The sequence below is a fragment of the Chenopodium album genome, chromosome 8 (assembly GCF_948465745.1).
Source record: "Chenopodium album chromosome 8, dcCheAlbu1.1, whole genome shotgun sequence".
In the NCBI taxonomy this organism is placed as follows: Eukaryota; Viridiplantae; Streptophyta; class Magnoliopsida; order Caryophyllales; family Amaranthaceae; genus Chenopodium; species Chenopodium album.
Window position 1 is genome coordinate 12,931,076 of NC_137841.1, and position 60,948 is coordinate 12,992,023.

Consider the following 60,948-nt stretch of genomic DNA (forward strand, 5'->3'; position numbering starts at 1 on the left):
TAAGGACGTGATCGTCATAAATCATTTGCACAGGTATTGGTTTAGAACCATATTGGATCGACCTATGAGAATACTTTAAGAGACTAAAAAACGTCATAAGTATACTTCTCATTATGGCTATCGGAACCTATTTCCTCGACCATGAGTATTATGAGTTCTCTTGTTTGAGTACTAGTCCGCTTTGATGTTGTCAAACGTCTGCTGTAATAAGGGATTATAATGGAAACACTCGGGCGGCTAGGTCCTCTCAGTAAGAGAGACTACATTACAAGAATAGGAATGTCCCCCCTACTAAAATAGGGAAGATGACTTTATTGTTTACAAGGCTTCTCGAAGAGCGAGACTGTATAATGCGTGGCCGTGCTCGGATGGATTTTAGGAATCATCTGTCGGACTCGGGATCGAAAAACACTTCTGGACATAATAAGAATGACGAATAAATCTTACCTTATAGTTCATGAAGAGACATTAAGTGACATAGGAAAAAGGCTATACAGTAAATGCGCACTTGTCCGGAAGGACAAGCGGGAGATTAAAAGGAATGGTGTCCTTTCGAACAAATGTATTATTCCGATAGAGGGTTCAGAATTATTAGAAAGCTAATTATTCACTAAGGTCAAGTGATCGGAAAGCCTAGGTGGAGACCGCTTTCGATCAGTAATATTAATGAATAATTAATATTACATCTTAATCTTGACTGATCCCTTCGGGTCACACCCAAGCAACTAGCGAACCGAAGTGACAAATTAATTCGGACGAAATTAATGAGTCGTCGGAATAATTAATATTTAGACATTGGAAATTCGAGCTTGGAGCGTCAAAAACAAGCGTCGAAAGTCGAGTCGAAAACAATAAAGACGAGACGAGAAAAATACTAAAAAATTAACAAAATTACCAAAATACCCCTAGCATTGGAATTCCCCAAGAAAATCGAGTGCTAGGGGAATATGGCCTAGCATGGTTGCTAGCAAGCGTACAAAGCCGAGCTTAGGCTAGCTGGTGCGTGCTAACGCACCAATGCTAGCATGGCTGGGCGCAGCCATGTGCGTGCATGGGCTAGCAGCCATGCCGCAAGGGCCAGCAAACTAGGCGTGCCAACCCGCAGCAGCATGGCTGGCCTTGTGTGCTTGCTAGTAGCTAGGCCTCGGCGAATCAGCCCGCAAGCAAATGCGTGGCCTGCTGGCCGAGTGTATGGCATCAAGCTATGGCAGCCCACTTAGGGTGCCTTGGTGCCCAAGTGGGCTTGCCATGTTGCGCGAGGGGTGTGAGGGGGTGAGTTGGTCGGTTTTTGTGAGTGGGGAGCAAGTTTGCCCCCCCCCCTCCACCAAATGGTCCTTACCTAACTTCTCATGTGAGCTTGACACTTGTTGATTCATTAGTAGCTTGCTTATTTATTTTAGTTTAGATTTAAAATAAAATGGATAAAATTAAAATCTCCCACATGGAAAGATGATGGGAATTTTGTGAGCCTTTGCCTATAAATACCAACCTAGGGAGTTGGGAATACTTCACTTGAGTAAGTGTTGAAAAAGGTCACAAAGTGAAAACCTTTGAACACTAATTAATCGGGTTTTGAGGTCGAGCCTTGCTAACTCCAAGGCAATTGGCCGAGTTCAGTGCTCGCGTTGCTGGTGGACTACGAAGGTTGTTGTCGTGTGAGCGGGTCTTGAGGGCTTTCAAGTAAGAGCTCGTTTTGGTGAGCAAAGCACGCTACAAAGGTAATAATTTCTTACTTAGTCTTGTGTTTATGTTAATTATGTTTATTGTTATAATTATTGTGAGTTTTGTTTTGGGGTCGGGTTTCTTTCCGTGGTGGGTCGAACTCACCGAAACCCAACACTACCCTCCCATGCCCTACAAAATCTTTAATATGTGTGCCCAAACCTAGTAAAAGATTATGGCTCCATTTGTTTGAGTTTTAAACATTTTCATGGAAAATGATTTTCCTTCATTTCTCCATTTTCCTTTCTTTGTTTTGTTAAAGGATAGAAAGCAATTTACCCATAGGTGAAAATTTTCTTTTTTAAAGACCGAAAGACATTTCCTTTATAAAGAAGTATTACACAGTTTCCTCCTTACTCATCACTTCTCAATTTTCTCCTCTCCATCCTTTCTATCCCTTTACTCTTGTTTTCCTTATTCTCCATAAGTTTCCTATTAACAAACAAACAATGAAAAATACTTTCCAGAATCATTTTTTTCATTGAAAATTGTTTTCATTAAATAATGATTTTCCATGAACGGTGTTTTCCATAAAAGAAAACGGCGCCTATATGTTGAAGGGGGAGTATGCACTCTACATCTTAGATAACCTACTACCTTCAATTAATATTAAATGCAACAAAGGTAATTTATTATATCTCACAAATCATATTCCTTTGTTGTAATTGATATGAAACGGAGGTAGTATTAGGAATTTGGTTACACATTATTCTCATGGAGAATATGTTGTTGCATTTATTGTATATTTTACCTTAAAAGGGGTTCTGTGATAGGAGGGCTTTTTTTTTAAAAAAAAAATGGATGCTTGAATGATTTGAATTTCAATCATTTGTTATGATGCTGAAAAACATAGGGCCTTATTCATTATTATGCATTGATAAAATCAGGTGGAGCGGGGGTACCAAGTTTTCTTTGTGTTTTTTTCATTCTGCTACAAGTTTGCTTTGTGAATGTTAGACTGTTAGTAGGGCAGTGAAGATATGGTGGTGTAATGCAGTTTTAGCTGATTTGTGGTGCCTCTGATTTTAACGAAATGTGCATATCTTCCCCTAAACTGATAGAATCACTTAGTTTTCTTCTTTATGGGCTACGAATGGACTTTTAGTACTATGTAGGTACACAGTGAGGGAATTCAATGATAATTGCTATATTGTACTGTCTCCTTTCTTTTATATTCTATTGACTTTCCATTTTAGACCTTTTTTTTTCTATTCACTTTGTTTTATTTTATTTTTAGTATACAAACAATTTTATCCCCTTAAACCCCACAATAAATACACATTTTATTCTCTTTACTTTATTTACTTCGTTCTTACATAAACCCACTTATTACATTCTTCTCTTACTCTATCCTACTTTATCTTATAGCCACTCTCATTTTTTTAATCAATCAATCATTTTAAAACCTTAATCCCATAAATGGGGTCGACTTCATGAACCAAAAGTGATTATTCCGTATAGTCGTCCACAAAAATCTTCCTCCTCCATCCCTTACAATCAAATACCTTATTCTCATGCAAATCCATATGCTAATATGCTTCATACTTCTTAAATCCTTCCAACCAAGTCATTTTCGATCTCCTCCTACCTTGTTAAACCTCTCATGATCCCTCACATTTTTAATATTTTCTTAAAATGTCTATAGTAACTGAGTAGAACATAAAATAATGGGGGAATCTTTTTGGTTGTTTTGGGTATTTTACTCTGTTCTTGTAAATTCTGCATCTGCTCACATATAGAAATCCTTTTTATCGATAAAAAGGGGTGTGTTTTCTCTTACTGACTAATTTTTTTAATTAGATTTTACTTGATACTTAATTTGCTAAACATCCATAATTTGTTACTTCTTTCCCTACACGTTTCAAAATCAGTTGTATCAGACCATTACAAGCTTATATTGTGGGGGATTTCTTTTTCTTTTTAATTTTTTTGTTCTTTTTCCTTTTTCTTTTGTTGATTATTATCCGTTCTGCACTTTGTAGAAAGTTTGAATTTTTTCTTTAGTTTTTAAAAACTGTATTATGTCTTTGTTTCAGAAATTTAAGAAGGAAGACATGCAACTAACAGGGACAGATGCATGCATGCGAAGATTAAGCTCCTTGCAAAAAGTGAGTACATCTTTCCAAAGGTTCTTCAGTAGACATGGAATGTCTTGCTAGTTCCAGTTCTATCATTTTGTTAATTAGCACAAATTCTATCTTTGATACATAATTGTAGTAGAGGTCATTTATTTATCTTTGTATGTATCGAACAAAGCTGAACAAACAATCAATGTTGTGATCAGCTATTTGGTTGTTGGATTTTATTTCAATGGTTTGCATTTCATATCATAACATTTAACATTGAACTTGTTATACTACTAAGCAATAAAACAGAAATTACTTATCTCTTGATGTGTGAACCAAAGTGACAATAGCCGCGTCGTGGAGAACCACCGACGTAAAAGACGATTCCGCGCTACCTCCCGGTGCAGTAGACTAGAAGCGGTCGCCCTCCAGGATAAGCACGGCGCCGGAGTTTATGTGCACTCACAAACCCGACTGGAACTCAGAATACTTGCCTAGAAAACAGAACAGAAAGAACTCGTGTTTAGATAATTTTAGAGAAGAGAGATGACTGATTGAGTTGTGTTTTTGACTGGGAAAAACAACGAATATATATAGGCAGTGGAAGGGAGACATGAAATATAAAACGAGGGATGAATCTGGCCAAGAAAACGACCAGATTCATTCAGCCAGTTAACAACAGAAGCAAGAAACAAGGAATTAATCATTCAGCTACAATCAAGGGATTAATGACTGACTTAATTCCGTAATCCCAACAGTCAGAAAAGAATATTCCCAACAGACAAAAAAGAATATTCTGTTTAACAAAGAAAAGGAAATAAAATTTCTCCAAAAAGATAACAAGGACCTACGCCCGCGCATTGCATTCCCCAAGACCCAAGTCCCGAGGCCCAAACCCGACCCGACCCGGCCCTGCTCTGCTCGTCGCGCGCGCGCGCGCGTGTGTGGAGTAACACTTAACTCCCTCTCACTCAACTAAGTAGTGTTAAGACACTTCAATATAAAAACAAGGAAAAACCTTTCCCCCCAACCAATGTGGGATTTTCCCCTTTCATTTGTTTTTCTCTCTCTCTTGTTTTTTTTTCCCAACTCTCTTATTTTATATCAATAACTTCCAACAATCCCCCACAGGTTTGAAGATATGAAAAAGAAAGGAAGGAAAGATGAATTCTGGGCAAAACAAAACAATTGCATAAGTGTCAATATCTCGCGACTTAAATTAATACATAGTGGACATCAAGCTATGATCCCTCACATACCAAGTGACTTTCGTCTTGAACTCAATAGGGAGTTAGGGACCCGTCACTTTGAGACACACAACTAAACATGTATAATATTCTGAAATTCCGCGAATAAAGATGACGCATTATACTGGCCATACGTCCAGCCTGGATGCTCATAGGTGCTCTAGAGTATAAGCCCACGAAATACTCATAGGAAGCGGCCACACTTCCACACCTAAGTAGGTGAACTCCATCAAGTGTGAGCTATAACACACCTCCAAAAATATGGATATGGGTTCATTAAGAGCCATATGCTCAACCTCCTCCTCATTTGTAGCTAAGCACAACAAACATCTAGAGATGGTCCAATAAAAATAAAAATGTGCTTCCGAATTATTATATAATGTTCCCCTTTGAACTCATGGTGAGTAGGAGTTCACTATTTCACAATTCATACAACGGGATTTAGCCCCATCTCTTCCGTTGTTTCCAAAACTAGTTTTTTTACATAGGCCTTTAGTTAATGGATCCGCAATGTTCTTTTAGGACTTAACATAGTCCAGTGATATCACCCCTTCAGACAACAAATTTCTGACGACTTTATGCCTCAGACGGATGTGTCTCTTCTTCCCATTATAGGCATGGTTGTGTGCAATAGCAATAGCAGCTTGCGAATCACAATGAAGTGCAACTGAAGGAGCTGGCTTCCCCCACAGTGGAATATCTGCAAGCATGTTCCTCAACCATTCTGCCTCATGACCTGCCAATTCAAGAGCAATAAACTCAGATTCTATAGTAGACATAGCAGTACAAGATTGCTTACAAGATTTCCAGGATACAGCTGCACCACCAAGGTTGAAGACATAGCCACTAGTGGAGTTAACTTCATCATTTTCGGATACCTAGTTGGCATCACAAAAACCTTCCAAAACTCCAGGAAATTTGGAGTAGTGCAAACCCCAATCCGCAGTACCCTTAAGGTACCTAAGAAACCTCCTAAGAGCAATCCAATGATCACTGCTTGGGTTATGAGTGTACCTGCTCAACCTACTAACAGAATAAGCAATGTTAGGTCTAGTGTAGTTCATTAGAAACATAACACTACCAATAATTCTAGCATACTCAGACTGATTAACTGGATCACCATTATTTTTCTTTAGGTGGAAACTTGGGTCATATGGAGTCTTGACTGGATCGACATTAATTGAGTCAAACTTTTTAAGAAGCTTTTCAACACAGTGTGACTGATTAAGACAGATGCCTTTTGGAGTCCTTTTGATTTTTACTCCCAAAATCACATCTGCCTCACCCATGTCTTTCATTTCAAAATTCGAACTCAAAAACTGTTTTGTCTCATTTACTCGATCCAAGTCAGTCCTAAAAATCAACATATCATCCACATAAAGATAAATAATTACACAACCATGACTATCATGCTTAAAATAAACATAGGAGTCACCTTCATTAACATGAAAAACATTACCAGTCATAGTCTTATCAAATTTGTCATGCCATTGCTTTGTAGCTTGCTTAAGCCCATACAATGACTTGACTAACTTACAAACCTTGTTCTCTTAGTCTGGAACAACAAACCCTTCAAGTTGGACCATATAAATCTCCCCATCCAAGTCACCATTCAAAAATGCAGTTTTGACTACCATTTGATGAACAACAAGATAAAAAATGCAAGCAAGAGCAATAAAGTCCTAATGGTTGCAATTTTAGTAATAGGGGAGTAAGTATCAAAATAATCAATGCCAAACTTTTGATTAAAACCCCTCACTACTATCCTTGCCTTATACTTGTCTATGGATCCATCGGCCTTTAATTTTTTCCGAAAGATCCATTTACAAGTAATGGGCTTACAACCTCTAGGAAGTTCAACCAATTCCCAAGTGTTATTATTGAGAATTGATTGTAATTCACTATAAATTGCTTCTTTCCAAAAAACAACATCAACTGACCTCATTGCCTCATCATAGGTTCTTGGATCATCTTCCAAAATAAATATATGCACAAAATCATCATCAATTAAGGAAGATTCAGATAAATAGGAAGTAATAAAATCAGGACCAAAACTGTTTTCCTTTCTTGCCTTTTTGCTTCTCCTTGGCTCCAAAACAAAATCACTGTTAGTAATAGGAGCATTAGCAATAGGTAAACTAACAGAACTACTAGCATGTAATCCACTATCATTATAAGGAGACATTTTTAAAGGAAAAATGTTCTCAAAGAACTTAGCATCTCTTTCTTCAATGATATGGCCATCTGCATAAGAGTCGTTAGCACCTTTAACAAAGAAACGATAAGCTGCACTTTGATAAGCGTAGCCAATAAAAATAGCATCAACAGTTTTGGGACCAATTTTATCCCTCTTGAAACTAGGTATGCCTACTTTTGCTAGGCACCCCCACATTTTCAAGTATTTCAGATTTGGCACTCGACCCTTCCATATTTCGTATGGAATCTTGTCAAGCTTCTTGTGAGGAACCTGATTCAAAACATGACAAGCAGAAAGAATAGCCTCCCCCCACATGTTATTAGGAAGCCCAGAACTAATAAGCATAGAATTCATCATATTCTTTAAAGTTCTATTTTTCCTTTCAGATATACCGTTTTGTTCGGGTGAATAGGGAGCTGTTGTCTCATGAACAATGTCAAGTTGCTCAGAAAATTCCTTAAGAGTGTCAGGGCTGTACTCACCACCCCTGTCACTCCTAACCCTCTTAATCTTTTTGTCCAATTGGTTTTCTACCTCAGTTTTATATTTGAGGAACATTTCCTTAGCTTCGTCCTTAGACTTGAGAAGATAAACCATACAAAAATGTGAGCAATCATCAACAAAAGTAATGTAATACTTTTTACCCCCTCTACTTTCGTGATTGTTAAAATCACCCAAGTCACTATGAACAAGCTCTAGTACTTCAGTCTGTCTATCTACTGATTTAAATGGCTTCTTTGTAAATTTGGCTTCAACACAAATTTGACATTTCGAAAAATCAGCGTTAGAAAAACTTGGAATCAAATTTAAGTTTTTAAGCCTTTTAATAGAATCAATATTAACGTGACCTAATCTAGCATGCCATAAATCAATAGACTCAGCAATATAAGCAGAAGAAGTAATAGCATTCTTATTCATAATGTCAATTTTAACATCAAGAGTAAAAATCCCCCCATTACAAAAGCCCTTTCCCACAAATTCTCCATTGCGAGTAAGAATTAATCTATCAGAATCAAAAGAGAGCTTCAGTCCAGCTTTCATGAGTAAACTGCCAGAAATTAAATTCCTGCGCATTTCTGGAACATGCAAAACATTAGTCAAAGTAAGCAATTTTCCAGAAGTGAGAGTGAGAACGATCTTCCCTTTGCCTTGGATAGAGGCAGAAGCTGAGTTGCCTATGAAAACATTTTCACCTTCAACCTTGTCATAGGTAGTGAACATGTCCTTGTTGGCGCAGATGTGTATGGTAGCTCCAGTGTCAACAATCCACTCAGGCAGCATTACTTGTAAAGTTAGCTTCTAAAACAACAGCAACAATAACGTCAGAATCCTCAATAAGATTTTATTGACTTTGCCCATTGTTCTTCTTCTTGACCCTGCAATCCTTAGCCTTGTGACCAGTCAAACCACACTTAAAACAAGTACCCTTAAACTTGTACTTCTAAACCTTCCCTTTAGGCTTAAGAGAACTGTTATTGACTTTGGACTAGTTGTTGTGTTTGGGTTCAACAAGATTGGCTTTGACTGAGGAAGAGGAAGGAAAAACAAAAGGGGTTTTGTCTTTGATACGGTTTTCCTCCTCAATTTTGAGGTGAGCAGCAAGTTCCTCTAAGGTTAGGTCTTTCTTTTTGTGCATGAGTTGGTTACGAAAATCCTTCCAAGAGGGAGGGAGTTTCTCAATCAGAACAATAGCAAGGGTAGTATCACAAATAGACAGACCTTCAGCAGCCATATTAATACAAACACTCTCATAAGCATGAATCTAATCAATAATAGGCTTATCATCAACAACTTGAAAACTTAACCACTTACTAACACAATAACGTTTAGTACTAGCATCATCAGTCCCATATTTTTTCTCTAAAGCATCCCAAATATCCTTAGCATGATAAAAACCCATATAAATATCCAACAGACTATTAGACATATAATGCAACAACATGCCCTTACAGGTTCTATCATCTTTAGCAAAGTTAACATCAGTTTCAGACAAATTATCCTTATCATCAGGTTCAACAATATCATCAAGAACATATGCAACATCAATTTGCTCTAAATAAAAACACCTTCTAACAGCCCAACGTTTATAATTCTTTCCATCAAGAGGTTCTAACTTAGACATATCAGGAATCAGAAACTTGGAAGCCAAAATCTTCTTTTAGATTGTCATACTACTAAGCAATAAAACAGAAATTACTTATCTCTTGATGCGTGAACCAAAGTGACAATAGCCGCGTCGTGGAGAAACACTGACCTAAAAGACGATTCCGCGCTACCTCCCGGTGCAGTAGACTAGAAGCGGTCGCCCTCCAGGATAAGCACGGCGTCGGAGTTTATGTGCATTCACAAACCCGACTGAAACTCAGAATAATTGCCCAGAAAACAGAACAGAAAGAACTCGTGTTTAGATAATTTTAGAGAAGAGAGATGACTGATTGAGTTGTGTTTTTGACTGGGAAAAAAAACGAATATATATAGGCAGTGGAAGGGAGACATGAAACATAAAACGAGGGACGAATCTGGCTAAGAAAACGACCAGATTCATTAAGCCAGTCAACAACAGAAGCAAGAAACAAGGAATTAATCAGTCAGCTACAATCAAGGGATTAATGACTGATTTAATTCCGTAATCCCAACAGTCAGAAAAGAATATTCCCAACAGACAAAAAAGAATATTATGTTTAACAAAGAAAAGGAAATAAAATTTCTCCAAAAAGATAACAAGGACCCACGCCCGCGCATCGCATTCCCCAAAACCCAATTCCCGAGCCCGACCCGGCTCGGCTCGGCGCGCGCGCGCGAGTGTGTGTGTGGAGTAACACTTAACTCCCACTCACTCAACTAATTTATGTTAAGACACTTCAATATAAAAACAAGGAAAAACCTTTTCACTAACCAATGTGGGATTTTCCCCTTTCATTTGTTTTTCTCGCTCTCTTGTTTTTTTCCCAACTCTCTTATTTTATATCAAGAACTTCCAACAGAACTTTGGTGCGGATGTCCAAAAAAATGTGTAGATCTTGCTAGACTTTCATAGTCTTGCTAACAGACGAATTTGATCCTACTAGGCCGAGCAAAAAGCACGTGAAGAAAGTGAGAACCTGCAGCAACAAGAGCGTGAGCAAATGGCAGAAAACAAGAAGTGTGATTTAGTATGCTATCTATGAACCCTTCTTGTGTGTTGGAGATTGTAGTGCTTTTTACTCATCTTATTTGTTTGTTTGACCCAAGCCACATCATGTATGTCTTATGATGTGAATTGTTTCAAGTACTTAGAGCTCGTGTAGCTGCCAAGGCTAAAGAGAAGAAACTGGAATTGTTGTTTCTTCAATGGAGAGTGCATCATAAGAAGCTTACAAAATTTTTAAGGTACCCCCTCCTTCCTTAAATAAAAGCCCAACAGGGCACACATTTTTTGGGAGAAATTGTTGTGGAGTGTTAACAATTGAAGTTGAATATAAAATGAAGTGTAAAATAGTTTTTCGATCTAAGGAAAGTATTAGGGAGTTTTATTGATTTAATGTGAATTTTAAAAATAATTTAATGGTTTACATGAGTAATGGGATTTATATTGGGACGGAGGAAGTACCTTTATGTATTATCTTCAAGGATAATTTTGATCCGTGCCATTTATGGCACCTTTAGGCTATGTTTTCTTTATATTTCTATGCTCCTTTGTAGTTTTTTATGTAGTGTTTTTAGAGAATAATGCTCGATTCGCGTGTTTTTGTGTTAGTTTAGAGAAATGCATGCTTTTAATGGCTTTCTTATCATTTTATTCATTTCTCAGCTATTTCTCTTGCTTCTCCGTTTCTTTATCTTGTTTTGTAGGTACGTCGCGGGCTATATGCATGGGAATTGAAAATAGCACCCACTAGGATCAATATGCACTTTTCGGAATTGAATTTGAGTTTGAAACAAAGGAAAACGAAGGATTGCAAAGTATCAAATAGGACCTTTGTGCATTGTTTTAGTGATATCTCAAGTTCTACAGATCGGATTAGGGTGATTCAAGTTGGGTTGGAAACTAGACTTGAAGAGCTTTCCAATGATAGGTCGCAAGCCTTCATACAATTCTTAGATCGGAAGTTACAGCCTTCTGAAATTGGCCCTGGAAAACTGCCGCGGGCGCGGGGTTGCTGCAGCTCCAAAACTGCCGTATTTGGGCAGTAAGCACCCGCGGTTGTCCCGAGGGCTCCCCGAGGGCGCGGGCCTTGGACCCGCGGGCGCGGCTATCGGGGTGTCCGTTCCCCTCCGCGGGCGAGGCCGATTTCTCCGCGGGCGCGGGTGTCTGGTTCTTTTACGATTTTAAGCTTCTTTTCTCCTTTTGTTTATATAGTTTTTGGTTTCCTTTATATTCTTCATTCATGTAATTCTTTAGTTTTAGAATAGTTTTCTCTCTCTTAGGTTGAGAGCTTATCTCTCTAGATTAGGCTAGATTAGGAGTAGTTTTAGAGAGAGAAAGTGAGGAATTTCAATGGTGATTGAGAGATTGAAGATGCAAGTGTGACAATTGTGTTGGAGATCTTCTTAATTATCAATGAGAATTTCTAAACTCTATCTCATTCAATTGCTTTGTTTAATTTGATGTTTGTTTGGTTTGATTTTGATATTTGATGTTTGATTAGAGTAATTGTTCTTGATATTTTGTTGGTTCTTGTTCTCTATAGTTGATAGTTGATTTGATGATGTTGTTTGAGTAGTTGTTGGCTAGGAATTGGGTGAAACTTGTATGATTGATTAATTGTGATTAATTTGGGAATTGTGTTGATTGATGGTTGAGATTAAAGTGATTAGTGAAGGTTTGCATGTGTGTAATTCAATTTGGCCTTGAGAATTATGCTAGATTGCATTGTAATTGCTAATGACATGAACAATTGATTTAGGAATTGCAATTATCAATTGGTTTTGATTGTGATTCTCTTAGTTTGTTATTCATAGTGAACCCTAGCTTAACAATTAGGAGATAACTCTTTGATTCCTATTGATTGCTCTTATCATTTAGTCCTCACAACCTTTGATTGGCATGCTCTTCCCAAGTTGTTGCAATTGACATGATTACTTGTTGATCCCCGTTCCTAGTGTTTTATTTCCTTGGTTACTTGTTTTGTTAGTTGTTAGTATTCTCTCTTACCTTCGTCTTCGACCTAGATTAGGCGCATAATTGAAATTGCTTGAACATTACCGTTCCTTTGGGTTCGACCCTTGACTTGCCTCTATACTCGTATTTAGGTTTGTTAAGTGTTTATAAATTTAGTTTGACCGAGGGAAGATTAGATAACGACCTAGTTTTCCCCTTGTCAAATTTGGAGTATGGAATTTATTTATATTTCTAATCATTGAACAATTTTCTATTCTGTTGCAGGTTAATTTTACTTTAGGTCAAAAAAATATCCATATTGGCAATTTTATTGAGCCAAAGATAAGTTTCAATTCATATGTATGTCTTTCAAGCAACAGTATGACTTGATTAGTTGTGTCTCGCACTCGTGTGGGCCGCATAGAGATTAAGACATTACATACTCACTCATACAGTTCATGTTGTGTCAGAGAGGATCCTCTCAAGTACCTTTTCGAAAAGGCAACACTTAATGGTAGATTATCAACATGGATAGTCAACCTTGCTCAGTTTTACTTGAAATTTGTACCACAAAAGGCCATTAAAGGTTTTGCAGTTTCTGACTTCTTAGCAGATTTTCCACTGGAAGAAGTTGAGAAAGAAGAAGAAGAGTATGATTTCCTTGACGAGGATCTACTAATGACCAAGGATGATAGCTGGACGCTCTATTTTGACGGAGCTTCGATCAAAAAGGGTTGTGGTGTATGAGTCTTGCTCGTATTGCCCAACAAAGACACATCCCAATTTCCATGAAGCTCAACTTTGATGTCACTAACAATGCTGTAAAATATGAAGCATGCATCCTTGGATTAGAAACAGCTGTGGCCATGGGAATTAAGAAGCTCAGAATCTACGGCGATTCGTCACTTATTATCAACCAAATCTCCAAGAGAAAGAAAGTGAGAAGTGAAAGTATTGCAACGTACCAAGCTCATCTGGAAACTCTCACGGAGCAACTAGATGAAGTGAAATACACATATTTGACTAGAGAAGAGAATCAGTTTGCCGACGCACTAGCTAAGTTGGCATCAATGGTAAAAATTCCAAGAGACACAATATAATTAATCCGAATGCCATTGACCATAGAAAAAAGATATGAGCCGGCTTATGTTCATGCGCTTGATGATGAACCAGAATCACAAGAAGAAGATGAAGAATCGTGGTATACAAATATCCTTAACTATGTAACGAAGGGAGAATAACCTTCTAACACTCATAAAAGGACACGCTGGTTTTGATGCTCTTTGCCTCACAGTATGTGCTCCTTATGGGAAACTCCACAAAAGGACCACACAAGGGAGAAATCTCTTATGCATAGCTAATAAAGAAGCATATAGAACCATGGACAATCTTTATGCCGGAATATGTGGAACACATATAAATGTTAAGATGTTAGTAAAAAAAAATTGGAAAATTTGCAAATTGCAGCCATTTAAAGTTCGTATTTTGCAAATTGCAGCCATTTAAATTTTTTTTTTGTAAATTGCAGTCCAAAAGTCCGTATAAATTGTAAATTGCAGCCCGATTTAATTTTTTCATCGGTTTACATGATGATAAATCTTCAATCAAGGTTTTAGGGTCATTTTAGCCCCTAAGAACCCGAATTGAGCTCGAAATTAGCAAAAAAATAACGTAAGTGTCTCATATATACAGTTTCCCGAAATTCGATACATTTTTGTTACGCAAAACGAGAAACTTGCGTTATTTTTTTGCTAATTTCGAGCTCAATTCGGTTCCTTAAGGGCTAAAATGGCCCCTAAAACCTTAATAAAAGATTTTCCAACTTGTAAACCGATGAAAAAGTTGAATCAGGCTGCAATTTACAATTTATACGAACTTTTGGGCTGCAATTTGCAAAAAAAAAAAAAATTTAAATGACTGTAATTTGCAAAATACAAACTTTAAATGGCTGCAATTTGCAAATTTTACAAAAAAAATCAATAACAAGGTTATTATTAGACTATCATGGAGAGAGACTGTCACGAATATGTCAAGAAATGTATGAAGTGTCAAGTCTACGCAAATTTACAGCACGTTCCATCTTCACTTCTCTACACATATACTTTACCATGACCTTTCTCTATTTGGGGAATCGACATAATTGTGAAGATAACACCACGAGGATAAGGGGGCCACGAGTTCATCCTTGTAGCAATCAACATTAGTGATAATGGGACGCATTTCCAAGTCGATGGCGTAGAACTATTATAGAAATATCATATCAAGTGTCATAGATCATCACCCTATAAACTCCAAACGAATGGTGTGGTTGAATCGGCCAATAAGAATGTGAAAACTATCATCTAAAAGATAAGGAAAACTATAAAGATTGGCCGAGCAAGCTACATATCTCTTTTTGGGGTTTATCGAACTTCCGTTCGTTCATCAACGGGGGCTACCCCTTTCTTTTTAGTCTATGGAGTTGAAGCTGTACAACTAATAGAGCTAAAAATTCTTCCTCTGCGAATCACGTTGGAAAGCCAACTAGATGAAGTCGATTGGAATAGAGCAAGATATGATGAACTAGTCCTACTTGACGAAAAACGCTTGGAAGCTTTGCATCATGTCCAAACCTACCAATAGCATATGGAACGTCATTTCAATAAAAATGTTAAGACTATGAATATCAAAGAAGGCGATTTGGTGCTTAAGGCACTGCGCAAAAATGTGCTACATCCAAGAGGAAATTTTAGACCAAATTGGTCAGGTACATACATTGTCAAGTCCCATATTTCTATCGAAGCGGCACAATTAGTAGATATGGATGGCAATGGTTTCCACAACTTAACCAATTTGGATCAACTCAAGAAATTTTATGCCTAGTTACATGGGTTCAAGACCCGATAGAGCTATATTTGGCCTAATTCCTTTTAAGGATACATAGGCAACCCATAAGGGGGCTGGCCACTTTAAAAATAAAAATCCTTTCTTCGTCAACATACCAACAACATATAATAAAGAAAATCACAAAACAACTGCCACCGTACCACGACAAGAAAATAATGTGAAACGACGAAACTTTGGAGAAAATATGTAGTAGGGAAGGCACCGTACCATGGCAGCATACGCCACGACACTGCAACATCCACCACGCAGCGACAAAAAATACGACGACACGACATAATTATGGCATAAAAATACTACACAGCAGCATCGTGTTGCGGTAAAATGTACCGTGACGCGACAATGTTTACTGTGACGCGACATTTTTTCCAGGATATTTAGTAATTGTTTTGTTTGATTCTTCCATTGCATTCGACTTCTTGACTTGGATGAATTAAAAAAATTGTCATTGTTAGTTTTAATTAAGGCAAAAAAAAATGCTATTATTAATAAAATAAATAATATTACAATTATTGACATCATACGCCTTATTCAAAATTAAAACTTAAATCATAAAAGTAAAGCAATATTGGTCTAATCCTTCTTAGCCTTAGGAATTTCTTTCTTCTTTTCAATTAGGTTGGCCTTCACCATTAGCGTATCTTTTGTAGCTCGAACCGTCACACCTCTAGTTGAACTTACACCCCTTTCACCCCTTTTGTAGTTCTTCGGTTTTTTTTTTTTCCGTATAAACCATTTTTTCCTTACCCTTTTGTTTTCACCCAACTCTTCTTCTTAGGCATGATAGGAGTCTCAAACTCAGTTCCTTGTGTTCTCGGACCAAGAAGATCCTTAGGAGGCGTCTTCTTACTTCCAAGTCGTTCCTTCACATCACCGTCTAACTTACACGATCCAACTTGCTCTCTCCTACTCCGAGGATTTAACCATGATTTGTATGCACTAGACAAAGGTTAAGGAGGTTAACTACTCGCAAAACAGTCCACATAGGTCTTCTCATCCAATAGGTTTCATACTTGTGAACATTACTTTCATGCAATGATACTTCACGAGGACTATCATTATAGTGTGGAACTACTTGTTCAAGTCCATATTGTCGCATCAATCGGGTAGGGAAATAAAAAGTCAACTTTGACATACTAGGAACACGACAATACAGTGTATCATTCGTCCCAACCATCTTAGTAAGCCTCCACTAAGGCACCACCCATTAAATGAAAAATTCTCTTTTTGCAAAGAACAATTTCCAATCATCATATGACATATTTGCAGAATAATTTTTCTTCCTACGAACTAGATCATTGGGACCATATTTTTCAATATCGTCGGGGACTTGAAAGAGTTCCAAATGTTCCATTAAAAAAAAAAAATGGGGCACCGTGTCAAGGCTAAAAGTATCGTGACGTGGCGCTAGACATCGTGTCCTATTACAAAACAGAAGTCATATTTACCTACAACAGCACTAGAGAGCCCTTCCTGACGGCGTTTCGGTTAGACTTTGCTTCGTCGAGACCACGCAGAGTTTCTCCAAGACAAGTAGGCATAGGGGATCTCCCAGATTCAACATGTTCAAGCACATACGCTAAGCTAGTATGTCCTACTCTACCGTTTGCAAATAAAAGCTTGCTAAACATGCAATAAATATAATCTCTCTTAAGGTATACATGATATGACTCAGAGACGTGACGATTGAAATATAAATTTCCAAGCTTTTCTAGATCTACCTCGTTACCACACACAATTTTATTTAAATCTGGATCTGTCAGATTTAGATGACGTTGATGGGTGTCATAAATGGCACTCATCTGATGAGTATTTAAGTTTTTTTTACCTTCTTTTCATAACTTTCTTTCTTAATAAATTCTTAATTTCATGCTTTTGCTCTTTGTTTTACCATTTCTATCTTATTTTGTAGTTTTGTGCATTTTAATGGTTTTTCTACTTTTTTCTCCTTTATTTGTTCTCTTTTTGTGGTTATAGGTATTGTACGAGGTTCGACTCTTGATATTAATGATTTTCTAAGTTAGAAGATGCTTTTAGAGTAAGCTCAGAGCTTTGAGAAAACTAAAGATGAAAGGAAGTGGATGCTAAAAGTTTTAGTTCTTGTGCTCTCGAGTCGTGCTCCCATGAAGAAGTGGTGTTGAACCCACCAAAAGAGCTCCTAGCTACTACCTCTCTTAGTGTTCATCATCATCATATTGCGTGTTCATTTGATGCCCTTAGAGAACGCACGAACCCTCGAGAAGAACCTAAGAAACCCAAAAGAGCGCATGCGCACAACCCACGTGCGCGAGCGCGCTGCCCAGCTCGCGCTGGCGCGCCTCTCCGGGTCCCTGCTTTGAACGATTTTGTTTCGCGCCTCATATTTATATACTTCTAACCCGAGAATTAGAAGAAGTTTAGACAGAATTTTGATCATTTTCTTAGGTTAGTTGACAACTTCTCTCTCTAAATATAGGGTTAGTTTAGGAGTAGATTTTCGAGAGAGAAAGTGAGGAATTTCAATGGTAATTGAGAGATTGAATATTCAATGGTGATAATTATGTTGAAGATCTTCTCTATTATCAATGAGCATTTCTACTCTATCTCATTTTATTATTTTGTTTAATATTCAAGTTTGTTTGGATTGATTTTGATGTTTGATGCTTGATTATTGTAGTTGTTCTTCATATATTGTTGATTCTTGAATTCCTTAGTTGTTACTCCCTCTGTTTTTAAATACTTGCTCCATTTTCCTTTTTCGGCCGTTTTTAAATCCGAGAATGAAAAATATTTGATAGAATCCGTTTTTAGAACGTAGAATGTAAGAGAAATTCAAATGTTATAACTCCAGTACGTTACGTTGCTCCATTTCCTTATTTGGAAAGCTTTTACAATATTTAATTAATTTCTCTCACTTAGTGGACCCAACTTATATTCTCTTTCATCCAATTTTCTCCACTACTTTTGCCTTTTACAATTTTTTATTCTTCCACCAACCCCACTACCTCTATATTTTATTACTTTCTCCAAGTTCTCCTAAAACTCCGCGAATGGAGAAATGGAGCAAGTATTTAAAAATAGAGAAAGTAATTGGTTAGATGATGATGTTGAGTAGTTGTTTTGCTAGGGAATGGATAAAATTTGTATGATTGATTGATTGTGCTTAAATTGAAAATTGTTTTGATTAGTTGTTGAGATTAAAGTTATTAATGGAAATTGTGCATGTGTGTAATTCGATAGGCCTTGAGAATTATGCTAGATTGCATTGTAGTTTCTAACGATACAGACCATTGATTTAGGAATTGCAATTGTCGATTGAGTTTGGTTAGTGACGTTCCTAGTTAGTGTCTGTCATAGTTGGTGCTACTTAGACCACCAGGAGATAGCTTTTTGAGCTCTTTTGATTGTTCTTAACATAAGTCTTCGCAACCATTGATTTTCATGTTGTTCACGAGTTGTTACAATTGTCATGATTATTTGTTGATCCCCATTCTCTAATGCTTTATTTATTTGGTTCTTTGTTTGTTAGTTGTTAGTGTTTTCTCTTTATCTTTGTCTTCGACCTAGCTTAGGCGCATAACTGAGAGCCCTTGAACATTACTATTCCTTTGGGTTCGACCCTTGTCTTGCCCTATACTTATATTTAGGTTTGTTAAGTGTTTATAAATTTAGTTTTATCGAGGGAGGACTAGTCAACGACCTAGTCTTCACCCCTCGTCAAAATGGCACAGTTGCCGGGGAACGGTGTCTATGTTTGAGTGTTTTTGATTGCTTGAGTCTAGGTCTTTGTATATACTTTTCTTTTACTTGATTTTTGTAGTTTTGTGAAAAAATGGCATGTTTCTCATTTTCTCAATATGACAATGAGCCTTTTTGTGAATATTTTAATAGACTTGAGGGATTTTTAGATTATAATTGTTGTAGTTTTTAGGAGGCTTGTGAGATTTGTTATTTTTGTTTGAATGAGAAAACTAGGGATGAAGTTAAAAGCATGCATAATGACGAATTTAGAGCATTGTCAATTGATGATGCTTGGGATTTCTATGTTTGGTTTGCTTAGGATGTCTATAATAGAGTAATCATGATTCTAATGTTGATGTGCAATGTCTTGATTCTTTTAATATTAGCATGAATTCCCATGGTTAAGTGATTTCAACTCTATTTCCTCTTTTGTTCATGATAATTTGGTGCATGCTCAAGTTGATGCTAATGGTGTGTTTCAATTTTCTTCATTATTTACCATTCCTTCTTGTGATGTAGTTCAATCCCTTAATAACGAATCTCATTCTCCAAATTCTTGTGATGTAGTTTATCCCACTCTTCCTTATTTAATGAAAATGCTCATGATTTTAATGTGCATGGTCCTACTCTTGGATGTGACTCTTCTTTTGCTATTAATCAACAACCCTCTTTTCCTTTTCATTCTCCAAATTCTTGTGATGAGTCTCTAGTCCCTTATAGCCAAATTGATGAATCTTTGAGGGAGTTGGAGATAAATCCTAACCTTAGGCTCTTGGAGAGACAAATGATGGAAACTTGAAGGAGACAATTGGAGATGATTAGAGAGTGTGAGGATCTTTTTAATGAAGAATTGAAAAGAATAGAAGAGTTGGAAAATGAATTGCCATCTTTGATGCTTGTTCTGAAAAATCCTTATCTAATGTGTGTTTTGAGGATGATGATGATTTTAAACAACCAAGAGAGTGTGAGGATCCTTTTGGTGAGTATTTGAGTGATGATGAAGGTGTTGAGAGTGAAGACAGTGTTAATTTCGAAAACCTCATCCCTCCTTCCTATCTTGATTAGTCTCTTATGCATGATTGTAATTCTTCTATCCATAAGTACTTGGACTCGTTTGAGGTTATGTCCCATAAGTTCTTTGAGAGTCAAAAGAAAACCCATAGCCTTTTGAATGAGTTCATTGAGGATGCTTCATGGGAGATAGATGATTTTGAAATGAATTTGCATCTATTCATGCATGGTTTTGAGACCTTGGGGTTTAAAGATGTTGAGGGAGTTGTTGTTCATAGTTGTGATGGAGGGAATTATGTAGTTCCTCTTGGAAGTTGGATGTTTGAGGGATATGGATATCATGAGAGTTCTTCTTTTGAGGATTCTATGATTGATTTCCATGCTCTAATTGGTGATTTGAGGCATGGTGGTGAGAAAGATTTCTTTTGTGAGACCATAGCCCCTATTCCCTTTTATCATGTTCCTTTTTTCAAGAAAATTCAATCATATCCATTACATTCCTATATCCCTCCCTTCTTTTGTCAATGAGCCTATGATGATTTTCATGTCCCTCATTCGTCTACTATTAAGGAAAAGGGTGATTATGCCACTAAAATATATTTTGAGGAGAGTTTGCCTTATTCTTCTTCTTTTTCTTCTTCTTCTTCTTCTTCTTGTTCTTCTTCTTATTTTGTTGAATTTGCTTTTAATTTTTCTTCCTTTCTTGGCATCTCTCTCATCATGGGTGTGCACTAAGCTTGTTGCACATCCTCTTCCCGTCATTTTCCTACCTTCTTTCTTATAAAATGTGTAGTAGTGCATTTGACAAGCTCTTGCGTGCGTTGAATTATTATTTTCTAGAGCGGTCAAGCTTGGACCTTAAGCAAGCCTTTCTCGGAAGTAACCCGTGATTTATTGCTTTCATTTTCTTTTCCTTTTAGAATAGATTTTCTCTCATGGAAATGTTTGTGTGCCTTTTCTAAGTACATGACTTTATGATATACTTTGGTGTTATAACACCCCCAAATCTCCCTCTACAGAAATACCATTATAATTCATATAATAATACTGTAGAGATAGACTTGGGCGTATTACCGCCGCGTGATTACGCAAGGCTACTCAAAACTTACTTAACAAAACCAATACTTTGCAGCGGAAAACTTTGATACTCTTCTTTTATTAATAATAAACCATAAATAGTAACTATAGTCATGGGTACTAAAAGTAAACATGAAGACCAACATTTCCTAATCTAGGTAAAACCATTCCCAGGACTCCAAGCTCAATCACTGACTCCACCTGTAATTAGTCAACACTGCTTACCATTACAAAAAATAGGGTGAACCAAAACAAAATAAGAAATACGGGTTAGCAAAATATGCTAAGTACGCTAAGTGCAAGGTAATGTAAACTCAATTTATTAGCAAACATGCTTTTGAAATCAATTCCATCCTTTCAAATAATTAAACCAATAATTTCAACTCAAATTCTAAAACCAATTTTAATAACAATAATAATCAATAGTCAAATTCAAAAAAACCGATTCCTCATTAAAATCCAATTCATTTAAAACCAATTCCTCACCCAAGTGTGCACACCCCCAAGTTAGTCTCCTTATATTACAAGGCTATTCTTGAGGAAAGACTCGGTCATACAAAGTCCAAAATCTCTTCAAATAAACCAAATTCGCATATTGGGATTACTAACATGATTATAAACCTTTAATAATAATAATTCAATAAATCCTCTTTAAATCCAATACTTCCAACTTTTAATAATAATAATAATTCAAACTCCTTTTTATTTAATTCTACATGCTTTTAAAATCAAACCTTTTAAACATGAATAATAATTTTAATTATCCAAAACATGATATAAAATCAATACTCAAATTTAATTATTAAAACCAGTTATGTAAACATACTTTTATTTCATAAATCATAATTCAATTCAATTAATTTAATTCAATCATCGTAAAATCATTCAAACATGTTTATTCCAACCAATCACTTCCAAGGTATCTAGCCACCTAACGTACCTTGATCCTTGCTTAGAAAAACACACCAAAAGAACCTCAAGAATGTTGATAGTAACGCGTCCTACAAATAAATATAACCTTAATCAATATAAGGTTAACAAATAGTTTAAAACCCCCAACTATATGTACATGAATCTTTTAAATTAATTTCTCATAAACATCATAAAAATTATGATTTTATATAATTAAAACTACTCATAATAATTATTTATTACTCATAAAAATGAAAAATTCAAAAAATATTTTGATGTAAGTTTCTTTCTCCCTATTTTAAGCATTGAGGACAATGCTTTGTTCAAGCTTGGAGGGAAGTGTTCTTACGCTTTTTGTACATATATTTGTGAGTTTTTGGCTTTAAATAAGCTTGGGGGTGTTGTGTTTTTGTTTGGTGATTACTTGGTTTTGGTGTGGAAATTTGGCTAATCTTTGCTACACGATTTAGGTATACCACCAAATTTTCAAATTTTATCCTACCCTCACCCTTCTCGCCTTTACATTAAAACCCTTTCCAAGACCTTTTGATCTTTTTGGTTGAGTCTATAGTCGGTGGAGGGAGAAGTTGGTCAAGCTTATAGAGCGGTATGTATGCAATAGTTGAGACGTCGAGTAGCCTCAAATCTCTTTCTTTTTCTGGTTCCTTCGAGGAACCATTAAAATGCTTGCTAAAAGTAGATTTGAAGCTAATTGGAAGAATGTGCTCAAAATGTTTTGAGATTAAAGTGACTTGTGCCTTGATTAACTCTCTATGCTTAGCATATCCAATGTTTCAATCAACCTTAGATATCTTAGAACGTGCACTCCCCGCCCTTACTTATTTAGAAAGATTTGCATCCATTTATACTTGTACATTTGCAAAAGTCCATTCATGAACATTTGTTTTCTTTCCTTTTCTTTTCTTTTTGCTTCTTTTTCTTGCTTTGCCTTGTTTTCTTGGTTTGTGAGAGTTATGGGTGAATCTCTTAGGAAACCCTTACGAGAGCATTACTCGTTCTCAAGGGCGATCTAGAGGTTTAAATGGCTTGTCAATTGTTGCTAAAATTGATTGTGATTCCTATGAAAGCAAGTTAGTGTATATTCTTGTCTCATCTCTTCTTTTGTTTGTTTGAATAATCTCATCATTTTCCTCCCCTTGGTTATTGTTTTGCTCGAGGACGAGCAAAAGATAAGCTTGGGGGCATTTGATGGGTGTCATAAATGGCACCCATTTGATGAGTAGTTAGGTTTTTTTTACCTTCTTTTCATAGCTTTCTTTCTTAATAAATGCTTAGTTTCATGCTTTTGCTCTTTGTTTTACCTTTTCTATCTTATTTCGTAATTTTGTGCATTTTGATGGTTTATTTTTTTTTTTTAGTATTTTCTCCTTTATTTGTTCTCTTTTAGTGGTTATAGGTATTGTAAGAGGTTTGGGTCTTGATATTGATGATTTTCTAAGTTGGAAGATGCTTTTGGAGTAAGCTCATAGCTTTGAGAAAGCTCAAGATGTGGAGGCTCCATGTTCTAGCTCTTGCGCTCTCGAGCCGTGCTCCGATGAAGAAGTGGCGTTGAACTCACCAAAAGAGCTCCTAGCTATTGCCTATCTTAGTATTCATCATCATCATATTGCGTGTTCTTTCAATGCCCTTAGCGAACGCACAAACCCTCGAGAAGAGCCGAAGAAACCCAGAGGAGCGCGGGCGCGCCTCTTCTGGTCCTTGCTTTGCTCTATTTCGTTTTGTCCCTCCTATTTATATACTTGTAACCTAAGAACTAAAATAAGTTTAGACATAATTTTGATAATATTCTAGCTTAGTTGAGAGTTTCTCTCTCTAGATATAGGGTTAGTTTAGAAGTAGATTTTAGAGAGAGAAAGTGAGAAATTCAATGTTGATTGAGAGATTGAAGATTCAATGGTGACAATTGTGTTGAAGATCTTCTCTATTATCAATGAGCATTTCAAACTCTATCTAATTTTATTGCTTTGTTTAATATTCAAGCTTGTTTGAATTGATTTTGTTGTTTGATGCTTGATTAGTGTAGTTGTTCTTCATATATTGTTGATTCTTGATTTCCTTAGTTTTTAATTGATTAGATGATGATTGTAGAGTAGTTGTTTGGCTAGGGATTGGGTAAAACTTGTATGATTGATTGATTGTGCTTAATTTGGGAATTGTGTTGATTGATTGTTAAGATTAAAGTGATTAATGGAAATTGTGCAGGTGTGTAATTTGATAGGCCTTGAGAATTATGCTAGATTGCATTGTAGTTTCTAATGATACATATTATTGATTTAGGAATTGCAATTGTCGATTGACTTTGGTTAGTGACGTTCCTAGTTAGTGTCTCTCGTAGTTGGCGCTAGTTATTCCTCTAGGAGATAGGGTCGAGCTCTTTTGATTGCTCTTACCATTAGTCTTCGCAACCATTGATTTTCATGTTGTTCTCGAGTTGCTATAATTGTCATGATTACTTGTTGATCCCCATTCCCTAGTGCTTTATTTTTTTGGTTCTTTGTTTGTTACTCCCTCCGTTCCCTAATGTTTTTTACGTTTGGAATTATGTGCGGTTATTAAGAAATTGTGTAAAGTTGAGGTATATTGGAATATTTCAATTATTGAAAGTACAATTTTATTGAAAAATACAATGTTGAGCATGTGGGGTGAAGAAATTAGAGGAGAGAGGAGAGAGAAAGTAATAATAAGTGTTGAAAAACTATTAAAATAGTACAAAAAGTACAATAGCACATGGAAAAGTAAGGACTTTTGAGTAAAAAAAATTGTAAAACAAGGGTAATTTTGTCCAAAATTTATGACCAAAATAGGAAAGATACTAAATGTAAAGAATAAAAAGGAACACCCTAAATGGAAACGTAAAAAACATTTAGGAACGGAGGGATCGGGAGTAGTTGTTTGTGTTTTCTCTTTATCTTTGTTTTCGACGTAGCTTAGGCGCATAATTGAGAGTGCTTGAACATTACCGTTCCTTTGGGTTCGACCCTTGACTTGCCTCTATAATTGTATTTAGGTTTGTTAAGTGTTTATAAATTTAGTTTGACCGAGGGAGGACTAGTCAACGACCTAGTCTTCAGCCCTCGTTAGACGTTTAAAATCCTAGTAATAATATTGTCGTAGAGTAGGCATTGCAATGAGAACTCTATTAGGGAAGCCTAAGATAACACCAAATTCCTCCGGTAGAGGACATATTTCATCAGAATTGAACATGAAACAATGGGTTTTCGAACTCCAATAGTCTAAAGCTGCTCTCAGAAAATCATGTTCAATTGCTAGGTCTCTTTTGTTTGCATTAGTCAAAGATTATGACCAGTCACACAATGTATTATCGAAATTTTGAGACATTATTATTGAAATATGAAATTCTAGCTATTTTATGTTTTGTAATTATGCATATCACGAATTAATTGGTTGTAATTTATAGCCAAAAGAGCTTAGAAACGCAAAAACTTTATCTTGTCTCACGCGCAAACACACCGCTGCACTTTTTGCGCGCCGCAACACGGTAAAGTACACACTGACACAGGACAGATTGCCGCGACACGACAACTTATACCACGACATGGCAATAGCCAACGTGTCACGGTGGTCACACGCTATCATTTTTTATCTTGGAAGTTATAAAACTTGTCCCTTTTTTATTATTTTATTTTTTATTTTTTGGGAAGTTGTGAAACTTGTCCCATTTTTTTTATTATTTCTTTTTTTTTTGGGAAGTTGTATAACTTGTCCCATTTTTTTATTATTTCATTTTATTTTTGGGGAAGTTGTAAAAACTTGTCCCATTTTTTAGGGAGAAAGTTGTAAAATTTCTTTCTGTTCTTCTTTATTGTATTTTTTAGGGAGAAAGTCGGCACCCTCCACTTACGAAAAAAAAAACTTTTTTTTTTCTGTATCATTAATAAATACACGATCATACACGAATAGTCACAAGCACACATACGAAAGAGTAAATAATAGATGTCAAATACATAAAGCATGAATAAAATGTACAAGAATGAGTCATGGTACGAGTAGTGTCAATATACATAATAAAATCCTCGGTCAAAACTCTCAAGATCCAGAACTAGGATCAGTGTCATCATGAGATCGCGAGTAAGGGAATGGTGGACCAAAAATACTTTCCATCATTCGAGTACGAGGAGTAGTGTCCCTGCTAGTCCCCACAACTTTAGCAAAAGACATACTCAAAGCAGGTTCTGTCCCGCTGCTAAACTGTGTAGGTTGACTCCAAGATGTAGGATGCGTCGGTGGAGGCATCGTCCCAGATAATGGAACCAAAATAAGCCCTTGCCCACAGGAGTAATGACTGGCCTAAATAAGGTTGAAATGGCTGGGAAGATGAAGGACACTGCCACTGAGCCTGAAGTGCTGGAATGGCTGAGAAGACTTAGGCTGCTGAGTCTTAGAGTGCTGGAAAGGCTGAGAGCACCGAGGCTTGTTGACTCGAATGAACAATACAAGAAGGGGGGGGGGGGGTGAATTGTATTGTAGAGGTAAAACTTACAGAGTTTCCTTTTCTAGTTCCTTCAAGAAAAACCCTTCCTGTTTTATCATTAATGATGTTACATGAATCAGAGGTAAAACTTACAGAGTTTCCTTTATCACAAAATTGTGATATGCTCAGCAAATTGTGCATCAAACCCTCGACCAGAAGTACATTTTCTATTGAATGAGAACTGGACCTTCCTACTTTTCCTTTAGCAATTACTTCACCCTTTTTGTTGTCGCCAAAGGTCACAGTTCCTCCTGGATAGGCCTCTAGTGAGAGAAACTTTGATTTATCTCCTGTCATATGCTTTGAACAACCACTGTCGAGGTACCACGTGTTGTTCCCCCTCACTAGGACCTGCAAAAGAACTTAATGGTTAGATTCAGGAACCCGGGTTTCCTTGGGTTCCTTGGACGTTGAAGCAATATCAGATTTCTTTACCCAAACTTGCCTAACATTCTTGCTAACAGACTGTTCCTTCTTGTTGCAAGTAGTAACAAGATGACCAGTCTTACCACAGAAGGTACATACTTTATAACTAGGCAGGTCTACATATTTTTTCTTGCCCTTATGCTTAGAACGTATGAATCCTAGACCTTCAGTTCTTTTGGTTTGAGCATTCTCAATCCACTTAGGAATTCCAAACTGACTAATGCTTCTTTCTTTTCGAAGCTCCAGTTCCTTCTCCAATTTTGCCTTTTCAATTCTTAACTCGTCAAGATTATATTTTAATTTTTCAAAATCCTCATTGAATTTAGGCAAAGATTCAGAGGAGGAACTTGGAGATACTTCTGCATTAGCAAGTTTGTATTGAGTCAGTTCTACATTAACCATGATATTTTCAAACTTGAGTTTCTCATTCATTTCTTTTAAGAGAAGATTCTTGTCAAAAAGTTCAAAAAATCTACTCTGAACATCAGTTCGTTGATTTTCAATCCACGTACTGTGTTCCTTGCAGACTTTGAGAGCTCTTTGACATTCACCTAGACGAATACTAGTATGAGTCCAGTCATCTTCCAATTCAAATACTAAATCAATGAGAGCATCTTTAGTATAAGTCTTAAGCACATTAGGATCAAGGAATACCTCTTTAGCAAGCTCATCATTGTAAGCCTTTTCATCACGTTTGGCCATCAAACACAAATGAGCTATTTCTTCTTCAGGTTGTTCCTCTTCATCCTCACTTTCAGAATCTCCCCATGCAGCAATCATAGCCTTCCTAATGTCTGTTTTGTTGAAAGGAGTTTTGTTGTAGTTGCTCTTAACTTGTTCCTTTGCCTTCCCTTTACCTTTCTCTGTATCCCAAAGTGGACACTCACAAATAAAGTGTTCTAGAGATCCACATTTGTGACAACCAGAGTCAGCTTTTGAAGTAGAGGGTTTCTTGGTGAAGTTCCTTGACTTGTTGTTTCGGTTGAACATTCTTTTGAACCTTCTCACCAGCATGACAGCCTCGTCTTCATCGACTTCAGAGTCTTCTTGATCTCCAGCTTTGAGAGCTAAGCCTTTTCCTCGGTTTCCTTAACTGTTGCTTGTTCCTAGGTGCAACTCATGAGTCATGAGGGAACCAGCAAGTTGCTCAATATTGAACTTTGTGAAGTCCTTTGTTTCTTGTAAGGCCGTTACCTTGGCTCTCCATCTCTCATCTTGAGGGAGGCTTCTTAGAACTTTTCTGACCTGCTCATCAATAGGGATTTGCTTTCCAAGAGTAACAAGCTCATTAATAATGTTAGTAAATCTAGTTAACATTTCCTGAACTGATTCTTTTGGTTGCATTTCAAACCGTTCATATTTTGACATAAGCAGGTCAATTTTAGATTGTTTCACTTCGTTAGTTCCTTCATGAGTAACTTGAAGTAAATCCCAAATTTCTTTAGCATTTTTACAACCCATAACACGATTGTGTTCATGGGGTTCAAGACCACAATGAAGTAATTTAACAGCAAGTGCATTAATTTTCATTTTCTCAAAATCTTCCTTATCAAATTCAGACATGGGTTTAGGTACTACCTCATTTTCACTAGTAGTTTTGGTAATTTCAAAATCACCAACTTCGATCACTCTCTAAACCTGGTAGTTGTCGGCTTTGATAAAAATCTCCATCCTGTTCTTCCAATAGGTTTAGAATTTCCCATTGAACATGGGAGGACGCTGCGTAGAGTAACCTTCTTCCAGTTTCTCGTGATTGTTCATCTTGATTCCAGGAACTTGACTCGTCAGGGTTTTCTGATTTCTCCGAGGAACCGGCTCTGATACCAATTGTTGACTCGAATGAACAATACAAGAGGGGGGGGGGAGTGAATTGTATTGTAGAGGAACTAGGGTAATTTTTGCGAAATTCTTAAAGGAACTTAAACAAAAACTTTAAAGTGCAAGAGAGATTTTACGTGGAAAACTTCTTGGCCCTAATCAAGAAGAAAAACCACGACCACAAGGGATTTTAAACTCAATTCTTAATAATAATAGGGATAACAACCTATTACAAATTAAGACTCTAAACTCAAGTTCCTCAATGAACTTAAGTTCCCCCTTAACTGATCCCTCAATCAGTTAAGCTCTCGAATCTCTCTCTTTCTCCTTGCTTCACTCAAAGCAATTACACACTCTAGAGTTTACCCAAACTCTACCCCAATACAACTCAAGATAAAACCCCTAAGATGCTAAGTACAAGGACACTCAAGGACTTAAGTGGATTTTTGACTCTTTTCGAAAAACTAAGAATTGTAATACTCAAGTGTACTTTTCAAAACAGAAAACTGATCCTATTTATATAAGAGGAAACTAGTTGAAACCTTACGTTTACCTTAACTCCCACTACACCACAACTTCCATGAAATAAGGAAGTGCAGTTCGTGGATGCTTGGGCAGCAAGCTGAAGCGCACAAAAGGAAGTGGTTCCTTTATTTTCTCAACTTCCTTGACTAAGTAAAAAGCCGTTTTTCAAAAAATAGTTTTACCAAGTCAGATTTTCCAAAAGATTAGGATAAAATAAAAACAGAAAATCCTTTAAATAAATAAGATATTTTTCACTTAAAAAATAGTTTTCAGAAATAAGATTAAATCTTGTTTAAAACAAGGAAAATAAAATCTTTAAAACTTGAAATTAAATCCACTTAAATTCTATCAATTTGCCACGTACTTAACATATATACAAGAAGTCTAAAATAAATAATAAAGATACAATAGACTCCTTGGAACATAATGAAGCTTCGACTCTGGAGCTTCAGTTCCTCACTAAAGGAACTTGGCTACTGATTGTCTTCTATGCTTGTCCATAGCTCATCCTTTCGACTTGTTCCATGCTCCATTCTAACTCTAGAACTTTGTTGCATATAAAACCTGTCAAGTACATCAAAGCTAATAGACAAAAGTTAAAGCCCTTATGGTTTGCTTAGGTTCCTTGAGTCATCATCAAAACTTAAGATCAACAAGGCTGCTGCCACTAAGTCTCCTGAAATGGCTAAAAAGACTGAGACTGATGCCACTGAGTCTGAAACCCCTAAAATGACTGAGAAGTCTGAGGCTGTGGCCACTGGGTTCGAGATTGCTAATGAACCTCAGGGGATCGTCTGCGACGAATAGGCTCCCCCTCTTCTGAGAGCGCAACAATACCTTCGTCATCTCCGACGCTCCTAAAAGACACAAATTGAAAAGATATCAGTGGTGTAAGAAAAGGTAAACATGGGAAAACAGGTGAATATACCTCTTGAACATCGTCTGAACCACTTTGACAACTCGCATTGCATCGTAGCTTGATGACACAATGCTTTAGAGCATCAATCAACTTCATAAAGCCCATCATATCCGAGTGTGTGACCTGAAAGCAAATAATCAGTAACAAGCAATATCAAGAAGGATGAAAGATATGTCAGAAAGCTTATTGGCTCGAATTTATCGGGCAGGGATTTCTGCGCCTGTCTAAAACCTTCCGGTGCATCAGCAATATGCTCCTTAACCATGATAATCGGCCCAATTAATGGATAGACTAAGGTGGGATCTCGACCTTCCCCCTACGACGAATAGTTGCCTAAAACATGATCGAATAATCAGGTTATTCGACGGTTTAAATAGGGACTAGGAAAATATTTTTTTTTTAAGAAAATCAAACCTCAATAAGACGGGGCGGAGAAGGCAATGAAGGAAGCAAGTCCTGAGAATAATCATCGTCCATGCCTTGGAGCTCCTAGAATGGACACTGATAGCGATCTCTCCTGTTCAGCAGCTCCACCAACAAGCGTGAGTGCAACATCGACTTAGGTGCAGGAAATGGCACCATAAAACGGTCAACGTTGTGTTGACGAACAACACGCTCTCCAAGGTACCAAACAAAATGTGATAGCAAAGAAGACAATACGACACGCCAAAAGCTCTAAAGCCTCGGGAAGGTCGGTCATGCCAGCCCAAGGCCAATATTGGGTCTCCACAGGGACCTGAAAACCATAGGAGAATGTAGTGATTGTCGAAAAATAACATGAAAGTGAAAAAAATACACTGTGCAGCCAATCCTTACGCCAATAGTAGAGGTACCCCGACGCAGCAGCCCTCACAGAATCGATACTAGCTCTACTCGTGACTCACCCCGGTCACGCCAGCTGGCACCGACAGGAAAATTCTTGACTGCTCCGCGACGCCGTTGAGGGGATAATCTGGGAAAGTAATCATATAACCATAAGTGCAATGAGAATAATCTCTAAGCACATGAGCCAAACCGGTAAAATCAAAACACAAAGAAGAAAAGATCGTCACCTCTACGACTCTCCATAGACCATAGACAGCAACAGGGGACTGATCGTTCAGCTACCTGCAGCCATGACGCAGCGACGAGAGAAGATCAGCAAACCCCACACTAACTCAACTAAAGGATCCTATCTCACCAATCCCAGTAAGAGAGGGCAGGTAAAAAACGAGCGCACGGGAACTCCTATCATGATAAAGAGTTCCGGAAATAAGGATCAAGATGAAGATCTGTACTCGCTGCTCAGGCATTGTCTCAACTATATATCAAAACCATAGGCAAGAAAAGAAGCCGACTCTGATCGCCCACTCCTAGGACCACCTTGAGGCACCGGTCGAGTCCTGATATGGTGAACGACAGGACCTAACAACTCCACCACCTCTTTTGCCCCCTAAGTGAGGTCAGGAATCTGCTTGACATGCCGCTTGGTGAAGCGCAAGCCGTTGATCATGTTGAATTCAAGAGGAGTCACCGTCATCTCCCCCTAAGCAAAGTGGAAAGTGTTGGTAGTATCCTAAAAATACTTTAACAACGCTCGAACAACTATCAAACCACAACCTTGGGGGCTGCATAAACCCACAAATGCTGAATAAAAATCTCTCAAACCAGCAAAATCCCACAAGGCGTTGGTGGTAGGATCCCCTGTGATAATCCTGTATAGCTAGGGAATCAAGACTTTAGCTCCTGAACCATGATGGCGAAGTACACCATTGACTATTCCAGTAAGCGGACGATGAGAAATTCGGTTCTCACGACAAAAAACCAACTCATCTGGTATCCACGAAGGCAGGGTCCATCGCCCCCTATTCGTAGAGGGGCAAAGCTCGGTCTCCAAGGCGTCATCTATATTCTCAGGAACCATGGGAGTGTCCTCTCGAAAAGCCTGACGCCGGCCATGAGTAGAAATATCTCGATCTCGTTGTCTAGGCATGCTATTATGTTCAAACAAAAGATAAAAATCAAAATACTTAGCATCATTTCCTTATTTATTTAGTTATTTATTCAAAAATAGCTTAGGAGCTACTTTAACCTACATTTTCTATTATACGCTAAATTTTTACCTCAAGGCTAAAAATTGGCAAAGTAATAGAATTATTTTTGGTTGTTAGTTTCTCCATGAAAAACTAACACTACAGTTCTCCTAATCGCATGATATTATGCTCTCCATGACAATGTAGTACATACACAAAAACAGAGCATATTTGAGATTGCACGAAAACAATAGATCCTCACATCATAGCATGTTTTACAAGATCTACAACAATTCTATCATTTATTGTGCAAAGAAACAACAGGAACAATAAGAACACCATTCACGTACAAAATAGTACCAAAAATGGTGATTTGCTCATTTCTTCACCAAATCATGCAAACTTGGTCTCAAAATTGCTTACAAACCAACATGCATTCATATACAAGCTAATTTATGACAAGAATTTAGACATAAAACCTAATAAATCAAAAATCCCCAATTTGATTTTTCAAGGGTTTTTACATGAAAATTTCTCATTTACAACAAAATTTGAGACAAAAAGCAAAGGAACTTACTTAGATCCTTGTAGAGAATAAAAAATGAGGAAGCTTACAACAAATTTGAGCGAAAATGGTGAAGAATTTAGTGAGAAAGCTCAAAAATGCCGGCGGAGAACACGAGCAAAGCAACATAAATGAAATGAGGAAGAAGCCACGAGAATTTCTAAATTCAAAGGCAATGAAAAACGCCGTGACATGGCGTAACGTCCCGTGTCATGGTATTTATTGCCGACAAATGACATTATTGCTCGAGAAGCGGTAAAGCAGTGGGTCAAAGGCATAAAAATCAAAAGACTCGGGCATGCATAAATGCTTTAGCGGACACAAAACGTCGCGTCACACAATAGAACGTCGTGTTACTATAACATTCATGTGGCACAGTGGTCTACACCTTTAGGAAAACATCGTTTGACTAATTCAGCGGCAAGAAAGCAGCGTCGTGCCACGAAAAGAAATTGCCGCGTGATGGAAAAAGAACGTTGTATCACGACAGATGTCCACGTGGCACGGTGGTTGCGCATGACCTGCACACTGCAAGGACTGGTTTCTGGAATTCCACGCATCTTTGACCAATTTGATTTATCTGTTGCAAGGTTGTGACAATTATTTTTCCATTGAATAACTTATGGGAAATTATAACTGATAGTTAAATTTTACCCCTACTAAGTATCAAATAGTCGACTTGAAGGTTTAACAGTCTACAACCCACGTTCGAGGACAAGCGAACCAACTACAGCCCATGTTTGGGGACAATCAAACCATCACCATTTTAGTGATCATCTCCCAAGCGAAGACGATTCACGGCGCAAGGTTCTCGATACACAAAGACTTGCAATCTCATCATTAGACAAGTTTTCCTCAAGCATGGAAAATTGTTGGTCGTTGCCACCTCTTAAGGCAAAGAAGTCAGCGATTATGTCATCTGTCGACTTTCCTCAAGCATGGAAAGTATCTCAAACATTATATCATCTCAACTTCCCTCAAGCATGGGAAGTATCTCAGCAAACATCATCCGATGGATTTCTTCAAGCATAGAAAACTGGCAAATTAATCTGTCGACTTCCCTCAAGCATGAGAAGTTCTCAACAAATATCATCCGGTGGATTTCTTCAAGCATAGAAAACTACTAAATTTATTTGCAATCGAAACACTAGTGTCATATACCATTGAACATATTCGTCACCGATTCACTAGTGTCAGATATGCATTCTATCCCTTTACTTTTTTATCTGTGGAACTAACATTTTTCTGCAGGTATCGGCGTATACAGAGCGATTTAGGATCGCAGAACGTCTTAAATCATTATCTGTCCTGATTGACTACTTTGACTATCATTTTCAAAACTGACGTTTCAGCAAACTCAGTCAAAGTGAAGGCTTCTGTAGACACCTAAAAATGTATCCTTGAAAAAAAACCCAATAATGAACAATCTTTCACCGTCATTATGGTCGGGTTGAGTATTTAATCCCGGGGGTGCTTAAAATCTATATTCAAACTTAGTTTACAAAATAGTCAACGGATTAGTCCTAATGTTTAGTCAAAGCATAATCTAATTTATATTTTGGCCCAAACCTTCTTTTATTAATTTAGCCCAATTAATGAATAATAAACCCAAATAGCCCGAAATTATAAAACGGCTCAAAAAATGCTGAGCGTAATTAGGTTTAAAATGTATTTGGACATAAAAATGGGAAAAATGACCACCGTGTCACGGAATCGCGTGCAGTGCCACGGTGGAATTTTCTACGTCGCGGCATATTTTGCCCTGTCACGGTACACATGCCGCGACACGGGAATTTCCCATGTTTTCTCCGCATAAAACCTAAACACGTTTTATCATTTTAGGGCTGCTATTTTCCCGCATCACGCTACATTATCCCGTGTCACGCCAGGTCTTGTCGTGTCGCGACATTTTGCTGACGTGTTACGACAGCCAATTTTAGGGTTTCATCTCTTTAGGGTTTCGTGTGTTCCCTCTGCTCATTTTCCTTATAAATACTCCCCTCATTTTAGCAGTTCAAGGCATCAATTAGTTCTCTCTTCTCTATTCTATGCTCTAGCCTAAACACTAGCCTACCTTATTCTTCAAAAATACTTCCTTTAAACACTCCAAGGAGTCCGTACTTTACCTGAGGTTCCATCCTTAAGAAAAGGTATGAAAGGTAGAACCATTTGAGGGTTTAGCCCAAATAAACTCTATTTAATTTAATTTTGATTATTAGTTTATTATTTTCCTTGAAGTTACTAACTCGTTTATTGTTTTATAGTTGCAAGCAAGCAAAATCAAAGTAAGGAATCAAGTTCCATTTATTTCAATTGTTTTTCTTACAATTTTATATTGTTGCATTATTGTTAAATTGCTTCCAATATTAATGTTTATTCTATTATATATTTATTGATCACCATATTGCATGTTTAAAGCAAATATGTAATTGAAAATCACGCCTAATAAGATAATTTGGACGACCGGTTTAAGTTCCTTTTTAATCTTATTGTTTAATCAAGTAATCAGGATATTTAAGAATTTTATGTTGCATTAATATTCAATCAATTTAGCATAATAATAGTTTGTTATCATGCCTTTGAGATTGCAGGAATCACTTATCACTATAAGAATCGAGTAGAGGCCAATACGGGCGAACGTGACTCCATGACTCACTTCGTACTCTCATCCCCGATCCTCCTTTTGTGGTTCTGAACCATATTGATTTAGTAATATCATGGATTATTAATAGGGTGTAACCTTCACATGTCAATCATTGTTGCCTTTTGTTGTCCTTTAATTTTGGTTGCCTTTTATGATCCGTGAACGGTTTACAAGTTCCTTAAAAACTTGTTGGCGGCTCCCTACTTTCCTTGTCCCTAAACGTATGTAAATTCCCACTTCCTATAAGTGCCAAGCATATTCACCACATGCTTTACGTTGGCGCACTTCGAATGACGCCTACACTAAAATAAAATAAGAAATAGAATTATTAAAGTGAATAATTTCAATAAATAACTAATAAAAAACAATTATGGGACTAATATTAGGGACTAAATATATTATATTAAATTATACACTTGTCATTGATTCATCGAAATATGAACATCCTTTGTGAAACTTCGCTTGTTTCTCCATCACCAAAGCCAGTAAGCCACCAACAGGTGGTAACAAAAATAAAAAGGCCAATATCCATTATTCCTGCTAAAATCAGAAATATTCTCAACAATCCAATTTGAGAATGCAGACACATCCTATATCCCATTCCTAGTACATCCTAGATTCCTCCAAATAACTTTTGGAGTAGGATATTTTCTTAGTATGTGGTTCATGTTTTCCTCAACCATGCCGCAATAGAGTTAGAGGTAAAACAGTACCCTTGAAAAAGACTCAGATAAAAGGCCCCCATATATAATACACCTCGTATCTCAAGTCAAGTGTTAAAGAAACCTGTTGGCATTCGTCATAAACTTAATTAGCCTTATAAGCTAGCTACAAGAATAATCTCATACGCTGGGGGGCTTGAGTCCCCAAAATGTTGTTTTAGATCTTCGTATTTTCACAACTTCCAATGAATACTTTAAAGTAAACCTTTTCGATGGAGAACCATTCTAGAAAATGCTATCAATTGCATCATCATCATCATCATCAAGTAACACGTGCAATTGAATTATATACAATATGTCACTAGGTAAATATTCCGCAAAGAATTCGAATCTCTATCCCACATTTACATCCCATATATCGCTCACCATTTGTCAAGAGCAGCACATGAAGGGTTTAAAGTAACCATTTCAATGAAGGGGATATTAATATCCCATTTATGCCTCCAAAATAAGGTGTCTCTCCCATTCCCCGTTGTTCTATTGATCCCTTTCCGCAAAACATCAATATTTTCCACCACTCCTCTCCACACATTCGAAGAATCAACCTTATGTGTAAACATCACCATGTCATATGTTCCTTTACAGTACTTGTTTAGAATTATACATGGCCATGGAGAATTTGGTTCAATAAATCTCCAACCAAATTTTGAGATAAATGCAGCATTCACATCCCTCATAGAACGCAACCCTAGCCCTCCTTCTATCTTGGGTTTTGTTACAATATCCCAGGCGACCAAGTGGATTTTCTTCTTTTCCTCTATACTACAACCCTATAGAAATCCATGCATCTTGTTGTCAATCTTATCAACGATTCCTCAAGGGACTCCAGTTGTCACAATGGCATAATACAACACAGATGATAAAGAGGATTGAATGAGATTCATTCTTCCAGCCATCAAAAGGGTTTTCGATTTCCAACCAGACAACTAGAAATTGATTTTGTCCACAAAAAACTGATAATTATCATTTGTCACATGACCATTAATAGTGGGGACCCCTAGGAAATTCCCAAAGTCGTTAGTATCTTCCATTAGATTTCCTCCCTCGTTCGATTGTTAGTGTTATTATAGAAATAACTCTACTTTTAGGCACACTAATTTTGCTTCTAGAAGCTTAGAAAAAGTCATCTAAGAACTTGTTCATGAATTGGGTTTGGTCAAGACTTGCCTCACAAAAAAAAAAAAAGCAATGTTTAAAATTGGGGGACCATTAGGGCTAACTTTCGCAGGTTTCCAAAGTCCAACCTGCATTCTCGATCAATGAGATGACCTAAACACTCCATACTTATAACATACAAGTCGGAGATAGAGGATCGCCTTGTCGAATACCATAAAAGGAGGTAAATTATTTTGTTTCCTCATATTCCAAAGAATACTCAATTTAGCTGAATTCAAACAAAGCATGACAATATCCACCACATTTTGAGGCAGTCGTAGCTCCAAAAGCGCGTCACAGATAAAAGACCTTTGAAGCCTGTTGTAATTAATCACTTAATTAATTTTATTCATGATGTAGAAATTCAAGGAAACGCGGAAAGTGAGCAATTAATAACTTAATTAATTTTATTTTTATTCTTGTTGATTATACCATGATTAGGTTTATTATTATTTCATTTGACTAACAATATTATTTTTGAATTGCTTCCAATATTAATGATGATTTTATTATTTTTTTTATGATCACTACATATTGCATGTTAAAGGGAATATGTAATTGAATATCACGCCTAATAAGATAATTTGGACAACCGGTTTAGGTTTCTTTTTAATCTTGTTATTTAATTAAGTGATCACAAATATTTTTGAATTATGTGTGTTCATTAATATTCAACCAATCACGCCTAATAATAGTTTGGAGCAAATTGAATCTTTGTTTGTATGCCTTTAAGGTCACAGGAATCACTTTTCACTATAAGAATCGAGTAGAGGCTAGTACGGGCGAATGTGACTCCATGACTCCCTTCGTACCATCATCCGCAATCCTCCTTTCGTGGTTCCAAACCATATAGAGTAAGTAATTTCATGAAATATGAATGGGCTGTAACCTTCACGGGTTAATCGTTGTTGTCTTTCGTTGTCCCTTATCGTGGTTTCCTTTTATGAACCGTGAACGGTTTAATTTACAAGTTCCTTAAAAACTTGTTGGCTGCTCCCTTGTTTGCTTTGTCCCCACTTTCCTTGTCCATAGTCGTATTATGTCAATTCCCACTTCCTAAGAGTGCCAAGCATATTCACATATACATGCTTATTGTAGGCGCACTTTGAACAACACCTACAATTTGGCGACTCCACTGTGGAGGATACTTGGTTATTTATCGATTTGATTTGATGAGACTTAAAAGATTCTTGAATCATATTTTTGTGATTAAATTTGTATTTTTTGCTTATACATAGATGATTTAACGTCGTATTTTTGGTTTTCCCGTAGGAAAAATTGGATAACCTGATCACGATCTAAGAAAATGAGGCACTACATGAATTTTACGAGCACCGTGTAACGGCATAGGCGCCGTGACACGGTACAAAACACCGTGACGTGGTGTACTATACCATGTCGCGGTATTTTTCACCGTGTCTTGGCATTTCCCACCGTGTCGCGGCATTTTCCACTGTGCCAAGGTGCTTGTAAAATTCTTCCAGTTGTTCAGTTCTTTATCAAGTTATTAGATTCCTTCGATTTTTTAGAAAAAAACGTGTGTGTTCTACATACGTCTTAGCCCCAGGGAGTTTAACCTATATCAACCCAAAATACCCCATTGCAATAAGAATTCATCCGAGTTATTAAATTCACCCAAACCATGGAGTCAAGTTCGATTTAATCACGAACTTGTAGAGCCACCTGTTGGTATACACCCTTAAGGGAGGCTACCTTTCTAACGCATCCAAAATCTTAACCATGTTACCCATTTAACACCAAATAAACTTAACCATTGTGGAACATAGAACTTGACCTTAGGTTGCGAACTCTTCTTTGCATCATTGTGCCTACGTGCCCTATGTGTGATCGTTTTGATCTTAACCCTAATGAGTTTTCTTTATCTATGTTCGTTTATTTTATGACTAACGAATGCCAGTGGATAGTACTTACTCAGTAATTAGCGCAAACACTAAAATGAAATAAAAAACAGAAAAAAAAACAAAAACACTTGGAACTGATCACCGCGCCACGATAGAAATGCCGCGTAACAGCAATCAGTGCCATGTCAGAGCAACTTGTACCGCGACATGGTACAACTCGTCATTTCACGGTGCCCAAGGAATAAGTTAAGTTTGTTTCTTATAGTCTTTCATGCTAATTTGGTCCTCGCGTCAGTCATTTTTGTTATAGTTCACATGTCTAGCCATACGATCATACCAAAAAGCTCATAATATCACTTAATCCCTCACGAGTCAAGCATAGTCCACACATTTTCTTTATTTTCTAACTCGAGTCGTGCACCATGTTGTTTATGATCGTATACTAGGTTTATGCACCCTTTTTTTGGTCATAATAAAAAATGAGCGGTGTTTTTCTCATCTATTTTTAAATGTCTATTTTTTCCTTTTTCTGTCCTATCTTGAGCAGTAAGTCAAACAATTAAGTGAATTGTTTTATTTCAAAGTACTTGGTCAAGGAGCAGGGGTAGATTAAGACGGTTCGAGTCATTAGCGCAAAAATCTCTTAGATCTAAGAGGCATTCACCTTCAAATTACTTTTAGTTCGTTCCAATGGCCACTAAGGAAGATATTGAGAACATTAACAAATCCATTGAAGACTGTCTGCCATGATGCAAACCCTTACAACTAGGTTCACTACCATGGAACAAAACAAGGTCACTGTTTCTACCCTTGACAAATTAAAAGAACATATGAGTAAGAATTCTGATGATTTCACTTATGTGGAACAACCTCCCAGTCCTTTGGATATGACGAACATGCTCCTTAAAATGTGCTCCACTACTGATATTCCAAAGTTCTAGCCTACTGACAATCCAATATTCCATTTGAAAGCGTTCTCTGCAACAATGGTTCTGAAGGGATTAGAAGTAACACTCTTCTCTACGGTGTTTCCTTTCTCCTTAGAGCATGCTTGCCAACAATTGTTTTATAACCTAGATTCCAAGTGTACTACGACTTGGCAAAATGTCACCGACTGTTTCATGAATCGTTACTGTTGACCCTTATGAGGTTTTGATGATGTTAAGAATTGAGCAAACTTCCTTTTAATAAGGATTTTCTAGTGTTGTGATGTTAGCAGGTTCAGTAAGCGTAGAGGGCTGAAGTAGGAACTGGAACAAAGGAACTTTAGAAGATCCATGAAGACAAGTAAAGAACAGAAGAAGAGTTCCAGCAATGGAACTTCCCGAAGTTTCTCAACAGGAACTTCAATCGGGTGTAACGACCTGGTTCTGGTGTAATGCTGGGGCAAGCCTCAACAATCAAGGATCAACACAAAGATCAAGATATCAACCGAAGAAGATGGACTTCATAACTTATAGTTGTGTAAAAGATAAGTTTGTTTTCGTAGGATGATGTAAACATATAAATGATAGATATGCCTGGAACTTATTAGAAACCAGATAAAGCTTGGCAAACTAACTAATTCGTAAAAGATAATTATGAATTTTATAAAAAAGTACTTAATGAATTTTATCTCATAAAATCTGGTTTAACTTGGTTTTATCTTTTTTATAAAATCTTATCTTTTAACAAAAACGAATTTGATAAAATTTGGTTTTTATAAAAACGAATTTAAATCTGTTTGGATTCGGTTTTAAAGAGGATAAGATCAGATTTGTGTTTGATCTATCCTGTTTGCGAAAACCCTAGTTTGAGAAGCTGAGGAACTCCTATAAATATAGAAGTATTTCAGCTTAGCAAAGTGAGAGTTTTAAGCGTGAAAACCACTTAGTGCTTAAGAGTAAGTTTGCCAAAAGGTTTAAGCTTTATCATTTTGATTTCGGGTTTCATGTGTAGCTTTCCATTTATGTGTTAGAGTGTGTCTTTGAGTTGTAATTGGTTTTGGGGTGAGATCGTGAATTCTCTTAAATTCACGCAAGTGTATGAGTTTGAGTTCTCTAAAATTCGAGTGAAGACTGTGAGAGCACAGAGAGTGAAAGGAACCTGAGAAGTGTCTTGGGTCACCTAGGAAGTGTCCTGGGTAAGGGGAGAAAAAGGGTCCTGAGAAGTGTCTTAGGTCTGGTAGGAAGTGTCCTATCATAGAGTCAAGTGTCCGTGGTGGAACTTGCAAAGCAAAGGTCTGTGTAATAGGTTGTACTAGGAGAGTTGCCTATTATAGTGGAATTTGTTCATAAGTCCCAATAGGGCCGAGGTTTTACTTCCAGTTAGGCACTAGATGGTTTCCTCGTAAACTTGCTGTGTGCTTAAGTTTTCTTTATGTTTTTATTGTTTATTTCCGCTTAAGTTCCGCGATTGGAACCTACTACTATTCACCCCCCCCTCTCGTAGTAGTTCATCTAAACTAACAATTGGTATCAGAGCAGGTTCTCACGAGATTACAAGCAACCTTGTAGAGTAAAGTTCCTGAAGAGATGAATGCACACGAGAAACTTGAAGAAGGGTATTCCACCCAGAGACCACCAATGTTCAATGGCAAGTTTTATTCATACTGGAAGAATAGAATGGAGATATTCATCAAAGCTGAAAATTACCAAGTATGGAGAGTCATTGAAAACGGTGACTTCGAGGTAACAAAAACCAATGCAAACAAAGAGGTAATCCCTAAACCATTGGCTGAATTTGATAAGGAAGATTATGAAAAATTTGAGTTAAATGCTCAAGCTGTGAAAATCTTGCATTGTGGACTAGGACCTCATGAGCACAATAGGATCATGGGTTGTAAGTCTGCAAAGCAGATTTGGGATTTACTACAAGTAACACATGAAGGAACGAATGAAGTTAAACGTTCCAAAATTGATTTACTAATGTCTAAATATGAAAGATTTGAAATGCTACACAAAGAATCCATTCAGGATATGTTCACTAGATTTACTAACATTGTCAATGAGTTAGAATCTTTAGGCAGGTCCATACCCATTGATGAACAGGTAAGGAAAGTCCTTAGAAGCCTTCCTCAAGATGAGAGATGGAGATCCAAGGTCACTGCTTTACAAGAATCCAAGGACTTCACCAAGTTCAACCTTGAACAGCTCAATGGTTCCCTGCTTACTCATGAACTTCATCTTGGAGCTAATACTGAAAGTTCCAAGAACAAAAGCCTTGCTCTAAAGGCTTATGAATCAAGTGAGTCTGAAAATGATGACATAGAGACAGCCATGCTGGTACGAAGGTTCAGGAGGATGCTGGGAAAGAGAGGAGAGAAGAACAGGAGAGGACAGTCAAGTTCCAGGGAGATTAAATGCTTTGGCTGTGGTTCCAAGGACCATCTCATCAGAGATTGTCCTCAACCTAAGGAGGATGAAAAATCAAAGTACAAAGGGAAGGAACAAAACAAGTATTACAAACCATCATTCTCCAAGGAAGATGTGAGAAAAGCCATGATGGCTGCATGGGGAAACTCTGATTCAGAAGATGAAGGAGAAGGAGAATCCGTAGAGGAAACAACCAACTTATGTCTAATGGCCAAAGCAGATGATGAAGCACGCCTGAAGGAACTTGAATCTGAGGTATGGTATGACTATCGACAACTTAAACACTTAAAAAAGGAAAATCTTATGGACATTATTCTGGAACTTCAAGATGATTGTAAAGAACTAAACAGGTCGAAGTTCCAAACTGATAAAGCTTTAAATATTTACAAAGAACATAGTGAATGGGTAGATAATATGAAAACTGACATACAAACTAGATTCTTTGATTTATATGATAGAAATGTCCTTCTAAAAGAACAAGTTGAAAAACTGAAACACGATAATATTCTGTTGAATGTAGAGTTAGCTCAACTGAAACTTGGAATTGACACTCCTGACTCTAAAGTTCCTATTGCAAGCCAACTTCCAAATTTTGAGAAATTAAAATCTGATTTGGAAGAAGTTAAAATAAAAAATCAAACCTTGGAGGAGGAACTTGTCAAAGTCAGGAGAGGTAAAGAAGTAATTAATAATGGAATTCCATCTTGGATAACTAACATCCATAACAAGAATAAAGAAGGACTAGGTTATAAGAAGAAGTCTAGGAGAAACAAGAAGTATGTGGATCTACCCAGTCAAAAACTATGTTACTATTGTGGTAGTACAGGACATCTTAAAGCTGCTTGTCCTAAAAGAAATAAAGATACTCTTAAGAATACTGAGCATGCTGAACAGGTATGGTTGAAGAAATCTGAATCTTCTTCCAAAACAATGGAACCCAAGGAAACCTGGGTTCCAGAAATTAACGCTTAGTTTTCATGCACGTTCCAGTGAGGGGGAACAACACTTGGTACCTCGACAGTGGTTGTTCTAAGCACATGACTGGAGACAAATCTAAATTTCTCTCACTGGATGCCTACTACGGTGGAACTGTGACCTTTGGTGATAATAAGAAAGGTGAAATCATTGCTGTAGGTAAAGTAGGAAGGTCAAGTTCCAATGCTATTGAAAATGTCTTTTTAGTCGAGGGTCTTAAACACAACTTGTTAAGTATTTCTCAATTTTGTGATAGAGGTAACTCAGTTAGCTTTACTTCTAATTTTTGTAGAATCATTAACAATGACACTAACAACATTATCCTTGAAGGAACCAGAAAAGGGAACACATATATTGTGGATCTTAACGAAGTTCCAAGTAGTAGTTTAACTTGTCTTAGTGTCATTGAGAATGATCCCTCATTATGGCACAAACGATTTGGCCATGCTAGTTTTTCTTTGCTAGATAAACTTAGATCAAAAGAACTTGTGGAAGGACTTCCAACCATCAAGTTCCTAAAAGAAAAAGTCTGCAGTGCATGTGTTATGTATCTTTCAAATCTAAGAATATGGTAAGCACCACAAAACCATTGGAACTTATCCATATGGATTTGTGTGGACCTATAAGAATACAAAGCAGAAGTGGAAAAAGGTATGTGATGGTTATTGTAGATGATTTTTCCAGATATACCTGGGTTTTCTTTCTGATAAGCAAGGATGATACGTTTGATCACTTTGTTGCTTTTGTGAAGAAAGAACAGAGAAGAACAGGTCATCAACTGATCCACCTAAGGTCAGATCATGGAACTGAGTTCGAAAACTCAAAGTTTGATGAGTTTTGTGATGAACATGGGATGGACCACAACTTCTCTGCTCCCAGGACTCCACAACAAAATGGAGTAGTTGAACGGAAAAACAGAAGCTTGGAAGACATGGCGAGGACTATGCTGATTTCCAGTGGACTGCCTAGGAACTTCTGGGCAGAAGCAGTAAACACAGCATGTTACATATTGAATAGAGTTTCTATTAGAGCAATAACCAACAAAACACCTTATGAACTAATTAAAGGAAGAAAACCAAATATTTCTTACTTTAGATCTTTTGGTTGCAGATGTTTTGTACACAATAATGGAAAGAGAAACTTGGGAAAGTTTGATGAAAGAAGTGATGAGGCTATATTCTTAGGATATGCCTCAAATAGTAAAGCTTACAGAGTCTATAATAAAAGAACAATGTGTGTTGAAGAGTCTGTACATATAATTTTTGATGAAACTGATTTTGTGATTGATGTACAGGATGATGATGATTTCGAGATAGGGTTAGTAAGAAGACATGACCCTGATGAGGAATCAACAATATCCATGAAGCAGCAAAACAAGAATCCAGGAGCTGAAAACCAAACTGCAACTGAAACAGAAGTTCCACAAGAGGAACATCCTGAGCCTGAGAATCCGGAACCTGAGAATCAGGAACCACCGAATCAAGTGACAGGAAACAGTGATGCTGAACCTGAAAAGCTGTATCCAATCAAAGACTTTACCCCTAAACGTTGGAAATATCAAAAGTCTCATCCAGTGGATATAATTATGAGTGATATAACCAAAGGAACTCAGACCAGGTCACAGCTAAGGAACTTCTGTGCATTTTTGTCATTCCTATCTACTTTGGAACCAAAGAACTGTGATGAAGCCTTACAAGATGCAGATTGGATCATAGCCATGCAAGCTGAACTAGGAGAATTCGAGCGAAACAAAGTTTGGCACCTAGTTCCTAGACCGGAACACCAGAAGGTCATAGGTCTAAAGTGGGTGTTCAGAAACAAGCTTGATGAACATGGAATCATAGTAAGAAACAAGGCTAGACTGGTTGTCAAGGGATACAATCAACAAGAAGGCATAGACTTTGATGAGACATTTGCTCCAGTTGCCAGGTTAGAAGCTATACGCATTCTTATTGCTTTTGCAGCTTTTATGGAGATTAAGTTGTTTCAGATGGACGTCAAATGTGCATTTTTAAATGGTCTATTAAAAGAGGACGTCTATGTGGAACAACCTCCTGGATTTGAAGATCCAGATTTCTCAAATCATGTCTATAAACTTGATAAAGCTCTCTATGGGCTAAAACAAGCACCAAGGGCATGGTATGAGAGGTTGTCCAAGTTCCTGTTAGATAATGATTTTAAAAGAGGCAAAATAGACAAAACTTTGTTTTTGAAATCTAAAGGAACTGACATTTTAGTTGTACAAATATATGTAGATGATATTATTTTTGGTGCAACTAATGAATTTTTGGTGAAGTATTTTGCTGACCTTATGAGTGGTGAGTTCGAGATGAGCATGATGGGTGAGCTAAACTTCTTTCTTGGATTGCAAATTAAGCAAACTGAGAAAGGAATAATGATTCACCAACAAAAGTATGTGAAGGAACTCATAAAGAAATATAAGATGGAAAGTTCCAAAACTATAAGAACACCTATGGGAACCAACGCCAGACTGGATGAAGACATAGTTGGAACTTGCATAGATCAGAAGATGTATAGAGGTATGATAGGTTCCTTATTATATCTAACTGCTAGTAGACCTGATATATCCTTCAGTGTAGGCTTATGTGCAAGGTTCCAAGCAAATCCAAAGGAATCTCATCTCAAGGCAGTTAAGAGGATACTTAGGTACCTCAAAGGAACTGATGATTTATGTCTCTACTATCCAAGGAATGAATCAATTGATTTAGTTGGATACACGGATGCTGACTATGCAGGTGATTTAGTGAATAGGAAGAGCACATCAGGTATGACTCAATTTCTTGGATCATGCTTAGTTTCTTGGGGTTCCAAGAAACAGAATACAGTTGCCTTGTCCACAGCAGAAGCTGAATATGTAGCTGCTGCAGCTTGTTGTTCACAAATGCTGTGGATAAAACAACAAATATGTGATTTTGGTTTAAAATTTGAATGTGTTCCAATTTATTGTGATAATACTAGTGCTATCTGTATTTCTAAAGATCCAGTGCAACACTCTAAGGTTAAGCACATCCACATTAGACACCACTTCTTAAAAGATAATGTGGAAAAAGGCTATATTAAGTTGGAATTTTGTCCTACTGATAATCAAATTGCTGATATTCTAACTAAGCCTTTGAGCAGAGAACGCTTTGAGAACATGAGACTGGAACTTGGGATGATCAAGCTTAATTGATTGCAACTGAAGTTCCTAGATATGGCATTGTCAATTAACAAGATCAATTAGAAGAATAAAACATCTACCACAAATTTGGTGTGATAAACATAACGGGAATGTCACCGTTGGTAAACTCTTGGAGGTCAGTGCAAGTAACTCTTATTTAAAACTGTACATACTATTCAAAGCAATGTAGACTTGTATGTGACTTGTTCCATAAATTATATTTTTGAAAAATCAGTTTTTCTTTTCAAAAAGATTTATCTTCTGGAATTATCTTTTATTAAATATAGTGTGAAAAGATAAATTCTTGATTTGTAAAAAATTCCATCCGGATTAGTTTTCAAAACAAGATAAAATTCATTGTTCCTAAACTAAACCCTTCCACTTCAATACACCGCTTCAAAAATTTACTCCCTTATAAAAACTACCCAACCAACCCCATTAACTTACCATCACATCAATTAAACTCTAGAACTACCCTGACCATAAAATTTCTACAGCTAAACCACACAAAAATTTCTAAAGCTAAACCTCAACCAACCATGGCCGAAGAAAACCCTAAGAACCAAGAAGAGCTATCACCTCCCAGATCACCTAGCCCACAACCACTCAGCCAAGAAATTCCTATTGTGCTACTTCAAACCACCTCAGAACCAAAAAATACCAAGCCAAAAGCCGTTGAGGACACTGCAACTTCCTCTACTGGAAGTTTACCCAATGTTCTTGATCGAATCGGGTTATGGAAGAAGAGGAAAGCCGAAAAAACGGAAAAGTCACTCGAAGATCAAATTCTTGAAATTGATATGATGGCGAGGGACGAGGAACCCGAGGAAGAGAAAGAACATTCTGAGGGGGAAGAAGATGAGAAGGCACTGGGAAAATTTGCTGACAGGTATGTTGTAGGCTATAGAATTGATGATGCATGGTGTAATAAGGTGAATTTTGAACTTCTAGATCTGCTTAAGTTCCAGGGTTGGGATTTCATGTTTACTGTTAAAGCTAAAAATTATTTGTATCCACTGGCTATGGATGAATTCTGTAAGGAATGTGAATTTGAGGATGGTGTGTGTTATAGCAAAATTAATGGTGTTGATGTTGAGTTTGATGCTGCTAGAATAGGGTCTATTTTGCAAGTTCCATGTGAGGGTTTTGATACTTACATGAAAGGGGCTGTGACTGTTAAGGTAGCAGGGCATACTAAAACTGAAATCATAAATTACTTAGGGGGTAAAAAGGGTGTTAGCGTGATGAATCACAATGATCTCTCTCCGTTGCACAAATTGTTGTTTAATTTGGTAAAGAAGTCCTTGGTTCCAAGGACTCAAAAGAAAAATGAATTGTGCTACTTAGATATGGCCCTAATCTTTTGCATGTCTAAGAAGATTAAAATTAATTTCCCAGCAATTATGATCCAACACTTAGAGCACTGCATAGAAAAAGAGATAAAAGTTGGATATGCTGCGATTCTTGCTTCTGTGTTTGAAGATTTAGGTGTGCAATTGAGGGATTTTTATGGGCATATGAGGGAGAAAGGAGAAAATGTGATCAATGAAACCACTCTGAGAGGTTTGAGTATTGCTGTAGTGAGGGGGAAGTGTGTGAGGTATGAAGCTGCTCAGAAAAGGAAAGAAAAGGACGAGGACTCACAGGTGAGAGTTACTGTCAGGAAGAGCAGAAGGCTCTCTGGTGGAACTCAGGGTAGGACCAGTGCTGCTGATCCCTTGGAGTTGAGTGAAGGAGATGGAAGAGCTGATGAGCTAGTAGCTGATTTATCTAATAGACTTATGCAGGTTGAAGGACAGCTCCTTGACTTGTCAGGGAAGATAAAGGCTATGGAGAGGACTGACGCTGCTCAGGCCAAGGAGTTCCACAAAGCCATCTCAAGCCTTGAAGCAAAAATGAAGAAAGCTCAAGAGGACAACAAAGCTGATCTTGAGAAAATTTTACAAGCGCTTGACGCTTGATCACCTATGCAGACTACCCTAGCCATTCCCTAGCTTCATATTTTCTAATGGTTTTTGGAACAATGATCTGTTTTTATTTGGATGTTTTTGAACTCCTTTGCTTTTGAATATTTTGGAACTTCGTCTGTAATATTTTTAAGTACTCTGGATGGTTGGTTTTGTTAAATGCTATGGAACTCTGTCTATACTTGCATGCATTGTTGAGAATAAACAGGAAAATTTGTGTGAAAGTACTAGCTTAAGAGAGCTAGCCAGCGCTGCTTCCAGCTTCCCACATTCGATGAATTGCCTGTGGGGCTGTGAGTAGATGAATAAAACTTTGAAAAGTCACGTTTTTGATAATGCGAAAAGGGGGAAAAGCAGGAGCAAACTTGAAAGCTGAAGTTGTTCTAGTTCCAGTTGAGTAAGTTGTTCTAGTTCCAGTTGAGTAAGTAACAAAGGTTGTTCTCTTCTCTAAATTTTTCTTTGCTTTCTGTTTGTTTTTCATTCTCTTTTCATTCTGTTATTAATTTCTGTTTTGTTTCTTTGCTTTGCTTATATGAAAAAAAAAATTGAAAAATGAAAAATTAACCTTCTGTCTTTTACTTATCATCCTCAGAAGTTTGCTCAGTTTGTCATCATCAAAAAGGGGGAAATTGTTGACCCTTATGAGGTTTTGATGATGTTAAGAATTGAGCAAACTTCCTTTTAATAAGGATTTTCTAGTGTTGTGATGTTAGCAGGTTCAGTAAGCGTAGAGGGCTGAAGTAGGAACTGGAACAAAGGAACTTTAGAAGATCCATGAGGACAAGTAAAGAACAGAAGAAGAGTTCCAGCAATGGAACTTCCCGAAGTTTCTCAACAGGAACTTCAAACGGGTGTAACGACCTGGTTCTGGTGTAATGTTGGGGCAAGCCTCAACAATCAAGGATCAACACAAAGATCAAGATATCAACCGAAGAAGATGGACTTCATAACTTATAGTTGTGTAAAAGATAAGTTTGTTTTCGTAGGATGATGTAAACATATAAATGATAGATATGCCTGGAACTTATTAGAAATCAGATAAAGCTTGGCAAACTAACTAATTCGTAAAAGATAATTATGAATTTTATAAAAAAGTACTTAATGAATTTTATCTCATAAAATCTGGTTTAACTTGGTTTTATCTTTTTTATAAAATCTTATCTTTTAACAAAAACGAATTTGATAAAATTTGGTTTTTATAAAAACGAATTTAAATCTGTTTGGATTCGGTTTTAAAGAGGATAAGATCAGATTTGTGTTTGATCTATCCTGTTTGCGAAAACCCTAGTTTGAGAAGCTGAGGAACTCCTATAAATATAGAAGTATTTCAGCTTAGCAAAGTGAGAGTTTTAAGCGTGAAAACCACTTAGTGCTTAAGAGTAAGTTTGCCAAAAGGTTTAAGCTTTATCATTTTGATTTCGGGTTTCATGTGTAGCTTTCCATTTATGTGTTAGAGTGTGTCTTTGAGTTGTAATTGGTTTTGGGGTGAGATCGTGAATTCTCTTAAATTCACGCAAGTGTATGAGTTTGAATTCTCTAAAATTCGAGTGAAGACTGTGAGAGCACAGAGAGTGAAAGGAACCTGAGAAGTGTCTTGGGTCACCTAGGAAGTGTCCTGGGTAAGGGGAGAAAAAGGGTCCTGAGAAGTGTCTTAGGTCTGGTAGGAAGTGTCCTATCATAGAGTCAAGTGTCCGTGGTGGAACTTGCAAAGCAAAGGTCTGTGTAATAGGTTGTACTAGGAGAGTTGCCTATTATAGTGGAATTTGTTCATAAGTCCCAATAGGGCCGAGGTTTTACTTCCAGTTAGGCACTGGATGGTTTCCTCGTAAACTTGCTGTGTGCTTAAGTTTTCTTTATGTTTTTATTGTTTATTTCCGCTTAAGTTCCGTGATTGGAACCTACTACTATTCACCCCCCCCTCTCGTAGTAGTTCATCTAAACTAACAGTTACAATCCTTAAATGCCCATAGTAGGGGATCTTTCTCCTTAAATTCCCATGGCCCTTTAAAAGCCGAGGACTTTACACTTGTTAGCTTAGGGTGTATTAGGATTCAAATTCTTAACTGTTTGGGGGAACTTGAATTAGAATTGATACTATCATTACACTTTTTAGTAAGAAACAAGTAGGAGTCGCCAGTGAGTTTTAGGAAAATTCATAAACCTCGTTCATGCCTTTCTCCCAAGTAGAGTTCAAGGGATATTTAGCATGAATCGTAAGTTTACACATGCCCAAATCGGTCTACGTGTACCAGAAATGAGTTTGGGAAAGAGGGTACTAAAATAATATTCCTTTTAAGGAGGAATTGCTATTCTAGCCCTAGTACTGCCTCTACTAACATTTCCTTTTTCACAATTTCATCACCAAACAATACATGCAATGTGGCTCCTAAAAACTAAGTTAGTTGATTTTATTTACAAGCATCAATCACGTAGGAATTACATTGCAAAAGTCGTTATTCTTATCAATCAATATTCTTGAAAAGAAAAAAAAAATAAACAATATTTGCCTTGTCTTAAGTGATAAAACAACTATTAATCATCAAATTCTAGTATTGATTAACGAAAGAGTACTACGTGAATTAATTAATTAATTAAAAGTTTGTTTAAAGTGATAAAACAACACTAATTAATCAATTAAAGTTATGTAAACAATAAAAGAAAAGTGATTTATCTAAGTGCTCAGGAAACTAACCATTCTTCTTTTATGCTAAATCTCTGTCTTATGCTTTTATGGAATTTCTTTCTTCTTCGTACCTCCAAGAGCTTCAATGGATGGATTAAGGTTGAACAGTAGTTGGGAAGAAATAGGAAAAAGTAGTGTGATAGTAAGAGGGTTTGAGAGGGATTAGGGTTTTCAGAATTCAGGGTTTAGAATTATGTTTTTTCTTCCCTCTTTCGGGTTGAACGAAGACCCCTATTTATAGGCGTAGGGATCTAGATTAGGATATTAGATCCACGCCGTTAACTGGCGCACGCAAATCTCTAAGTTGCACTGGGTGCCGCACGCATCTCAAAGAGTTGCGCGCGCCAGGCGTGCGCAACTCACTTAGTTGCGCCGGGTGCAGTTTGCCTTATACAAAAACGCATTTCTAAAACTTCCTGAACTTTTGATTGCGAAGCTGGATTAAGGAGTGTGAGATATCATTGGAAATATCTGAATGTCTACTTTTTAATTATATTAGAATTAGTTTAAAATCAGTTATGGATAAAAAATATATGGCCGTTGGAGTGCAAGGGTGTCGGTTTTAGGGCCCTGTTTAGTGTTTTGATCATAACTACTTCGTTTTAGCTCAAAATTAGGCTTATAATATACTGTTGAAAAGCTCTTTGAAAGTGATATCCATCTGTATATTCCATTCATGGAAATATGGTGGTTGATTTATCTTTTTGGCTCGGTTTTTACAATATAAGATTCGTTGGATTGAATCATTGCATTTGCCGCATTTGGGTCCGTTATTAATCAAGTTTAAACATGTATGAGCATGTTTTAGGCCTACTTAGTAATCAGACAAGGCTCTAAGATAACTTGGTCTCAAATATGAGTTTTAACTTACTTCATAATGCGTTTCGTAGTCCATAAACACTTCAACTTTGATTTAGCATGAAGAACAGGTTTTTGTAACATCATCGCACTTCCTTTCAGGACAAGAGGCCAAAAGTAGGTGTCTACAGTTAGCCCCCACTTTGATCGAGTCCAGAATAGATGATGATCAAAGTAGTGAAGGAAATAAATCCGAGACTCATTTTTTGAAGTTACCTAAGAATAGAAAATCTTTCAGTAATATTTAAGGACGTCGAAACAATCCTCGATTCGATAAGTGTTCGAGACATGTAGCTGTTAAGGCAAGAAAAATTATTTTCTAGTCTTAGTGCGCTAAAGATTATAGATTGATCCTTTGCAAATGTAGAACGCTTTTACAAGTAAAGGTTGTTCAGGGTGATGTCAAGTCATGAGAAGAAATCTGTTTAAAAAAGAGTAAAAGGGATGATATCCTCTCAATTATGTCATCGTTGGTCTAAAGTCCCTCAATATGTCATTGAAACTTTAGCTTGATTTTAACAAGGTATAAAGATGATAAAAAGGGTGTTTTGGCATTCGTAGCCTAACATGTGAATAAAGTTCTTGACAATTCGCTTGTAAAAAACGCCGTATTTGGTGTCCACAACATAGAAATACATGTCTTAGCACTTGAGGCATATATCCAAATCCAATGAGAGAGAAGAAAATTGGCAACTCTCTTAGCATTTTTGTCCACAAGATGATGAAAACACGTGTCTCAGGACTTGGGTCACCTGCCTACATAGATGTAACATTGTACACCGCTCTTTATACAGGGGTGGACGACACCCTAAATGTCCGGCAAGTCAGTAAGTTCACTAACTACCGTATTTGCTTTCTTTATACAGGGGGTGGACGACACCCTAACTGTCTGGTAAGCCATTAAGCTCACTAACTACCGTATTTGCTTCCAATCGAGAATGTGCCTTGTCCTTGATGGTTTGGCGCGCCAGTAAACTCGTTTAGCTAACACCTAAGTAAAATCTTTTATGTACGAGAGGTAGATCATGTAGAGCTAGGAAGAAGTGAATTTTACGCAACACCTACGCCATAAATTTAACGCATGAACGCCATCCTTTTTGTCGTGGACGCAAAAAAGAAAGAAAAGAACGGGAAATTTATAAAGTGACTACAATATAATGACAAACCTGTGTATGGGAGCTTTTACATAAAGCACCACTACGAAACGTCTTATGAAACGCTTACGAAAAACGTCCAAAACGTATACTTGGGTCAGGCAATGCACAAAGCATGGTGTGCATGCAGGATGATGTAAAAAATTATCAAAGAAGAAGAAAAAATACTGGTTGCAAAGAAATTTTAAAAGATTTTGATAATTCGCGCGTTATTACGTCTAAAATGTACAAAATTGTTGGGAAAACGGATCGAAATCTGAGTACCGGTCTTTAAGGTAACCAGTGTCCAAGCGCAACTATGTAGGTTGCGTTGGCCAGGCACGCAGAAGAAATTAGGTTACGCTGGGATGCCACGAGCCACTTAATGTGTTGCGCACAACATTTAAATTAGTAAAAGAGTTGGAGAAGCCCGATCTGCAGCTCACTTTCTTCTTCTCCTCTTTCTCTAATTTTGATCTCTTTCCATTTTTTTGGTTGCCGATTAAAGCTAAGGAAAGTAAATATTGCTCCTTTTATTTTACTAGACTTTGATATTGGTTAATAAAATGGAGAAATCAAATGAAGAATCCTAACTTGAAGTTGGGGTTTTCGATTCGACTAGTTTTCATGAATTTATTTGTTGTTCTGACATGATTAAGCAATATATTGCAACAAATTTCATGTGAAGTGGTAAAGTATTGATCCTGTATGAGCGTGTACAAGCATATATATTTGTGTTTTTTTAATTTAGAATTTGTTCTTGAACTTTATTTCTCATTTTTTTGCTCACATAGACTATACTTTTTAATTTTAATGTTAATTGAAGTGTTTAGATCAACAATTATGCATTAAAATTATAAATGAAATCTTGAACTTTGATAATAGCATGAGATTGTTCTTACGACTCATTTTTTTCACGCGTAAGTTGCAAAATTGGTTTTATTAATAATAAAAATAAACGATGGTTATGATTATTCACTTATAAAACTATAATTTGAAGATTTGCACAAAACTAGTTACTTTAGGAAATTCTAGAAGACATCGTCAAACTAGAGTAGTTTGGATATACTTCGGGCTTTTGAGCCCCCATTTTGTGTTTTCAAATAGCCCCCATTTTATGTTTTTCAAATGTTGTAATCCCCAATGTTGGGTGACTTCAATGACTTGTTTGTTTTTAATAATTAGACCCTTTCATGTTGCTCGAAATAGGTCTAGAAGTTCTGTGTTTCGTATTATTATGATATCAACTAGGATCTTAGAAACGATTAAACTAGTGTGTTTAAATCGTTTTCGACCATTCATAGTTTTAACAAGGAAATTTGTTAAGCCTAGTAATAATGTTCATTCATTAGAACAAGTAAGAGGGAAAATGAAATGTTGTTCAATTTTTTTCTCTATTCTTGCTACTTTCGAATTCTTTCTTTTGAGTTCAAATTTTGTTACTGTTTTGAAGCTCAAGAAAGTAGATCTTATCCTCCTTTTAAAATTCCAATGTGTGCAACAATGGAGTAATAATTTAAAACGAAGAATCCTTAATTTAGAATTTAGGAGTCTTTTGTTTACATTCTAACTCATGAAATTGTTTGTCTTATGTTAATAAAGTGTATTGATTTAATTTTCATGATGAATGATTGAGTACTAAACTTTCGTATGAGCAAGTATGTTTTCTGCATCATGATTTTGTTTCTTTTGCTCTATACTAGTCATACTCTCTAATCTCTAAAGTAAATTTAAAGTATTGAAACAACAATTATGTACTAAGATTAGTTTTTGAAGTTGAACTTTAAAATAGCTCGAGTATTTAACTTGTTTAATGGCCAAATTAAGTTGCAAACTTAGTTTTCAAAGGAACAACATGATTATCGAGATCTACGTAAACCATTTGTAGTTTAGGCGATTATCGAAAGTAGCTCGAATGGCATAAATATCTTATTTTGTTTTTTTTTTTTTTTTGTGTGTGGATATTGGAGCCCTCATGTGTCGGGTTACACGCATTCTTGCTATTTCACAAATCTTGGATCCCCCAATTCGGGGTAATTCTAATGACTTGATGTTGTTTAGGCCATTCATATAATCATGATATTAAGATGGACTTTTGTATATACCTATTTTTGTTTTGAGATAGTTAGGACAATGACATGGCTTTCGCATATTAGTTAAAGTGATGTTCAAGAAAGCAAGTTAGTTCTTTGCTTCTCTACATCTATAAACCAAAAACAATTGTGTTTAAGGTTTAGCAATCTTATCTAATGTCTAAAAGTTTGTAAAAATCATTGTGGTGATTTTATTCTCAAAGTTGATTTAGAACATCAAATATTTTCTTTGTTCTTATCAATCTTTGATTTTGGTCTTGCAGATGGTTTGTTTACCATCCCTAAGCCAATGAGAACAAGTTCGAGTCAAGAAGAAGTCGAATATTAGTTCATTGCTTTTGGAAATAGATATGTATATACATGTATTATCCAAATGGTTATTGAGAATCTGAAAATTTATTTATTTGAGAAAATGAAACAAATTCAGAAAGGAAATTTTGAATACTATTTTTTGTTATAAACATATTATTTCGAACTAGAAGTTGAAATTTGAAAAGGGTTCAATAATTTAAATGAAAATTTGTTTTGAAAAGAAACTTTTTCTAGTAGGAAAAATACATAATCATATTATTTTCAAACTGGACCTAAAATAGAAAGAAAAGTCTAGCTCGTAATTTAATGTAACTTTTTTTTATTAAAGATTAATGAAGGTAAGTTGTAATTTTCAACTTATTTCAACAAGGATATGAAAATGTGAGAAAACTTTTGTATATCTAATTTTGTTTATGTTTTTCTTTTTAGTATTTGTCACCATTATCATATTTTGCTAATAGAAAGTGAAGTTCTTTCAATTAAATAAGCACCGCAGTTTGAAAATGAATGTTTATCAAACTTTGGTTTGGTGGAGTGTTAGAATAATTTATAAAATCTTTCTAATCACTTTCCAAAATATGGTCTTATTTCAAAACAAAAGTTGAGGTGAGACCTATATTTTTGTATCCCCCAAGTGTAACCTTAGGTGGCTTTTGCAATTCATGTATACACATGCTAGAGGATATTTCTCATGTTTATTTGAAGCCCCAAGATTTGTAATTTTAATTTGTGGAATATTGCATATGTTATCATGAATTGTTTGATCAAGGAACATAATTAATTGTCATTGTCAAATAATAGGAAATGGTATTCTTCCCTTTGTCATTTAAAATTATTAAGATAGTTCGTAATAAGCTTTGCATGACATTGATTTTGCAGCACAAATAGCGTGTTCGAATATGTGAATAGAGATAAGTGGGGATGTCCAGGCTTTTTTAGCCCCTAGTTTAGTTGCCAAATGGGAGGGATCATCTCGACTTACCCCCTAAAAAAGAAATGAACAAAAAAGACAGATTTGTATAAAAATGAAGGGGGTAAGGGATCATCCCGACTTACCCCCAACATTAGGTGCCTTTTCCTTGCCCTCTCTCTGTTTATCCTCTTTTTGTTTTTTTTTTGTTTTGGATTTAGAACAAAATTTTCTTTCTTTTGCATTGGGTCTTTGAGTTTTGACTAACTTTGTGTCCCCCTCTTATGTTTTGTTCCCTCAATTTCCTATTTGTATCTCTTTCCACCATTCCCATCCCAAGGTATGGAATAATTTAGGTTGAATAACTAAGGCTCAACTAACGAGGCTCAAAAGGGCTGTCAAAAGATTGATTTTCTCTAAGGTTAGAAACATGGGATTATCTTTGTGGAGTTTCAAGTTGCTTCATGTGTTGGTGAAATCATCATATCCTTTCTTTGTGGGCCAAAGATGAGCCTTTTTTCATTCAATACATCTTGTAAGCCAAAGCTCATCAAGATTCTTAAAGTGTTGAGTATGTATACCTTTTTGATATTGCCTGTTTGTAAGCATATGTTTCTTTTAATTTGAGCTAATAAAAATAAAGAGATTAAAAATAGAACAAGATAGACATACTTGAAAATATAATTTTTTTTATTCATTAATTAATGAGAGTACAAAATAAGTATATTGTGTCTTCAAACCTTGTCCGTTTTCATAAAAGGAAAGAAACAAAACAAGACCTAGGGTTCTACATCATGAACTGTTGACAACTTCTTGAGATTGTGTCTTTGAACCTTGTCCGTTTTCAACGTAGGTGAAATCCTCTCTAAAAATCTAGTCCATCTATATGATTTATGGATTCATTTAACAAGTATCTTTCAATTAATGTTCCCACATTATATACCTTTTGAAATGTGTCTTAACCAAGGTATTGTAAATGGAACTTGTACGGTGGAGACATATTGTCTATGAACTTTGGGACAAGTTCATGATCCAGAGGTCTTTGTAAAAGAAGTGCAACCTTTGATCGCCACCTGGAAAAGAAAGCAATAAAGCCTTCTTCTTCCCCTTGCTTAAGCAATTCAAGATCGTGCAAGGTAGCTGTGAGCTCGATGTTATCTCCATATTTGGTTAAGAACGCTTTTACAACGTCACTCCAAGTGAAAGTTTTTTTTTCTTTGCATCGAGATTATAAAACCATGATCTAGCAATTGGGTCCAATGAAAGAGGAAAAGTACATGCATATAAGCTATGCTCAACCCCTTTCAATGCCATAATTTCAATAAAGCTCATTAAGTGAGTCCTAGGATTGTCTGTAACCTTAAAGGTTGGCAAATACGTAGTCAAGAAATTTTCTGGGAGAATCTTGCCACTAGGTTGTGATGCAAGCTCATAATTGAAGTACTTATTCCCTGGGCTAGCTTGAAGGACAAGTTTCTCCAAGGCCTCTCTTCTCTTGGCTCTTGCTTTTTTCTTGCCGAACGTTTTCTTTTTCTTTCTTTGCTTTTATTTCAGCCATTTCTGCTTTTTTATGAGCCTTCATTTGGGCTTCTTCTTCTCGTAGGGCCTTTAGGTTTTGGAGTTCCTCTCTAATTTTGTCCAATGTTGCTTTGTCACCCATGATTGGACTAGTATGTGAATGTGGAAGATGATCTAGTAATGTGTATCACGAGAAATTGAGCGCGCTCACTTAACCCTTTTCTACCAAGCATTCAAACAATGAATCAAAGTTAAAATGATTGTTTTATTTCTTTTCTAATCCTAGTTATACGGATTCCCTTAACGCAAGTTTGTTGATGAAAAGTGTCAAAAAATTTACGAACAATCATTAATGGAATGTCATGATTTGTGTTGACTTCAACAAGGTAATCATATAAGGATTTTACTTTAAATGAATTGTTTTCGAAAAAGGTAGAAGAGAAAGAAAAGAAAGTTGGATTGAAAATGCTCATCAAATTTTTAGGAATATTAATGGACCCGAACGTACTCCTTAAAATGATCAATATACTATGGTAGTTGTTGATCATTTAGATTACAATTACCGTTTTCTTTAATTACGATTCTCATATTACTCATCTTTAAAGGATAATATATTACTATTTACTTAAAAAGAATGATGGCCTCCGAATATAAAATCCAAAAAATAATTAAATCACTTTCTCAGTTTTATCATTCATTATCTTCTCTCTGTTTTTTTTGAATTATTTTATTGTATCATACTTTTTTTATTTTTTTTCAGAACGATTTTTTTCTTTTTTTTCTTTCGTTTTATTTATCTTTTTTTTTTTTTTTTTTTGTTGAGGCAAACATCCCAAGTAAGGTTCTCGGAATTTTCTTTTTAAACCATAGAAGAGGTAAATAAACTATACTCTTAAATCAAGGTTGATCAATTACAACTAAAACACGATGAACACGTAAATAAGCACGTTTAAGAATAAATTTATTGATGACGTCCTATTAAGGGATGCTAACTTTTAATGACGAACCTCATAGGAAGTAATGTCATTAGTTCGATTATAAAGTATGTAAACGAATCATCATAATAAAAAATAGCATCACGCGCAATTTTCCATCTTGCGCTAAAGTGGAAAGTGCAACTTTAAGATTAATAACAACCCTTAGCATGTCACTAAGCAATAAAAATCAAAGCTTTAACCCTAACATGATACTAACAAAAAATATTAGGAGGAGAATAGGAAGCATCATAATAATCATAATTATCATATTTGATATTAGAAATTATAACTATTTCCCTAAACATGATACTAGGAAGATCAAAACGCCCTAACATGAAACTATGAATCATAATAACAACCTAGACATTATTTCTATATCATAATATCAATAAAAATCAATTAAAGCACTTACTTGGATGCCTCGTACCTCTTTCTAATAACAAAATACACGCGTTAATAACTTCAAGGAAAATAATAAACAACAATTAAATTAAATAATTATTGAAAGAGATATTTGGGACCAAACCCTCAGAAATTAAAACCTTTCACGTCTAGGGCGAAGGCAACTTCGAACTTGGCTAGGTGTTTCTTGGTCTTGTGAATGCAGAATTTTGTAGAGAAAGCTATAAAGAGAGAAGTAAAATTCTTAAAAACTAGAGAAAATAAGAAAACTAGAGAATTGATGATAATTGATGGTTGAAAATAGAGGTTTTAGGAGGCTATGTATAGAGAAAATCAGCCAAACGGATAGAAAACAAATTAGAGTTTCGACGAGAATAAAACCGGTTAGCGCCAGACGCTGAACATTAGCGCCAGGCGCTAAGGCTAGCGCCAGGCGCCAACCATTAGCGCCAGGCGCTAATCCCTGTCGTCAGGCGCTAACAATTAATTTCATGTGTTTTCTTAATTTTGATAAAAATTTAGCCGTACAGAAGGGCAAAAACGTATTTTCCTTAAAAACACTCTTTTATTCTGATTAAAACTTCAAAAAGGTCAACCAAAGTCAATTTATCAATCCTAATTGAATTAGGAATGAAAAGATTCTTCTAGAATAATCTAGAAGACTAAAATCAAGTCTTGCATTAGGAATGATAAATCCATATTAGCCCCTCCTCTAGATCATTGGGCCGCATATAAGAATCAAACCGGACCCAGTTTAGTAATTTGGCCATAACTTCTGCATTATTCATCGGAATTGGGCTTAAAATATATCGTTGGAAAGCTCTTTTTAAGCCCCATTCAACTACACCATTATAGGACCCTTGCCATGGACCAAACCAAATTGAATTGGTTGTTATCTTAAAATAGGTTTTCAAAAACAGAGAGAAGAGAAAAATAATTAAAACTATCCGCAACACTTGACTTTCCACACTTTCATTTCATTCGATTATGATTTGACGCGAAAGGTACTCATCACCGGGTTTGGTTTTGGGGAGACACAAATGGGTGTCTACAGAAGCCCCCACTTTAACTGAGTTTGGAGAAACGCAAGTTTCGAAAACAAAAGTCAAACTAGCGATAGGGACGGAGAATGATTTATAACGTTCTACGATCCTAAATCATTCTTATAACGCTGATACCTACAAACTAACGTTATTTAAACAGATAAAAGTGTTAAGAAACGCGTATCTTGCATCGTCGAGAACACGTCTCTGAGGGTAACCGATTTGTTGATGTATTTGCTGTATTTTTTGATAACCTTCCGTAAGCCAGGGAATGTCATCCCGCTGTTTGTTTTGACGATCTTTTGCAAGCTAGAGAATGCCGCCTGAAGACTGTCACGCCTGTAAATGTCTCCAATTCCGCCGTGATAGATAACTTCTACAAGCTAGAGAACCCCATCGAAGATTGCTTCGCTTGAAACCATCTTCTAGCGCTTTGTGACCATCTTCCGCAAGCTAGGGAACACGAT

At 36.5% G+C, this 60,948-nt stretch overlaps 2 protein-coding genes across 2 annotated transcripts; both read left to right on the top strand.

Moving 5' to 3' along the window:
* Positions 1-41,589: 41,589 nt before the first annotated feature.
* LOC145642749 (uncharacterized) lies at positions 41,590-43,401 on the top strand. Its single transcript, XM_081693922.1, has 3 exons — positions 41,590-41,931; positions 42,106-42,993; positions 43,159-43,401. Exons 1-3 carry the CDS (start codon positions 41,590-41,592, stop codon positions 43,399-43,401), a joined length of 1,473 nt encoding a protein of 490 aa, XP_081550048.1.
* A 571-nt stretch (positions 43,402-43,972) lies between these two features.
* On the top strand, positions 43,973-46,422 carry LOC145642750 (uncharacterized). The gene is made up of 5 exons (XM_081693923.1): positions 43,973-44,392; positions 44,699-45,296; positions 45,369-45,422; positions 46,005-46,311; positions 46,404-46,422. Exons 1-5 carry the CDS (start codon positions 43,973-43,975, stop codon positions 46,420-46,422), a joined length of 1,398 nt encoding a protein of 465 aa, XP_081550049.1.
* Positions 46,423-60,948: the final 14,526 nt, after the last annotated feature.

Excerpts from the sequence above, each read along its gene's own strand:
- LOC145642749 (XM_081693922.1), top strand. The coding sequence starts at position 41,590 with ATGAATGCACACGAGAAACTTGAAGAAGGGTATTCCACCCAGAGACCA. Across the intron at positions 41,932-42,105 it reads AGATTTGGGATTTACTACAA|GTAAGGAAAGTCCTTAGAAG; the intron begins GTAACACATGAA and ends ATTGATGAACAG. Across the intron at positions 42,994-43,158 it reads TTGACACTCCTGACTCTAAA|AATAAAGAAGGACTAGGTTA; the intron begins GTTCCTATTGCA and ends ATCCATAACAAG.
- LOC145642750 (XM_081693923.1), top strand. The coding sequence starts at position 43,973 with ATGGTAAGCACCACAAAACCATTGGAACTTATCCATATGGATTTGTGT. Across the intron at positions 45,297-45,368 it reads GGGATACAATCAACAAGAAG|CTTTTATGGAGATTAAGTTG; the intron begins GCATAGACTTTG and ends TTGCTTTTGCAG. Across the intron at positions 45,423-46,004 it reads CAAATGTGCATTTTTAAATG|GCTTATGTGCAAGGTTCCAA; the intron begins GTCTATTAAAAG and ends CCTTCAGTGTAG.